Source organism: Nerophis ophidion, linkage group LG08, assembly GCF_033978795.1.
Source record: "Nerophis ophidion isolate RoL-2023_Sa linkage group LG08, RoL_Noph_v1.0, whole genome shotgun sequence".
NCBI lineage: Eukaryota > Metazoa > Chordata > Actinopteri > Syngnathiformes > Syngnathidae > Nerophis > Nerophis ophidion.
Genome location: NC_084618.1, coordinates 65,938,226 through 66,009,773, shown reverse-complemented (window position 1 = coordinate 66,009,773; position 71,548 = coordinate 65,938,226). Strand labels below are relative to the sequence as shown.

Here is a 71,548-nt window from a genome sequence, read left to right as displayed (position 1 = left end):
TATTTCTAATATGCTGTTAACTAATGTATCGACAAGAACAGCATCAACATGTATGTTGGAAAATGGTGATTCTTTTACAGATGCAGAAAGGGGGTTTGTTAAAGTCTAAATTCAATTAGAGCTGGTCTGGTTTCTAACCTCCACGTGATCTGAAAGCGCCTTGTCCACCTTGACGCAGACTGACTGCTTCCTAACGATCGCCTGCTGATTGAGTGGTTGGAGCGGAGTCACTGCACAGGAAAGAGCACACTGGGTTAGACAAGGGTCACATGAATGAATTGGTCAAGCAAAGAACTTATTGGACTGACCCTGCAGGGGTTGCACGACTGCTTGCTTTCTATTGACCTTTGACGTGACGGCTAGTTTTTGCTGCAGAGGAGCCGTGTTGCTGCGGATGCCCGTCTCCTCACTCACTGACTTTTCTTTAGTCAGCCGACTTAACAGCAGGGCCTTCCTCTCAAGCTCCTTCTGCTTCTCTTTCAGCTCCTGGATGAGGAAGTAGAAAGGTTTGATATCAAGTATCGTACCACATTTTATATTTTAATGAGACAGCTTCCCAGTGCCAGCAGCAATCAAGCAGCTTCAGACCACCATGCGTGACTATATGCAATTATCTTGGTACTCACTTGTGTATCGGCTATTGTAACAATCATGGCTGTGTTTGGAGTCCTTTTCAGCAGATCTACGCTGCTATCACGCTTTAGACAGACTACCCTCGTATATTAAAGGGGAACTGAACTTTGTTTTGTAATTTAGCCTATTTTTCACAATCGCTATGTAACACAAGAACACATCTCTTTTCACGCATTCTAAAGTATGAGGTGGCTAACAATGCTGCTAACGGAAGTACTCCCAAAAAAACATGTAAAAACCGCCAAAATTCATTTTACATCTTGTGACCTAATGTTACATATTAGCAATACTTTTATTATAAGCACTAACATTAAGGAACTACTTTAAGTGGTGCTGTGATCGCTGAGCGCTAACTAGCTCATACAGCTATAGTATTGACATACTGAGCTGCTGCTGTATCGCCTCTGAGTTGGTGAAAGTGGATTCTAGATTATAAATCATGCCTGCCACCTGAATAGTGAGTTTGTAGCAATTAACAGAGAAGTTTCTCAACTTTGACATTCAACTTAGATCAGGAGGTGGTGAAAAAGGCACAAAGACACTCGTTTGACGACACTTTTTTCAAACCTGTGCGAGGATTATAATTAATTATTCATTTAAATGGGAATATATGAACATCAGTTAGCATCCCAATGAGAGCAGACGATGTACAGTAAGTGATCATTTTTTTATGTTCATGGTTTGTATTGCTTAATCAGCACTTAGCAATACTGCAGCATAATGCTTAGTTTCACTGCAGCTGTATATGTTTAGCACACAGCTTCTAAAACATGTAGCTCATCATCTGTATATTCAGGCTAAAAAACATAAGTTTCTGCCTCATAATTTTCCCCCGAAGTAGTCTTTGATGGCTCTCATGAAGTCTGCCGTGACTAGTAGCGTTGTTGAAGGGAAAAACGAACGTTGTGATTATTATGGATACACTGCCGCTTGCTTAAAATGACCACAATACGTAAACATTACATGTCATTATGAATGTGTCTGTTTCTACAGTACATACTTAGAGCAAAAGGCTGATGGAGGTGTTTTTAGGTGGATACAGAAAAACTCATTACCTCCATTGTTAGCATTTATTTACATTTTAGAATGCATTTAAAAAAACACGTGTTCTTGTCTCACGCAAGCATGCAGAATGATTGGCAAAATTCCAAAAACATTTCCTCTTTAAAGTTGACTTTTATAGTAGCGTCTTTCAAGATATAAAACAGTTGTAAAAATAGGAGGATTATGTGAGATAGCGTTGCTATCAATTAGTTTAAAATCGAGTAATCTATCAATTTGTCTTATAGGGCAGTGGTCCCCAGCCACTGGTCCGGGGTCCGTGATGCATTTGCTACCAGGCCGCACAGAAACCTTTTAATTAAAATATGAACTACCGCATTTTCTCCAACATAACTTTCGCCTGTCCAACTAAACACCAATAAGCTTGTTAATAGATGTATATTACAACTCCTATGTTATAGTACATTGGACAACGCACGTTTTAATGAACATATGCAATGTTAATATGCCAGATTGTAGCCAAAGGATAATTTTTTTGCTGTTTTTATCTGCCACACTTAGAAAGCCGGTCCATGCAAATTGATTGATCCTTTTTTTATTAGTATTTTGCACAGTTCAGTACATATTCCGTACAATTGACCACTAAATGGTAACACCCAAATAAGTTTTTCAATTTGTTTAAGTCGGGGTCCACGTTAATCAATTCATGGTAAATACTGCATACATTAAAACCGGTCCCTGGTGGAAAAAAGGTTGGGAAACGCTGTTATAGGGGAAATATTTGGGATAAACAAGATTTTTTTGCTTACCATAATCTACATTATTTTCCAAAAAATCGACATTGAAATTGCACCTTTAACTCTAGCACATTAACATTTTAAAAATAAAAATAAGTCTCCGCTGTTTGTTGCCACTCAGATTTTCTGCCACAAAACACCGCTCTCCTGTGCGCTCTATTGCAGAAAAAACATGTCCGTATATCTTAAGTTCTGTGCAATACATTCAGTCTAGAGTTGATCAGCTTTTATTAGTTACACTTGATCAAATAATTAAAGCAAAAGAATATAAATCAAAGCTTGTTTCTTAATGGAATTCATTGATTAATTGTTGCTGCCCAAATAGGACATGCAGTTTATTTACCTGGATCTCCTTGCGAGATTGGGCCACATTTTTGAGCATATTGTCTTTGTCCTGGCAGCTAATCTGTTTCTCCAGAGCAATCAGCCTGTCCATCACCGATGGCTCTGACAGACTGAGGGGAGCACACAGATATAAGAGATCAATAGACTGTTGTGCACACCTGCAGGCAGATGGCATGAAAGCAAGGCGTCATGGGAAATCACATCAGCTACAGATGGCTACTATCTGCAAAGTCTTGGCAGAGCGCGACATTAGGTGTTCATTAGGAGCATGTGCACTCTGCAGTGTTCTACCTGTGAAGATGAGCTGAAGGTGAGGAGGCATCCTGCTCTGTTTTCTTCTCCTCCCTCTGCTTTTTCTTGCGGGCGTGGGCGCCAGCGCTCGCCGTCTCGTGCTCTTCTCGGGCCCGCTTCACTGGAGATGAAGGCACCAAAGGAGGGGAAAATTAAGAGTTGTTTTCCACACACACATAGAATACACAGACATAAAACAAAGCAATTAAAACACTAAATAAAACAAGAAATGAAACGTAATAAAATATATTCATCCAGATGGCTTATTGAAAGGACAAAGTAGAAAAGGTAGGAAAAGCAGCATGACTGTTGTTTTACGTCTTATTGTCGCTTTCAAAAGGACCACATATTTTATCATGCTTAAGGATTATGTAGCCTGTTTTGTTTGGGCAATAAAGACATTTATGATCCTTACACTTTTCGGGTAAACATTAAAACAAGTATTTATCCTGATTAATGTTTGTTGAGACCAGTCAAGACAAGTGCGGCCAATATTGAGCCGTGTATTCTCTGCAGCGTGCATGTGCTCTTACTAGTTCTTGAGCCAGTTTTGTGTTTAAGCACCCAAATTAAGTTAATTAATGGAGCTCATTCGCAACAATGAAAATACCTGTATTAGGGCTGGATATCTCAAAAGAGTATTGTATCCTCATAGAATATTTAATACACCACAAAACTTAATGTCAGAATAATAAAATTAATATTTTGCAACATAATTCAACTACAGCACAAACTGTTCATAAAAATAATTTATAACAGTTTTAAACTAATTCGGGAAACATGACATCTCAAGTCTCTCAAGTAGATTTAATCTAATACACAAATAAGTGTTTGATAAGAAAATCACCATCTCTTTTACTCAGCTCAGGGTGGTGGTGTCACTGGCAGACCTGTGGCTGGTTGTGCCCGTATTTCGAATTTATGTGAGACTAGGGTTGCAAAGTTACAGGAATATTCAAAGTTGGTAACTTTCCATGGGAATTAACAGGAATATATGGGAATACAAAATGCAACATGCTAGGTCTTGCAGCATGATCATTAGCTAAAACAACCTGACTTAATGCAAATTCAGTAGAATTTCAACCCTTCACCGTGGATTCCTCCATCACACGTGCAGTACATTCTTCCATCACATGCACAGATAATTTCCAGCATGCTACACATTACAGCAGGGTTATTGAGACCACACTAGTATTTGAGCCCAAGGACTTCATCTAGTCAGGTAAGTTTTGATGATATTACTGGGGTAAATATATTTGATCTATGGTATTTAAGTTTAATAGGGGTGTAATTGCTGGTTACTGTATGACTGTAGACTACTCCAGCAGACTTCTACTCAAGCTAGCTAGATGTTCCTGTACTTGTTAAATAATTTTGGGGCCAATATCTCTAGCGAGCTACGTTTATGTACCACCACAGTCTCATAATGAACCGAAAATATTTCTTTGTTAGCAGTGATGCTAATTTTCTCTGTTAAATCTCATTCATTTATGCTAACAATGTTGGTCATCCGGATTTAGTTTTTTTGTGATCTGTAAAGTTCCACTAGCCAATACTAAATCAAAACATTTAGTTTCCTTTGCCTTATGTTCTGCTAGCCATTCTGTTGTCATACAAGAATGTAGGTTATAGTTTGATTTAGCATGCTGATTGAGTGTTCATTTATTCATCTAGCCTATTTCTATTCATTTGTCCATCAGTAAAATATTTGTAAAGACTACTCCAATTGTTTGGCTGACTATTTATGTATGTGTGTGGCATTGCATTAGTGTTTAACAAAAATAAATAAATACAAACAGAATAATGCCACATACACCATCTGATGTGTGGAGACATTTCACCCCAACCAATGTAGGTGGAAAGGCTGTGTACTCTTGCAAATAGTGTGCAAAGAGCTACGTCAAAAATGCAGCAGAATATAGACAAGTGCCCAATAATATATAATTATTGTAATTCTCCATTAATTCCCAAATATTCCCATGGACGGTGTCCAACTTTGAATAATCAAAAAATGGTCAATATTTCCAAACTTCCCAACAGTGGTAAATTTCCAGAAATTTACCGGAAACTTTCCACCCCTATGTGAGACACTTGAAAAAAGGGGCAATATTAGGATTTTTTTTCCTACATTTAAAATGCTTCCGTGAGGTCAACATAACATGTATTGGTGGTTCTTTGGTAATCATTTTGCATAATTATGTTTTACGGGCGCTTTCTGTTGCAGCATTTTGTGGGCGGTCCTATTTACGTGCCACCACTTCGACTGTCTTCTACCTGCCCACATTGCTGTAGTTTTTGTCACTTCCATAGTGATTCTGCTGTTCCCAAGTTAGAACTATACACTATTTTGTATTCAAGATGAGGATGTGTGTGCATGTTCGACAGAGTCTGCCACACAAGAGGATAGAGAAAAACAAAGTGCATATTGATTACAGCATGGACTCCAATGGCGGACATGCGCCAGGCACTCTGACGTACATTTATATCATACCGCTGATGGTTTTTCCCAGTTTGTGACATCACCAATTGTGCACATTCCAAACAGTTTGTTAGGCGGAAGTTCAGTAGAAAGGAGGGTAAGATTATTTTATAAATATTTTCACAATGCCTGTTTGGTTTGATTTAAAATTTTCGTGATTATGCATATCCCAAGATACACAATAGCAGGTACCAACAGGTCAGAAACGTTGGTTTTGTATATTATAGCCCTTTTAAAGGCCTACTGAAACCCACTACTACAGACCACGCAGTCTGATAGTTTATATATCAATGATGAAATATTAACATTGCAACACATGCCAATACGGCCGGTTTAGTTTACTATATTAAACTTTTAAATTTCCCGCGGAATTTCTTGTTGAAAACGTTGCGGAATGATGACGCGTGCACGTGACGTCTCGGGTTGGAGGGGACATATTAGCCCAGCACCACAAACGGTTAAAAGTAGTCTCTTTTCATCGCATAATTACACAGTAATTTGGACATCTGTGTTGCTGAATCTTTTGCAATTTGTTCAATTAATAATGGAGACTATAAAGAATAATGCTGTTGGTGGAAAGCGGTGGATTGCAGCGGTCTTTAGCACCGAAACACAGCCTGTGTTTCTTTGTTTGTTGTGAAGCTTTAACACAGAGCGGTCGAGCGAACATGTTTCTCTACCTCAACCAGCTCATTTTTGGATGGGAAAATTGTGATATAAAGTCGGCTTTTACCGGAGACTTCAGTGGATTATGGGACTTCCTCCTGCAGCTCAAAAAGGCAGCTGTGATCTTGGCTCCTCCATTGGCTTCTCTGAGAGACACTGGGGTTCACAGCAGCCATCCGACTTTCAGGTATGGCTTTACAATCTCACTAAAACACTATTAAAAGAATAAGCGGATAAGGGATCTTCCAGAATTATCCTAGTAAATGTGTCTAATTACATCCGACACGGTCCAACTGCCGCCTGGAGCCGTCCCTTTATTTTTGTGTGCTTCACTCTAACTTTCCTCATCCACGAATCTTTCATCCTCGCTCAAATTAAAATGGGGAAATTGTCGCTTTCTTGGTTCGAATAGCTCCTGCTGCTGGAGGCTCACATTATAAACAACGTGAGGATGTGAGGAGCCCTACAACCCGTGACGTCACGCGCACATCGTCTGCTACTTCCGGTAAAGGCAAGGCTTTTTTATTAGCGACCACAAGTTGCGAACTTTATCGTCGATGTTTTCTACTAAATCCTTTCAGCAAAAATATGGCAATATCGCAAAATGATCAAGTATGACACATAGACTGGATCTGCAATCCCTGTTTGAAATAAGAAAATCTCATTTCGGTAGGCCTTTAATGAGTCAAATTATGTTTTTTTCTACATTAAAACACTTACTTGTGGTTTAAATAACATGTAATGGTCGTCTTTCAGACAAAATTTTTGCATAGATAATGTTTTACAGACCGTTTTCCAGCTGCTTTCTGACCGTCTGTTTAGGATGCATTGTTTTTTTCTTAATTGCGTGCCTCCACTTTAACAAAGTCTTCCCCCCGCCATCCATATTGTAGTTTTTAGTGATTAAATAGATTAGATATCCGCTGACATCACCGGTGAGCAAAATGTCACAGTTTGTGAAAACTCTAGGTGACTCATTTGGAGAAAGTATGAAAAGAGGCAAGATTGTTTTGTTTTTTTGAGTATCTCCAACATGTCTCCATGGTTTGATTTAAAATGTTCTGGACTTATGCTGATCCCAAATACTTAAAACAAACAGGTACAAATAGGCAGGTATAGTTGGTTTTGCATAATATGTCCTCTATAACATACTGCAAAGTCCTGATCCAGCTTTGTGTAATCCATTCTATAAAAGCCAAAAAGAGTCCACTCTTCTATTTCAGCGATGCTAGGGCATCGATCAGTTTTAACTCACCGCTTGAGTCAGCCATATTATTAGTGTTTTTTGTGACTTTTCAGCCACTCATGGGAGTAAAGCTCCTTGGATGACATGTAAAGGCTGGAATATACTCTCGCATTGCGTAGCTTGCGTGCCCCCCCTCCCCCAAACTAAACCTGTAAACTAAGGAGCAGTGTCTCCAGAAGGAGCAACTGCAGACTAGATACTGTGTATTTCTTTCCTGTGAAGAGTGACTATATACAGCCACTGAACCACAACCTCGAAAACTTTGTCTACAGCGGAAATAAGGATTCACAATAATCAGGCTACTTTAAATGGATGTTCGGGACATGGTAAAAGACAGATTGTTGTTTGTAAATATATCGTGCCTGAAAGATTGACGTAGAAAAAACAATGTATGTGAGAGAAAAAGACGTGTGTGCACGCATATGTCGAAATTGAACCTGTTCGCACAAGATTCGTGAGAAAAGTTATACTTTTGTACTTTCACTTTATGATTTGTTCTGAACACAACAACATACCGTATCTTTTGGAGTATAAGTCGCTCCGGAGTACAATACGCACCTACCGAAAACGCATAATAACGAAGGAAAAAAACATAAGTCGCATTTTTTGGGGGAATTTGTTTGATAAAACCCAACACCTAGAATAGACATTTGAAAGGCAATTTAAAATAAATAAAGAATAGAGAAAAACAGGCTGAATAAGTGTACGTTTAATGACGCATAAATAACCAACTGAGAAGGTGCCTGGTATGTTAACGTAACATATTATGGTAAGAGTCATTCAAATAACTATAACATATAGAACGTTCTATACGTTTACCAAACAATCAGTCACTCCTAATCGCTAAATCCGATGAAATCTTATACGTCTAGTCTCTTACGTGAATGAGCTAAATAATATTTGATATTTTACGGCAATGTGTTAATAATTTCACACATAAGTTGCCCCTGAGTGAGTATAAGTCGCACCCCCGGCCAAACTATGAAAAAAACTCAACTTATAGTCCGAATAACACGGTAATAAGCTGAAAAACACACATTCAGTAATTATTTTCAAAGCGCACCTAGATATTAAGTATACAATATCAGTTTTCATGCAAATGTTTAATCCCAGTTTTATAATTATACAATAATGTGTATTTCAAGCACAAAATCTGCTCGTCCATGTTTGGGGACCTTCCCAGGCAAAAACTAACCAATCACAGCTCTGCGTTCTGCGTCGCGAATCTAGGATTTTTTTTGGGAGGCTACGCAGAGGGAGGGGAGACGAGATGAAACTACGTGAGCTATGTGAGAGTATACACCAGGCTTAAGACGGTCACTCGAACATAAACGCGTTCATAGCAGCAAAAACAAGAAGCTGCAACTGTATGGTTAAATATAGCGATACACATTCCTATATATGTGATCAATGACTCACCTGGATGCACAGCCACAGTCTCACACGTAAATGGCTTGTTTACAATGAGCTTCGACTTGGCCGCAAAGTTGAGCGCGCTGAAGGTATCAAAGTAGAACTTGTACTCGGGGGCAATGTTGGTGATCATGACTGAGTGTGCTGAGCCCCCAAGAGAGTCCTGAAGCAGGCGCGTCAGTTTACTGTCTCTGTAGGGAACGCGCACGGAGATTCCCGAGTTGAGGGAGTCCACCACTTTACTGAGTGTGAAGAGCGACAGGTTGATGGCCCCGCTTTCTTTCAGACGGATACCCTGGTTGCCGGTGCGACGGTTGTCTTCGGAGCCAGCCAGGTCCACCAGGTAAAGCTTGCCCGTTTGTTGGCGGTGAGGCGGGGCGTGCTGAGTCCGCACCACCTGCATGGACGAAAATGTCATTTGCGTAGGTTGAGAGACTGCATTAAAAAGGAACATGTGACATGTGTTTGTACCTCTACCAGTAAAGTAAAACAGTTGTTAGTGGGAATGTTGCAAGAGAGGATTTATATATAGTACCAGCTACCAAATCCTAGCCTACAGCACAGAGGCCAAGACCCACTAAGTTTCTTTTGTAAACTTTTACCACCACAAGCCACCCAAATTCAAAAGTAGGACTACCCATGAAGGAACACAAAAAAGCTCTGACCAAACCTTTATGAGCAGGATTGCGTGACTTCGGCTGGAGCGCTCGTTCAGTTTGGTCGATGCTGTGGTACGATTGAGACTGGCCTGAACAAATTGGCGGTCAAAATCCCAAAAAGACGTGATTGTTGTGTGAGTGAGGCCAGGTATAAGGATGTTCTTGTCCTTGTCTTCTCTTATCGGCAAATCCTGGGAGCTTGGTGACAATAGATCGAGCACCTGTGTGACAAAAAAACATTACTACCACGTTAAAGGTGTTTAAAAACATTATGAAAAATACAAGATACCTTCTCGTTGTAGATCTCTAAGTAAGACATGCCAATGGAGTAGTCCCACCCCTCGTCATCTCGACCATTGACCAGATTGAGGACTTCTTGAACGGCATGAGGAATCATGCCCGGCTCCTCTGAACTCCCCAACATGGTATGCGTCTTGCCTTAAACCCCCAAAAAATAATCACATTAAATAGCTTCCACGAATCCTGGGCTAATATATTAACAGAGCAATAAATAAAAATTAACCCGATAACGTTACCATCATTGTTAAATTGCATTGTTTTCATCCCTTACTTTCGAACAGGGCACGAGAGGGTTCGCTCTGTGTTTTCCTCTCAAGACCGGAGTTTGTTTATTCAATTGCAGAATTTAATGAACGGGGTGACTTTTCTTGTCAGTCATCCATAATCTTTGTCTCTGTGGGTGGAGGCAGAATCACCAGTTTACACACAAGTAGGATGCCTAATGCAAGGACAAAGAGCCTTGCTAGTCGTGACTCGCTAGTGAGAAGCACTGCAGAGTAACAAAAGCTAGGAGGAAAAAATATGATTGCAAAGTCAAATGTGCCAAACGAGCAAGTATGCCAAATTTGTTGTTCGAACTATAATGACAAACAGAGAAATCAGAGTTTATATTAAGGAATACAGTACTTGCCTTATTATAATTACATATTAGAGCGGCCGTGTCAGCAACTGTAAAGTTCCAGGTTTGATATATACTTCAAAGAATAAGAGAACTAATTCAAGTAAATCGCCTTAGCTTATTGACATAACAGACTGTGATTTCTGTCTCAATATCATGTGTTTAGTCGAGTGCTGCCAAATTTTACTATCTAACGAATGTGATCAAATCACAAAAAAAAAATATTGTATTAACGCAGATAAATCAACAGATTTAATTTGACCCCACATGCTACTTTACCTTAACCACACATGGTTAACTGAAAGGCTGTGTGGGTTATTTGATTGATCAGGTCAATGCATATGCCAGTGCAAAGATGAGTGAAAAGACTCCAACTCTTGTGCTCGGTGGCAAAATGTTGCTTCAAAATACACCCAGATGAGACTCGTTGAGCAAATAAGGTACATTCAAGTAAAAAAATTTGCAAAATGTTTTGTTTAAGATATTCTGACAGTTAAATTAGAGGTGTCAATTTATTTTTTATGCAAGCAAGTAATTCACTGATTAATCACATATAAAAAGCATGATTTATCTGATTAAAAAATATTTGGCAGTATGGTCACATTTACACTTATATGTATTGTCACATTCTAAGTCACAATACAGTAAATGTGACCATACACATTTATAGAGCAGGGGTCTCAAATTCAATTTACCTGGAGGCCACTGAATGCAGAAACTGGGTGAGGCTGGGCCGCGAGAAAACATTTCTTAAACAATCCAACATGCACTTTTTAATGAATTCACCTTCTATGAACCCTCAAGATTTTTCTGGGAGACTCCTGAATTTCAGTGCACCTCAAAAAAATCTACCGATGCAAACATTTTCCCGAATGTGTCCCATTTTCCCCCGACTGACATTATTAAGGGCTGCCGTGACTGCACTGCCTTTAGCGTCCTCTACAATAGTGGTTCTCAACCTTTTTTCAGTGATGTACCCCATGTGAACATTTTTTTTTAATTTAAGTACCCCCTAATCAAAGCAAAGCATTTTTGGTTGAAAAAAAGAGATTAAGTAAAATACAGCACTATGTCATCAGTTTCTGATTTATTAAATTGTATAACAGTGCAAAATATTGCTCATTTGTTGTGGTCTTTCTTGAACTATTTGGAAAAAAAGATAAAAATAACTAAAAAACTTGTTGAAAAATAAACAAGTGATTCAATTATAAATAAAGAGTTCTACGCATAGAAGTAATCATCAACTTAAAATGCCCTCTTTGGGGATTGTGATAGATATCCATTTGGATTCATGAACTTAATTCTAAACATTTCTTCACAAAAAAGAAATCTTTAACATCAATATTTATGGAATATGTCCACAAAAAATCTAGCTGTCAACACTGAATATTGCATTGTTGCATTTATTTTCAGTTTGTGAACTTACATTCATATTTTGTTGAAGTGTTATCCAATAAATATATTTAAGTATTTATGACTCACTGCTATTTTTTTTAAATGTTGATAAATCTCACTTAACCCTTGGCATACCTTTACATAGCATACCATCTATAGGAGAACTAGTGCTCTACAACTCGTCATTGCGCACATAACACAACTAAAGTGACAACTCTAAATAATGTTGTGCGAGACTTGTGCAGAACAACGTTAGTGGCTGCAAGACGTACTTACTCAACAGCCATACGGGTTACACTGAGGGTGGCCGTATAAACGACTTTAATACTGTTACAAATATGCGCCACACCAAACAAGAATGAAAAACACATTTTGGGAGAACATCAGCACCCTAACACAACTTAAACACAAGAGAACAAATACCCAGAACAGCTTGCAGCCCAAACTCTCCCGGGCTACATAATACACAACCTCAACAGAAGCAAGTAGGGCGGGTCGAGTCTATAAAAATGGGACCCCTTACCTCCCTGCTTGGCACTTAGCATTAAGGGTTGGAATTGGGGGTTAAATCACCAAAAATGATACCCGGGCACGGCACCGCTGCTGCCCACTGCTCCCCTCACCTCACAGGGGTTGATCAAGGGTGATGGGTCAAATGCAGAGAATAATTTCGCCACGTCTAGTCTGGTGTGACAATCATTGGTACTTTAACTTTAATTATCAGCCCAATTTGCCTCTTTATGGTAGCTAATTTTTGGGGAGACATTCTCTATTTAATTTTACAAACTCAAAAAAAAATAATCAATAAATAAAAATCACCCATCACTGGAAAGCCCAATATGTCCCCTCTACAGATTTCATTCTTGTAATGTTTTGCATTTGAAATAATAGTCTCTGTCCCTTAAAAATGAGAAACATGTATTGCTGCTATGTCTTGATGCAGGTATCAGCAAAACCAACGTTTTTATTGCATTTTTTAATGCCACCTATAACAAATGTAATGCCAATGTCTTACCGCAGACAGTCATATACAAACGGTAGTCAAATAGTAAATGGATTACAGTAGTATAGTGCTTTTCTACCTTCAAGGTACTCAAAGCACCATTTTCCACATTCACACACAGATGGCTAGTGAAGGCCCTAACCACGACCCATCAGGAACAAGCCTGAAGGCTATGAAACTTTCCACATTCTGAAAGACAGACAATTTACTTTAAAGACAAAAAAAAAATTAATCTATCAATTTACTACTATTTGTCCCTTTCAGAGTCGCCGGAGCCTATCCCAGCTAAATCGGGCAGAAGGCAGCGTAAACACTGGACAAGTCGCTACCTCATTGCAGAGCCAACACAGATAGACAACATTGACACTCACAGACAAGGGCTAATTTAGTGTTGCCAAATAGCCTATCCCTAGGAGCATGTGTTTGGAGGTGATGATGCTTTTATTTTGTGTTGTATTTTCTTTAGTTTTTCCTTACACATGTTTTATGGTGCTATTATTTATTTTTTCCCTATGAGTTTTTCCTTCTTTAACAGTTTAAAAATGTAAATTACTTTTTCTTCAATGTACATATTTGAAAAAAAATAAAAGAGGCATGTTTACTTGTTTGTTTGTTCTGATTGTTGAATTGAAATAGTCTGTTCCAACATAATTTCTAAGGCCCACACAGCCCATCTTTTGTGAACATATTTTCATACGGTTTGAAAGCAATGTGTACTTTAAAAGTGGTGACGGTTGTTTCAAAATGATTAGTTCCAGCTCCAACATTATAGTGAGCGTTGCTACTGCTACTTTACAAAAGAAAAAGCGTGGTGGACGGAGAATTGCAAGTAGGCATCGCCTGCACACACTGAAACAAAGATTGTTGATGACTGACAAACAGGCTCACTCCATGTAATTCCACTGTCAAATAAAATGTGCACAGGTTCTAAGAACGATGCAGAGTGAGACCTCTTGTATCCACTTTGAAAGTCTGAGGCCAAGACCACTTTATTTATATATAAAGTTTTGTATTTCATTATTGTTTCTTTTGTTAATATCAGAGTCCGTTCTGCAAAAGGGTCATCTGTTGAAGCACACAGCTTATGGACAGGGACCCACAGTTAAAATATACATCAACATATAATAAACAAAATACAATACATTTCAAAATCTACCCACCGAATACGCATTTCATTAAGAAATTAAAAAGGAATCTTTAAATCCACCAAACCAGTGTCAATATCCTATTATTCAAATTTGATTAAAAGGTTACATCTTGAAGATCTGCGATTATCTCATCCTAAATACAGAGGTCAAGACCAAAATTATGTGATTGTGAATTCCTCAACCAAAAGGGGTATGCTAAATGTACTATGTACTAATTGTACATCACAATACATTTTGCTAAAAAATCTTTTTAAAAATGTTCAAAGAATGTGATTATTTTATAGAGCTATCACTCTTGCTCCAGATCATCAATCCAATCCACTATTTACATATCACATTTAAACAACAAAATGTTTCCAAAGTGCTGCACAACAATATTAAAAACAACATTCAAATACCATCCTGAGCTCCACCAATGACTGAATAAAAACAAAAAATAGAAATAAATATAGAACCAATATAAAATGAATATTAAAAATTATTTTAAGGGTGAAACCAATTAAAACAGTAAATAGAAATCAAAATTTTGAAACACAGAGGGCAACACAGCTCACGTAGTGTTAAAAGCCAGAGAATAAAAATGGGAAGTGAAGTGAATTATATTTATATAGCGCTTTTCTCAAGTGACTCAAAGCGCTTTTACATAGTGACACCCAATATCTAAGTTACATTTAAACCAGTGTGGGTGGCATTGGGAGAAGTTGGGTAAAGTGTCTTGCCCAAGGACACAACGGCAGTAACTAGGATGGCACAAGCGGGAATCGAACCTGCAACCCTCAAGTTGCTGACACGGCCACTCTACCAATCGAGCTATGGGTCTTAAGATGAGACTTAAAACACTCCACTGTGGGAACAATTCGAATATGGAGGGACAGAGTGTTCCAGAGCTTAGGGCCGACCACAGAGAAGGCCCTGTCTCCCCTAGTTTTAAGTCTGGTCTTGGGCACCAGGAGCTGGAGCTGGCTCTAGGACCTCAAAAAGGTTAAAAGATAAAAACGGTTTTCCCTTTGCTAAAAGACAAAGATGATAAAAACAAGATCTTAAAACGCCATTGACTTGTTTGTCAAGTTTAAAATCATTGTCTACAGTGATGCCAAGGCCTGTAGAGGCCTGATGGCCTCTACAGGCTATAGTAAAGCTTGTACACTTTAGATCAGTGGTCCACAAACACCGGGCCGCAGAAAAAATTTTTTTTCATTTTTATTAAAAAAAATATATATATATATGTATATATATATATATTTTTTTTTTTATTTATTTTTTTTTTTTTTTATGAAATCAACATACAAAACATAATATACACTTAGAATTAGTGCACCAACCACAAAAACATCCCTTTTTCATGACAAAGAAAAAAAAAAAAAGGCATGATGTCTCCAAAGTTCCAAAAAATAGTCGAAAAAACAGAAAATAACAGAGCTGAGACCCAGTGTTTGTAATGTGTTGAAAATGAAAATGACGGCTGTATTACCCTGGAGACGTCACATTCTGACATCATCGCAAAAAGAACGATAAACAGAAAGGCGTTTAACTCGCCAAAATTCACCCACCTAAGAGTTCGGAAATCGGTTAAAAAAAATATATGGTCTTTTTCCTGCACCATCCAGGTATATATTGACGCTTACATAGGTCTGGTGAAAATGTTCCCCTTTAAAATTCCCGGAGGTAAAACTTTACTATGCATCAGATCGGACATGGATCCCAACCGAATGTCAACCAGCAGGTTTCGGCGAGAAAATTGTGGTCAAAAATTCGCTTCTTACCCGGTAAGAAGCTGAGCTTGTGCCTCTCGTACAGCTGCCGTCGACTTCCCCGAGACACTGCGCGTCAACACCCGGCCGTAGACGTAAACTTCCGACTATCAAGTACTGTTAAACTCACTAAAACACTAACAACACAATAGAAAGATAAGGGATTTCCCAGAATTATCCTAGTAAATGTCTCTAAAAACATATGAATCCGTATCGCGTTTTTTTTGTAACTTTTTTTTTTCTAGTCAGTGCTATCAATGTCTTCAAACACAAATCTTTCATTCTCGCTCAAATTAATGGGGAAATTGTCATTTTCTCGGTCCGAATAGCTGTTTTTGTTGGAGGCTCCCATTAAAATCAATGTGAATATATGAGGAGCCATCAACATGTGACGTCATCGTCTGCGACTTCCGGTTGCAAACTCCAGTTGCAAACTTTATCGTGGATGTTCTCTACTAAATCTTTTCAGCAAAAATATGGCAACATCGCAAAATTATCAAGTATAACACATAGAATGGACCTGCTATCCCCGTTTAAATAAGAAAATCTTATTTCAGTAGGCCTTTAAGAGCCAATATGTTAGCAATTTGCATATTGTTAAGCAACTAATTAATGGTGACTATGTTCCCCATACTAAAGTGTTACCATGTTTTTTTTACTGGTGCACAAAATGAACCGTGCATGAACATCACCTTGTTCAAACAACAAAACCCAACAGTGCATAAACTCACAACAAATTGCACACCTGCAAATTAGTCAGCTGTTTCCGCATCTGTAATACGCAGACAGGGAGAGGCGTGCGCAACCCAAGGGTCCCTGGTTCAATCCCCACCTAGTACCAACATTGCCACATCCGTTGTGTCCTTGAGCAAGACACTTCACCCTTACTCCTGATGGGTGCTGGTTAGCGCCTTGCATGGCAGCTCCCTCCATCAGTGTGTGAATGTGTGTGTGAATGGGTGAATGTGGAAGTAGTGTGAAAGCGCTTTGAGGACCTTGAAGGTAGAAAAGCGCTATACAAGTACAACCCATTCATTTGTAGTTACACGATGAGTCGGGTGTGTTTTGACCTCTGCCGAACCCCTGAGGCCGACTCACCGAACCCCTTGGGTTCGATCGAACCCGGTTTAAGAGCCAGAGCCAACGCATAATTGTATTCGATTTTTTAATACTTCTGCACATCAAATTTAGAAGGCCTACTGAAATGAGATTTTCTTATTTAAAACGGGGATAGCAGGTCCATTCTATGTGTCATACTTGATCATTTCGCGATATTGCCATATTTTTGCTGAAAGGATTTAGTAAAAAACATCCATGATAAAGTTCGCAACTTTTGGTTGCTAACAAAAAAGCCCTGCCTCTACCGGAAGTCGCAGACGATGACGTCACATGTTGATGGCTCCCCATATCTTCACATTTTTTTTTTAATGGGAGCCTCCAACAAAAAACTATTCGGACCGAGAAAACAACAATTTCCCCATTAATTTGAGCGAGGATGAATGAGTCGTATTTGAGGATATTGATAGCGACAGACTAGAAAATAAAAAAATAAAAAAACAAGTTGGAAAAAACGCAATTGCATTGGGACGGATTCAGATGTTTTTAGACACATTTACTAGGATAATTCTGGGAAATCCCTTATCTTTCTATTGTGTTGCTAGTGTTTTAGTGAGTTTAACAGTACCTGATAGTCGGAAGTGTGTGTCCACGGGTGTCTTGACGCCAGTGTCTCAGGGAAGTTGACAGCAGCTTTATGGGCGACACAAGCTCAGCTGATCTCCGGTAAGAGGAGACATTTTACCACAATTTTCTCACCGAAACCTGCTGGTTGACATTCGGTAGGGATCCATGTTTGCTGTGATCCATAGTAAAGTTTCACCTCCGTGAATTTTAAACAAGGAATTACCGTGCGTTTGTGTGGTTAAAGGCTTAAGCTTCCCAACTCCATCTTTCTACTTTGACTTCTCCAATATTAATTGAACAAATTGCAAAAGATTCAGCAACACCGATGTCCGAAATACTGTGTAATTATGCCGTTAAAACAGACGACTTTTAGCTGTGTGTGTGCGCAGCGCTCATATTTCCTAACAGCCCGTGACGTCAAGCGTACACGTCATCATTATGCAACGTTCTCAAGAAAAAGCTCCCGGGATATTTAAAATTGTAATTTAGTAAACTAAAAAAGCTGTATTGGCATGTGTTGCAATGTTAATATTTCATCATTGAAATATAAACTATCAGACTGTGTGGTGGGTAGTAGTGGGTTTCAGTAGGCCTTTAATGTTATTGTAGTTTAAAGCCCTGAGTTACGCAACAACCATTCTAATGCAGAATCTCTGCGATATCACGTTATCAAATTTGCAGCCAAACATACCAGCTCCTGTTGGCCCATAGGCAAAGACACTAGCATTCTGCCCCCTCAGGATGTGTGGCAGAATGGGCTTCACTGACGAAAGGAACACCTCTTGCTGTGTCGTTTGCTCACCGTGGAACACGTCAAAGCTTAAAACCACATTAACAGCATTAATACAATACAATTAATGGCAGTGTGAGCATGACTTACCGGTATTTTACGGTTTCAGATGCATTCCTCCAGTTGATAATCTCCAAGTTCTGGGAGTCCAGACCTCTCACACAAGGCCTCTCGCCTCGCTCATCGTGTTGGCCCATAAAGGGACGCAGACGAACAGCAACTCTCACCTGGGAAGCTTTCTTGCTTCCACTCTCTGATGTTAGCACACGCTGAGCCATGGTTTGGCTCTTTAGCAGTCCTGGAAAACATGTTTTATGTGTGTCACCGTTTAAAAAAATAAAAAGCTACATAAAAACAGTAAAACCTCCGAAAGGAAAAGGTGCTCGAGTGACGACGACCCTTAGCTATCGGGTAACAATCAAGCGAAACCCCCCTTAAAGACTCAAATTCCACATATTATGTATATAATTCAATATATATATCACTTACCGCTGTTATTTACTAAATACCAGGAGGAATACCTCTGTCGAAGCTGAAATATAGCCCTCAGCAAACTTGTGTTGTCCGCTCTTTAACAATGGCGAGGCGAACCTCTCAACTGCTAACGGAAACATTTTTAAAATAGGGGCCACAAAACCGGAAATGACAACAGCCAATCAGAGCTCGCCAAAGTCTAATACATGTTTTTATCTTGAAAAATATTCACAGCATGGAATGCAGTAGTAAGTAAGAATATATGTGTATTTTTGTACTAGTTAAAATTAAACACTTTTTTTAGATAACTGAATAAATGTAATTCCCGCCTGATTCTCAGCTCGGCTACACCGGAAATGACGCCTTAACAGGTCTCCGAAACTACCCTTGCGAAGGGCTGCCGCACTTTCGCCACATTCGACATAATCCACATGATGTTTAGTCGCATATCCGTGCAAGCCGTTTATTCGGTCCAAAATGGCGCTATGTTTACGTCCGTGTTTTGTTGTTTAATACTCCTAAGCTAGCCTCATGGAGAGTCCTAGCCATTTAACTCACATGGGGAGATAACTTTACTCAATATTTCACCGACGAGAACGCTGCCTGCAGCCACGACGCCATACATTTGGTAATAATGACATCTTAAGAAGCTCGCGTTGTGTTTAGGACTTTTCATTAATAACACAATGGCTTGATATTAGCTAATGAAATGAAATTGACGAATGTTCGTTTAATGGTGCTGATCTGCTAATGTGCACCACCTGTTAAGTTCTACATGCCTGGCACAGCTATTACTATACCTTAACTTTATTGTCGTCTTGTTCCTCAGACTTTTACGTTGCATTGAAGTATGCAGGCTGAGGCAACAGATTCGTCCCTAAGACAGGGCATTGAGGCTCTGGGTGTAAAGGACGAAGAAAATAAAAATGAAGCCTGCAAAGAGAAAGAAGAAGAAACCGGAGAGAAACATGATGCGGAGATGCCAGCTATTGCAGAGGAAGAGGGGTCAAGTAAGGATGAAAAAGGTAAACATTGATCAAAATAAAGTAAACATATGTTATATTTCAAGTGCATGAGGGAAATTCAACTGCTGGGTGATGATCCATCCATCTTCTTTGTCCTGGGTCTTCCCCAGATGTGCCCTAAATACCTCCCTACGGAGGTGTTCGGGTGGCATCCTAACCAAATGCCCGAGCCACCTCATCTGGCTCCTTTCGATGTGGAGGAGCAGCGGCTTTACGTTGAGCTTCTCACCCTATGTGTAAGAGAGAGCCCCGTCACCTGACGGAGAAAACTGATTTCGGCCGCTTGTACCCGTGAATCTTTTCCTTTAGGTCATAATCCAAAGCTCCGATCGGTAAATTGAGAGCTTTGCCTTCCGGCTCAGCTCCTTCTTCACCACAAAGGATCGATACAGCATCCGCATTGCTGAAAACGCCATCGATCCGCCTGTCGATCTCACGATCCACTCTATCACTCATGAACAAGACTCTGAGGTACTGTACTTGAACTCCACTTGGGGAAAGATTTCCTCCCCAACCCGGAGATGGCACTCCACCCTTTTCCGGGCGAGAACCATGGACTCGGACTTGGAGGTGCTGACACCCATCCCAGTCGTTTCACACTCTGCTGAAAACCGATCCAGTGAGAGCTGACGATCCTGGTCAGATGAAGCCATCATGACCACATCATCTAAAAAAAGCAGAGACCTAATCATGCAGCCACCAAACCGGATGCCTTCAACGCCCTGACGGCGCTGAGAAATTCTGTCCATAAAAGTTATGAACAGAATCGGTGACAGAGGGCATCCAACCGTCTCTGAAAACGGCTCCGACTTACTGCCGGCAAAGCGGACCAAGCTCTGACACTGATCATACAGGGAACAGACCGCCACAATCAGACAGTCCGATACCCCATACTCTCTGAGCACTCCTCACAGGACATCCCTGGGGACACGGTCGAATGCCTTCTCCATGTAGACTGGTTGGGCAAACTCCCATGCACCCTCAAGGACCCTGCCGAGAGTATAGAGCTGGTCCACAGTTCCAAAAACAGGACAAAAACCACACTGTTCCTCCTGAATCCGAGGTTCCACTATCCAGCGTAGCCTCCTCTCCAGTACGCCTGAATAGACCTTGCTGGGAAGGCTGAGGAGTGTGATGATATCAATGCCAAACTATTTATTTTTGTTTGTTTACACAAAATGTCATCTTATTCTCTCATGTCACTTTTTTTCTTTTTATTTCCAGCACAAGAAACAGGGGAGCTTGAGGGTGATGCACAGACAATAGCGCTTCAAACAGACGCATCACTTGTGGAAGAAGGAGGGACGCCCAATGCAGACAAGGACAGCGAATGGGAGCTGGTTTACAGCGACGAGGAAATGGAGGACCCCAAAAACTGGATGCCCGCTCCTGCCGAGATCAAGAGACTCTATGAGCTACTGGATAAAGGCGAGATGCTGGAGCTCAACTTTGTGCCTCTTCCCAGGAGGCCGCCCACGCCCGAAAACACCCTGTCACCTGAGAGGGAGGATGATGACGATGCAGAGGAGGAAAAGGAGAGGGAGCGGAAGTTAGTAAATCATTTTGGCGCCTTTTTTTTTTTTTGCAAGGATTGTGTACTCAAACTGAGTTTTTTTTATCCACAGGCCGCCGACTCCAACAGAGTTTGATTTTAATGAGGAGCAAACGCAAACGACCCCGAAAAATTCCTTCATAAACAGACGCAGAACACCAGGTGTGTATTCCATTCCACTGCACCCCATCAATTTTCAAAGTACTCTGACATAAATTGTTTTTTTCTCTCCTACAAACAGGCTCATCTGCTCGCTCCTCCGTCAAACGAGAGGCGAGGCTGGACAAGGTGCTATCAGACATGAAGCGCCACCGCAAAATCGAGGAGCATATCCGGCGCACGGGGCGGGATCTCTTCAAAAGCGAGAAGAAGCTGGAGGAGGCGCTGTCGCCCAATAGCCAGAAGGAGCGTGACAAGGAGCGGGAGCGAGACAGCAACCCCAACACCATCTTCTCCCCCAGGCAGAGGAGATATTGAACTGTACTGAGAAGGCTCTTTTTCTAGTCTAAACTTGACTTTTTTGTAAATGTTATATTTGTATGTTTTTTATGTCTGTTTTGTATTATAGCAATAAACATGCTAACTTGTTGCAGACAACGTGCATTAAAGTGTCACATTGGTTGTGAAAACTATAACTAGACAAAATGCAATCATTTTATTAATATTTGGGAAAACTGGTAGTTTGACATTGTAGTGCACAAAGACCATACAATAAATTTGTAACCAGCACACACGTTCATCTTAAGTGGAATTAAGTGTTTGAAGCACCGCAGTAAACCACAAAAAGAGTTAAGCAGTAACTCATGCCTTGACAGTATTTGTATATTTTTCATAGTATATTTTCACAAGAAATAACAAGACAAAATATTGTACCAAAAGTTAAATTATTCATGCAGGCCAATCTTAATTAATTGGAATAACATATCAGGAGTTCAATTTGGATTATGAGACCAATTAAATGCTCAGGAAATAATACTTTGGAATGCATGCCAGTAAATATAAAATAAACAAAAAAGTTTGACAAATTTGGGCCTAAGTCCTGGTTTCGATCCTGAGTCTGGGGTCTTTCTGTGTGGAATTGGCACGCTCTCCCGGTGACTGCGTGGGTTCCCTCCAGGTACTCCGGCTTCCTCCCACCTCCAAAGCCATGCACCTGGGGTGGGGTTGATTGGCAACACTATATTGGCCCTAGTGTGTGAATGTTATCTAACTGTGTTGGCCCTGTGATGCGTTGGTGACTTGTCCAGGGTGTACACCGCCTTCCGCACGAATACAGCCATGATAGGCTCAAGCAGCCCCCACAAACCCCAAAGTGGCAAGCGGTAGGAAATGGATGGATGGATTTGATGACACTGAATTGGGTTTTTAGTAGCTGGAAACTAATATCAAAATGAAGAAATACTATTATTCTATCCTGTCAATTCTTGACATATATATTTTTTTGATTGAACTTTATTTACTTTTTCTAAATATTTAAATTCATTGAACTTATTTAAAATTGCTTGTCATAAAATGTGTTAATTTGATCAATGCCCATCCATCCATCCATTTTCTACCGCTTATTCCCTTTCGGGGTCGCGGGGGGCGCTGGCGCCTATCTCAGCTACAATCGGGCGGAAGGCAGGGTATGCATATGTAACTTTAGTTACTATAGAATGTTATACATGCACTGGCTTTTAAAAAAAAAAGCCTAGCTGAACTTTAGTACTGTAGACATTGTATTTACTTTTATTTGCCTTCGTCAGCTATATTTTCGATGTTATTTTTAAAATCAATTTCTTTAATGTTTTTAAAATGACAACTTTGGCACATTTCGAAACGTTTTTAAATGTGCTTTAAATATATTGACAATATACTGGACACTTTCAAGATCAGAGAATAATTTTATGGTAACATTTTTTTTAAAAGAACGTCCAAAATTAATCTTAGTTTTTTCCAGTCAAAATTTTACCTAAAAATTCAACTTTACCGAAAAATTTGCTCGGAAGTAGGAACAATTTTCACAATGTCCTTATTTAATTCCTTCACCTATTATAACTTCTATTACCCTCTTGCGGCCTCCTGTGAAACAATAGCGCGGAAAGATGGCACAGAACAAAAAAACACAAACAATACGACAGAATGAGGACAGAAGTATATTTCAGATAAGTTTGAGTAACATTGCAGCCTTCGCACAAGGCTCAGAAGCATAGAGTATAATATGGATGCATAAATATGCATTCGGAACCACAAACCCAAATAAATAAATAAATAAATACAAATAAATAACAAGCATTTGGTGGAATATACAGTACATTGGTTGAAATGTTCTGGTCGGGAAGCTGTGGACACGGGAGGCTGGGTTGGGGTGTTATGTTACTCTAAGTTCAACATGCCCACAGGTAGTTGTCCAGATGTTTTGGCACACACACTGCTCTGTCTGCTCTGTCTTGATGGTTTCTTATTTTTCCCCCATATTCCTCTGACCTATTTCCAGAGATTACAGCTGCCGGTTTTAAACAAACACAAAGTGACAAATCCAGCTGCTTTGTCCACGACGACGGTTCATAGAACCTGTAGCGCAATCTGCACAATGTGAAAGGTCTTTGAAAAAAACAAAACATGTACATATCGAGAAACAAACCCACAACACTGTTTTCCCTTCAAACATGGCAACATTGCAAGTAATCAATAATGCCCTTTGACAATGCTTTGCAAAGTACCTTCTGCTAAATATGACGACGAATTGAACACAAGTGGAGGACGAGCCAACTAAAACATCCAAGGAAATTCCTTTAAAAATGTGTTGCCACTAAATGGAATGGTGTCATATCTACACGTAGCTGCGTGAGGGTAGATGGTGTAAACTAAATGGAGCGGAAGTGTCATTGATTGGTGGAAAATGAAACACTGTAATAAATAATAATACTGACATGAAAACAAGGACTTTACATAGGCTATGTACACCCGTCACGTTTGTTGCCATCTCCTCTGAGGGTGAAAAAGGTGGGAAAAAGGGGGATAAGGCAGCAGAATACAGTCTTATGAGATGATCTCAGTCTCCAGGTTGCTTACATGTCATGACAGTGACTACATAGATACAGAGAAACACTAACAAGTTGAAATACTGCTAAGCCAGGACACCCCCCCCCTTTTTTTTCCACTTTCTTCTAAACTTGAATTTGGCCTTCAGTCTACAGCAAAAATGTTCTAACATACAATATAATACATTCCTATGGACCCACTCGTCTTGAGAAGTCATGGTTTTGTTCTACAATGAAGGAAATGGTCACTATGCTTGCAAAACATCCAGGCTAGATCCTCCCTTTCCTGTTACAGTGCCTGATGACATCATTGAATGTTTCCTACAAAGCTGGAGTCGTTGAAGGCCAGCAAACCAAAAGGTCATTGGACGCCTGCAAAGACTCTAGCGTTATTTGAGGCCATCGTCTGTAGCTTTTCACCAGAGCCATATCGCTACCTCTCTCCGTGACAGTGGTACATTCTGATCTCCTCCCGCCTCCGCTCGCCACTCTTCTCAGTGAGTGGCCAGCTCGGGTTCTGTGGCGCTTGCGTTGTAGCCGTTGGCCGGCTGAGGACCTGCTGTGCCGCCCTCCGTGGTGGCGGCGCCGGCGCGTGGTCTCCAGGAGCGCGTGGAGCCCGTGAAGAGCCGCAGAGCGCCCCTGCAAATGAGGGAGAACCAATAGAGCTGGGGGGCCATGAGCAGGGAGGCCCCGAGGTTACAGTGCCAGGGCACCGACAGGGGGACCAAGTGGAACGGAATGGACGCGTACCTGCACCCGGCACAAGGGAAGACACAAGGAGTGTGTTGAAGTGAACGCTGCTTCTTGAGTGCAGGTGGGAGTTTTGAAAAGCTTGGTGAGGACATGAGAGAAGAGAGATGGAGAGAAAAGACGTACCTTCCATAGGCGTAGTAGAGGTAAGGGAAGAGGAGGACTCGACAGATGAAAAAAGTGATCAGCATTAGAGCCCCGTTCACTTTGTGCAGGAGAGTGTGTTGCTGTTTGTACTGAGAGCAGGAAACAACACAAAGAGAGAGACAGAGAGAGAGAAAAAAGAGGAGCAAGCAGTACAGTTTGGTTCAAGCGGTAATTATCTTTGAAACAAGTCTTTAAGTCTTACTGTACATTCTGCTGGGATCAAATTTGATCGCAAGAGCATGAATTTGATGACAAAATATTGTTGACAATAAGAAAATGATATGAATGCCTATGCACAATGAAAATTTGGGGATTAGTTTATCTTGAGATAATAGAACCTGTTTATGTCGACTCCCCTCTGACTGGCTTACTGACGTCTACATCCGCGCTCATTACCAAATTGGAAATTAAAACTAGCCTTTGCGTGCAGGTTCATTTGTGACTTGAGACACAAGAACGGCAGTTTCTCAACATCGCATTTTGACTTGATTTTGATTCTTCAGTTTTCATGGTGAGGTAGCAACTTGTCCAGGGTGTACCCCGCCTTCCGCCCGATTGTAGCTGAGATAGGTTCCAGTGCCCCGCCGCGACCCAGAAGGGAATAAGCAGTAGAAAAATGGATGGATGGATGGATGGAAGTTTTCATCAGGTACTTTACGCTGTTATTTACCAACACTAAGGAAATTTCAAGTCCTATAACTGACTACTTACTGCCCCTTATGCCTCCTGCCCATGCTTAAATTTTGAAGTTTATTAAACAGACATACCACAGTTTAGACAAAAGTTAGGTCTTTTTTTTTTTTAGATTTGATTATTTTATTTAAAGGGGTCATATGATGATTTTTTTTATTTGTGGTCTACCTAACATATAACAGTGGTTCATTTAGTCAAAATGTTGTATACATTACATTTTGTAGACCATTTTTCAACCGCTATCTGACCATCTCTTCACGCGTACTTATTTAAGGGCCTCCACTTCGACAGCATCCCATCAGCCATGTTGTAGTTTTTAGCGCTTCTATATGGAGTTTATTTACAGATATAAGTTACAACTAAATGCTACTGCAGTGGTTCTCAAATGGGGGTACACGTACCCCTGGGGGTACTTGAAGGTATGCCAAGGGGTACGTGAGATTTTTAAAAAATATTTTAAAAACAGCAACAATTCAGAAATCTTTTATAAATATATTTATTGAATAATACCTCAACAAAATATGAATGTAAGTTCATAAACCGTGAAAAGAAATGCAACAATGCAATATTCAGTGTTGACGGATAGATTTTTTTGTGCACATGTTCCATAAATATCGATGTTAAAGATTTCTTTTTTTGGGAAGAAATGTTTAGAAGTAAGTTCATGAATCCAGATGGATCTTTATTACAATCCCCAAAGAGGGCACTTTAAGTTAATGATTACTTCTATGTGTAGAAATCTTTATTTATAATTGAATCACTTGTTTATTTTTCAACAAGTTTTTAGTTATTTTTGTATCTTTTTTTCAGAAAAGTTTAATACAGACCCCTACAAATGAGCAATATTTCGCACTGTTATACAATTTAATAAATCAGAGACTGATGACATAGTGTTGTATTTTACTTCTTTATCTTTTTTTTCCAACCAAAAATGATTTGCTCTGATTAGGGGGTACTTGAATTTAAAAAAATGTTCACAGGGGGTACATCACTGAAAAAAAGGTTGAGAACCACTGTGCTACTATTTAATAGAAATGGCAACAGCAAAAGAGGTATGTGCATGTACGAGCCAGTCTGCCCCACAAAAAATGATAGAGAAAAAGAAGGAACTTAGACGACAACGTTAAACTACAAAGGCAGACTCGCGCAAAGCTCTTCGGGTAAAACTTTATCTTATATGGAGATATCCGCTGACCTCACCAATAGGATTCACGGCACTAGTAGGGCAAATTCCAAACAGCTCGTTTATAGAATGTATGAAGGAAGGCAAGATTGTTTTATAAATATCTCCGCCATGGTTCGATGTCACATTTTCGAGATCCATGCAGATCATAAATACACAAAAAAACTGCACTGATAGGTACATAAAGTTGGTTTTGCATACCGGGCAATGTTTAAGCGGCAATACATATCAGTGAACATTTGACATGTAAATATGTGAGATTGTAGCTAATGTTGGTGACATCGTTTCTCACTTCTTAGAGATAAGTTGGCAAACAAATACAATTTTTTCAAAATTACCTCTTTGGTTCTTAGATTTTATGTAGGCACAGGCAGTCGACCAAATATGGCGATGTTGACTTGTGCGGACGCTTTAGAGTAACAGAAAGAACCCAGTGGCATGGAACTTTGATTAGTTGGTTCCACTGTAGTGCGAATTAAAACATGGCGTTTTTGCGTGTATTGTTGGGGAACTTTTATGTGAAGTGATCACAAAATGGCATACAACCAGCAAGGAGCTGTCGATTCAGTCTCATCTAGTTTGGGGTCAAGTGGAAGAACATAGCATTATTTGGCTCAACTCAACACTGGCATGTAAACAGGGGTTCATAATATTCAGAGAGATCTTCTGATCATCCCATTAAATGTTTTTTTTTTGTTAAACTTATTGTTCATTTCTATCTTGTGTAATGGTTAATATGTATTATTATTTATTAATAATACATAATTGTTGTCTAATGTAATAAATATACATTTATATACATATTTTCCTTGGCTGAGAGGTAAAAAAAACTGTTGAAAAATTCACTTAAATATCACGAATTATGTTCTCATTATTTGTTTTGTAAATGTTTTTTAGCGTGAATGAATATTTATTATAGCTAGAAATATATAAATAACTTAAAATAATATTTTTTTAAATAAGGAATGTATTTAGGTAGCACTGTTGTAGGTACTGAATAACTCTAAAAAAAGTTGGTTCTCAGAGATGAATAAGGTATACAAATAAGAGTATAAGACATGTAAGTAAGTAACGATGGCTGGTATGTTTTCATGACTTAGGTGCAATTGTACATCTGTTACAAATCCATGTGTTAAAAAGTAATTAATGTTGTATTTCTGCATTTCATATTTCATACAGGAGCAAGTTTTGACAGGCTCAATACTGCGTTTAGGATTATTGACAGTGTGTAAAGTTTACATACCAGAATTAAACATAAAAATGACATCGTGCCAATTTTAGTTTGTTAACTGAGTGCATGTGAAGTGCCAACGAGAGGAATACACTGCAGGACGAAGGTGATCTGCTTCAGGGAGATAATGCTTAAGAAACACAAGCTTTTATTCCTCCATTCACAGTAAGAAATTGTTGTAATGTCACAGCTTGTAATGCACGGTCGTTTATCAAACAAGCACACAAACGGCCAAACGGGGCGGGTGCTGAGTGATGCCAGACAAGCTGATAGTGTATCTGCTGAACATCGAGCGTGTGTCAACGTGAGATGTTTATTCAAGCAAACTACGTTACTATGTGATGACTGGTGTTTCAGAAAGAGCTGCTGCTCGTGTTGAGAGTCAACGGGAGCCATGTGCAAGTGAAAAACAAGTTGCATGCTAGGAAGGAGCAGAGATGTGTGTCTGTGTGTGTCCCCACCAAGAGCGACAAATGAAAATGAAGAAAGCAAAGGGCGAAAAAGAAGGCACGTTTCCACCAAAAGTTTGGTTGAGCTCTCCATGGTACAGTTCAGAGCGCTGTGGTCAGCAATAAAGATAATTTACCTTTGTCTGCAGTCTGTTATCTAGTGGACTACTTCCGATTTCATTGACGATGACAAATTGTTAGCCATGAAGGGATGGGTTCCTTTTTTTATAATCATCTGCTAAACATTTTGTAGAAAATTGTTTGGTTAACGTTACGCTACAAACCAATATGTCAATCCAAACTGGTTATTCACCTTTGTAAAGGCAGCAAGAAAAGGAGGAAGCACAATGCTGTGTGTGCACGCATAGTGTACTCTCATTATTTACTCAAACTGCAGAGAGGACTACTTGGTCTAATAGAGGTAAGATGTGTTTTAGAGTTATATATGCTAACAATGTATACAATATTCTCAAAATACACAAGAAAATGTTGATAAAATAAAAATGACAATTATGAAAGGAAATGCAGAGCCACGACAAGAACATATGCGGGTTAGACAGAGGCAGTCCGGGTGGAACTAATCTGAAGGCATGTAGATTTCCAAAACTAGTGCAGAGGCAACGGAATAGTTACGTGAGATTATACTTCTACGCGACCCAAATTAATTTGAGAAACTGTTTACTGTTTTACTCAATGGGTGCTGCTACTCTGGTGATCTAAAAAGTTCAAATGGGCTAAACAGTAAAAGTGACAAACACTATATCGTCTATTTTTACAATTTGGAGAAAATATTGTCACGAGCTTTAAATGCGTTTTGATCATGTCACAATTCTGAATGGTGCGTTTATCCTTCCTTTCCCTTTCCTCTTGTGAAGTGACATGTTACCCATCAACAGTGTGTCTTGCTCTACTGTATCACAGCACTCGTTTCACTTTCACTGCTTTTGACAATAAAAAGGGTAATATACGGTCTGTACTTCATGGTGGAAACGTAGCTCTGAAAAAAAAGAAAAAAAAGAAAAAAAGATACGTAGCTCTGAAATGGCACGTGCCTACACAACAATAACACTCTTACTAAAGGCTTACTTGAATGAGTATTTTTCCTAAGCAGACGGACGGAGTGCTGAGCTCGGCCATGAACATTACGCCCTGGAAATAATCACCCTTTCCTTGACGCACAAACTAGAAGAGGGAAAGAAAGAGAGAGAGAGACAGAGGCTAATCACTGGTCCAGAAAACAATTATACTTTCTGCTCTGCTGCAGGCAGGCTGCAGAGAGCAATGGCTATAATTATGCTTGCACTGTAAATACTCTTTCAGCTGCAAGTCAACAAGCAGAAAAATGAGGGATCACATCAGTCTCAAGTAATTTCTCTAAACAGATACAATGACATTACATGCACTACACATTTTTTGAGCGTGTTCCCATATTTACATGAAAAGTACCATTTAGCTCACTCTGCATAGAAAGACACATTTTGCACCTATACAAGCAAAATGCATGTATATAAAAAACATGAATGTTAAAATGAAAAAGATTTACTCTAAATATGCAATTTCCCCCATAAACATGCACCAGCAGTTAGTCTTAAAAGAAGAGGTCAGACAGTTACCACAGAAACAGGAAAGCAGACGGTAACCATAACAACGTGGTGCAGCACCATGAGGAACTCGCGACGCAGGTAGCTGGTGAGAGCCGAGACCATGTGCTGGGGGGCAGGCGAGGCCTCCTCGTGCCCTTTGACCCTCAGCTTGTACCAGTAGCACATAAACATGGCGTAGATGTCGTACACGAAGTAGGGGACGGCGAACATGATGTACGTGCTGGTCAGCCAGTGCCTGGGGAAAGATGGCTAATAAGAAACAGCAAAGACAAATCTCCATGGAATACAGTCTTGAGGCGCTGGAGAGACAAAACTTCAGTGAAACAACTGTCAACACACTTTTTAATGTCACCTTGTGTATGTGTAGACAAACACTATGTGTCAAGGGCCTCACAATCCAGTGTTATATTTTAAATTGTTCTCAATTTTTAAGTAATGTTTGTAAGATAGGGGTGTTTAAACTTTTCCTCCAGACAATTTAATACAGAAAAATCAAAAGAATGTGGGGTCCACTTTGACATTTTTTAAATTTTGTACAACATGCAAAAATAATCCAATAGGTTGAATAAATCACAGTTGCTACAAAACTTTATTTACCTTGTCTGTGGCACTTTTATAGCGATATTGTTGTTTGTTATCCATTACTTGTTGTCGAAGTACTAGCTGCGTTCTCGCTGCGCCTTTTGTTCTTCTCACTTTTTCTGTTTTTAAAAACTTCTTTAAAAATCGTACTATATTTGTAGAATGTGCCGCACACTGGACACACCTGTAGTTGTAGAAATGTGTAAAAATGTATATCTATATAATTTTTTTTTAGCCATTTTGATAGATTGTGTTTTTAAAAAATCAAATTACTATTGATGTTGGATTAATCTGCATTAAAACAATAATTTTGACATCCATACAACATACAATATTTTAGGGGTAAAGTCTCTAAAAAACGGGTCGGCTTATATTCAGGGTTTGCATATTTATACATGCGAACCAACAGGTGGGGCCACACAAAGTTTCAAGTTTTTCTTTCTGTCACTCACAGACATCATTGAGCTGGCAACACAGAGACCCTCTTAAATAGGGAAAAAAAGTGGATGTGAGCAAGTCGGCAAACAAATGAGTTTTATGATGTTAATTTGAATATAGAGTATAGTGAGCTGCTCAGACATATGATTATCTATTGTTTGTCTTAGATTATACAATATTTTTCCAAAAACGTGTCTTGAAAAAGAGGGGTTGTCTTCCATTTGGGGCAAATGCAGTCATTTTGTTGCATGCCCGTCCCTACTTTGGATGCACCCTTCTCTATTAAGATAGAGAAGGGTGATATAACGATATAACAAAAGGCAGTTTGTGCACAGTGCTGACACCTCGAAATCGACTGAGAATGTTGTGATGGACATGGGGTGACTTACTGGTCCTCGATGATGTCATTGCAGGAAGAAGCAATAATGTAGCCAGCTGACGAAGCCATGACCGCCTGAACCGACGACACCAACCTAGAAATCGGACCATTAGCAAGGAAGATGACAATCTTTAGCACTATAAGTGTCTGCATAGAAAGTGACAGGTCCGGAGGGTCCAACCTGGCCGACACGATAACAGCATCGCCTTCGCTCCATCGCAGCGCTGGGATGGACTTGAGGCACTGCTTGGACAGAAGGAAGAGGCCGGGAAAGAACACAGAGCCAGCAGCGAGGAAGGTCAGCATGGTCCCTGGCCGTCCTGTTGGTCTTAAGAGGCAAAAAGTCCAGTGGCTAATCTGGTCCTGGAGACGTGTGACTCTTTGTCCTCCCTGGAAAAAGTGAGAAAAGGTCAAAGGGTAAAACAATCAGCTGGTATTGATCCAACTGTTGTTTGCACTTGAGGGTAAACTATCAAAGTCCAGAAACAAAACTAAATCAAGAGGACATCCGAAAGACAATCTGAATGTGGCAGAACATCTATTGTCAAACTGCAGAGTTCTGGTTAAATATGTGGTTTCTTTTATGACGATATTCTACAACAAGCAATTATTTTACTATTTACTTTTGTAAAATCTGTGATTTATTTAGCTTTGTATGCAAACTCCACACGTTCAAACTGAGATTATAACCAGGAATTCCTCAAGGCAAGGCAGACAGTTGACACATTATTACACCATATTTCCCGTGTTTTGATACAATGTATTCAACATTTACTCATCTAATTTCTTGCAAAAGGTTTTGTTTTCTTTCTAGCGTAGCCCTAATACCCCTACGTTATATATTTTACTGTAACCAGTAAAATAAACAGCCAGTTTTAAACCTCAAACAAGGAAAAACATATATCTGTCTGCAAGGTCTATAGTGATCTTGGTATTGAAGGGACACTTGGTGGTTATCGTACATGTGAAAATTAATCGGCTACTGTTCAGTATCTGACGATTTTCGTGAGAAAATATGTAAGCAACATTGCCGATTACCGCCGATCACCTGTGGCTGACACTATTTATTTTTAGTCATGTGTTTCCAAACACAGAGTGGAGTCGCTTCCCTAAGCTAATAATCACTTTTATTACACAAATTAAACTGCATTTCTTAATATCATAATAAAACATCATTATAACTGAAGGGTAGAGGTCTTTGGGCATCTTACGATACTTACACTTAGACCAGTGGTCGACAACCTTTACAATTTAAAGAGCCATTTTGACCCGTTTCACAAATGAAAGAAAACAATGGGAGCCAAAAAACTCTTTTGAAATTTAAAATGAAATAACACTGTCTAATCCCCCTCTTATCCCCACAATTTCCCCCTCTGTCTTCCTTTTTTTCTCTTTCTAGCAGCCCAGATGCACCTAATGATAGTATGAATAAATTTAATAAAGTCTAATTTAAATAAGGCAACAAGAGAAGTATCCTACACTTCTCTTTTGTAAAGTAAATCTGAACGGCCGATATGGGCATCTACATCAACTATATGATTTGCCTGAGAAGCTGGACAAGACAAAAAATAAATAAATAAATAATATAAAGTAAGATAAAAAAAAAAAAAAAATTGAAAATAAAATGAAATAACACTGCATATAAAGTTTGTTTTTGCTTCGTGCTATGTATAAACAAACTATTATGGGTTACATTTATGAAATCAATGAACAACTGCAGAGAAAACGAAATACAATTTCTGCATGCAACAAAACGTTTTTAACTCCGAAAAAGACGTCGGGTTGAAGGTTAAGTAAAATACTTATTGTTTATTTAAGTCCTCCTTGAAGTAATAAAAAAAACACAACGCCGAACTTGAATTATCCACTGGCAGAGAACCAAAAATGCCGTCCTCTCTCTCTGTGCTGTCATCCTAATGGCATCGCGCAGTCAGCTGCCAACCTGAATAATAAAATGTCTATTTCGCTGAACAATTAAAAAAATGTAAATATATGCAAAATTATAGAAAATTTAAATATTTATCATACTCGGTCAAGATGATTTCTGCTTCTGAACCGCAGAGCACAGCGTCTCCACATTAGGGCTGTATGACATCACCTTTATCTTCACACAGGATTGTAAACTCTCATCTGGGAGGCGTGTGCGATGTTTGTTTTTAATAAAGTTCATGCTGGAGAACGCTTGCTCACATACATATGTGGATCCAAATATCGACAGGACTCCAAGTGCATACTTTTTCATGTTCACATAAAAGTCGGGGATAGCGTACCAAGTTTCGAACACGAGTTTGCCTGGTTTGGGGAGGTTTTCAATATTACACCATTTGTGATTCTGAGCAAGAACGGCCTTCTGGCGTGAAACAGCTTCAAGGTCCGCTGTCAGGCGCTTTAACTTGGAAATCCACATGTGTTTGTCGGCGTCTCCGTCCTGCAGCAGCTACAATGGAGCGGAAGGTAGGGGAACACCCTGGACAAGTCGCCACCTCATCACAGGGCCAACACAGATAGACAGACAACATTCACACTCAGATTCACACACTAGGATCAATTTAGTGTTGCCACTAGGACCACTTTAGTGTTGCCAATCAACCTATCCCCAGGTGCATGTCTTTGGAGGTGGGAGGAAGCCTGAGTACAAGGAGGGAACCCAGGCAGTCACGGTGAAAACAGGCAAACTCCACACAGAAATATCCCGAGCGCAGGATGAAACCCAGGTCCTTTGTATTGTTTATTCAGAAAAATTAAATAACAAATAAAGATAGAATACTATTAACCGCAACATGGAAGTGTAAAAAAAACTCAACATTTCAATTTGTACACTTTCAGAATGTGCTTGTTCTATTTTTGTCTTCATTTTTAAGTTATCGTGTCGTGATTTTACTAGTCCGGCCCACTTGGGAGTATATTTTAAATGAGTTTGACACCCCTGATCGAGAGTTTGTGCGTTGCTTGCTGCACAACAGCCACCTTGGCTTGGTTAACCACAGCTTTTTTTCCCCACTTCAGGGAAGAAGTCACGTGACAGAATAAAAGCAATACGCAGGGACAGGGGTTAGTACACGTGCCTCACAATAGGGAGGTCCTGGGGTCTTTTTTTGTGGAGTTTGCGTGTTCTCCCCGTGACTGCGTGAGGTTCCCTCCGGGTACCAAGGCTTCCTCCCACCTCCAAAAACATGCACCTGGGGATAGGTTGAATGGCAACTCTAAATTTGCCCTACAGTGTGAATGTTGTCTGTTTATCTGTGTTTGCCCTGCAATGAGGTGGTGACTTGTCCAGGGTGTATAATTGCCATCCTTGAGACCTTTGAATTCGTGAGATGATAATAATCCGCTAATGAATGAGTATATCCTTTCGGCCACCGTGTTTAATGGAGAAGTCTGATCTACAAAATTTGCAGGCAGCCTACCACTTTCCCTTCAAACTGTTCTGGATGAATTGTAATTATTTTTTCCAATCATTTTGGAACTTGCAAGCGTACTTCTTCTTCTTACTCGTCATCGCCATGTCTCTTCTTCGTTCTTCTGTTTCGTCTCTTTTACGTTTTTGGACATTACTACTTGCCATAGTTTTGAAGCAATGCATGATGGGAATCCGGATGTTGTGTGTCAGTGTACTAACGTGCTGGCTGGAATAAACACCCGCTGAGAAATAGCTCCGTGCCTGCCTACTTTATGGGTTATAGATAAACCTATGCATAACAGATACATATATAATAGTCTCCTTTTCAGTTGAGAGAGGACGCTGAAGGCAGTGCTTTTAAGGCACACCCCCAATATTGTTGTCCGGGTGGAAATAGGGAGAAATTCGGGAAACTGGTTGCCTCGGGAGATTTTCGGGAGGGGCACTGATATTCGGGAGTCTCCCGGGAAAATCGGAAGGGTTGGCTAGTATGCCAGGATGTAGTAGCCCGTCTTCTGGCCGAATGCAGCTTAGATAGGTTCCAGCACCACCCACGACCTCGTAAGGAAGTGTTTTTCAATCTTTTTTGAGCCAAAGCACATTTTTTGCGTTGAAAAAATCCGTAGGCACACCACCAGCAGAAATCATTAAAAAACGAAACTCAGTTGACGGTAAAAAAGTTGTCGTTGCAATTGTTGGATATGACTTAAAGCAAAACCAAGCATGCATCAATATAGCTATTGTCTCAAAGTAGGTGAACTATCACCACCTGTCACATCACACTCTGACTTACTTTGGGTTTATTGCTGTTTTAGTGTGTGTAGTGTTTTAGTTCTTGTCTTGCGCTCCTATTTTGGTGTCTTTTTCTCTTTTTTTTGGTATTTTCATGTATCAGTTTCATTCTACAATGAGGTGGCGACTTGTCCAGGGTGTACGCCGCCTTCCCCCCGGTTGTAGTTGAGATAGGCACCAGCGCCCCCCGCAACCCCAAAGGGAATAAGCGGTAGAAAATGGATGGATGAATGGACAAGCTTCATGTCTTCATTTGAGCGATGTTTCCCCCAGCTACTTCGTTTTAGCACTCAAGAATATTTCAGTTTGTATTTAACCTTCTATGTGGGGATATTGTTGAATGTCATGTCATGTTCGGATGTACATTGAATTTGCTCCACAGTAAATTTTTGCTGTTGTCCAGCATTCTCTTTTAGTTTACTTTGTAAACCAGTTCAGTTGTAGTTCCGTTCTGCATAGCCTTCCCTAAACTTCAATGCCTTTTCTTAGGGGCACTCACCTTTTGTTTATATTTGGTTTAAAGGCCTACTGAAATTAGATTTTCTTATTTAAACGGGAATGGCAGGTCCATTCTATGTGTCATTCTTGATCATTTTGCGATATTGCCATATTTTCGCTGAAATAATTTAGTAGAAAACATCGACGATAAAGTTTGCAACTTTTGCGTCGCTAATAGAAAAGCCCTGCCTTTACCGGAAGTATGTGTGCGTGACGTCACTGGTTGCAGGACTCCACACATATTCACATTGTTTATAATGGGAGCCACCAGCAATAAGAGCAATTCGGACCGAGAAAGCGACAAATTCCTCATTAATTTGATCGAGGATGAAAGATTCGTGAATTAGGATACTGATAATGAAGGACTAGAAAAAAAATTATTTTTTTTTTTTTTTTTAAAAAGGACATTTCTGGGCGGCGGCAGTGTGAGCGTTTCAGATGTAATTAGACACATTTACTAGGATAATTCTGGAAGATCCCTTATCTGCTTGTTCTTTTAATAGCGTTTTAGTGAGATTCTAAAGACATACCTCGAGGTCGGATGGCTGCGGTGAACACGCAGTGTCTCAGAGAGAAGCCGAAGAGCCAAGCTCATAGCTACCTTTTTTGACAGCTACTGCAGGAGGAAGTCCCATAATCCACTGATTTCTCCGGTAAGACTTAATATCACAATTTTCCCATCCAAAGACATGCTAGTTGACATAGAGAAAACATGTTCGCTTGACCGCTTTGCTTCACAACAAACAAAGAAACACCGGCTGTGTCTCGGTGCTAAAGACAGCTGCAATCCACCGCTTTCCACCAACAGCATTGTTCTTTATAGTCTCCATTATTAAATGGACAAATTGAAAAAGATTCAGCAACACAGATGTCCAAAATACTGTGTAATTACGCCATGAACAGAGACGACTTCTAGCCGTGTTTGGTGCCTCGCTAATATATCCCCTCCAACACGTCTCCCGTCCAAAGGCAAAACCTAGTAATTAACTTCTAGCTGATTTTGAGAAAACAAAGGAAAACCAATCTATCTTGATGCTGTCTTACAAAGATCTACAAAGTCGTTTTTCTTGAGCTTTCATTTTCTTGCCGATCGAACCATGGATTGAATCTGCTCTCATGAACCACACTGTGCCCTTTCTCCAGATATTTTATCACAATCTCGGGTGGGCCCCATTCTGCGTTTGCACATTGGGCAAAAGCTGTGTACAGCGCCCAGTTTTTATTTTGACCTCCACAGTTATCTGCCCAAAAGAGTATGCAAGGGGAAGAATCAAGAACAATACATTTAATGAAGGTACTTGCAACGTCCTGGGCCAATCTTCCAAATATCCCCTCGTGCCATAATATCACATAAGCAGGCTGACCATTGGCCCCCATTCGTGCAAATGTCTCATTAAAGACAATAAGGCGACTGACAAAGAAGCTTCGATTGGTCCCTTGAGATACTAGGTTTTTCTGTTGTATCTACGCGGTTATGTGGTAGTTGCTAGGTCCTGCCATGCGCCTAACAGCTTTCTTACGGAACAAATTACAATATCGCATACACTAATGTAAAGCATAACACCTAGGAACTCCAAAATTATTATCAGCTCAGTTTTGACCAAAATTGAGTTACTGGGTTTTGCCTTTGGACGGGAGACGTGACGTCTTGTGTACGGCGTCATCATTCCGCAATGTTTTCAACAAGAAACTTGCGGGAAATTTAAAATTGCAATTTAGTTAACTAAAAAGGCTGTATTGGCATGTGTTGCAATGTTAATATTTCATCATTGATATATAAACTATCAGACTGCGTGGTCGGTAGTAGTGGGTTTCAGTAGGCCTTTAAGCATCAGACACCTTTTTACCTACATGCTGCCTCCTGCTGTTTCCGACATTTACAAAGCAATTAGCTACCGGCTACCACCTTCTGATATGGAAGAGTATAACGTGATAAATCTGCCAATCTCCGGACAGTACATAAACTCAACAACAACACATCATTTGCAGACTATAATTACTGGTTTGCAAAACATATTTTTAACCCAAATAGGTGAAACTAGATAATCTCCCACGGCACACCAGACTGCATCTCGCGGCACACTAGTGTGCCGTTTGAAAAACACTGTCGTAAGGGACACGCGGTAGGAAATGGACGGAGGCTGCAGGCCATTGAAAAGCAAGTTGTGAGCCACGAATTGACCCGTGACCTGTACTTTGGACACCCATGAAGTCAGATCAGATCAGACCACCATTAACTGTGTATTTACGTGCTATTAGTGATGGGTCCGGCAACACTGATGCATCGGCGCATGCGTCGAGCTCATAGAACAAAACCCTGTGTCGGTGCGTGTACCGCTTATGAAAGTCACGTGACCGATCATGAGTGTTTTGGTCAAGTGACCGATACGCGAATTGCGTCGCACTGGCACCTGCGCGCCAACTTGTTTATAACGAAGTGTATTTTTCAATGAAATGCTGCTGCCAACAGAATCGCCGCACTTCTGTCGTTGTTTAATTGTCATTTATCGTCGTCGGAGATCATGGAGCAGTCTTAGGCAAAAAAAAAGATTTCTGCCATGTGGGAATATTTTGATCTTATATCGGAAAAAAAGTATTTGTGTTAATTTTCTTGTCGTTTCATCCTGTTCTCTCAAAGTTTCTACTCGATCTGCTATTAGGGCTGTAACGGTACGTGTATTTGTATCTGTATTGTCCCACCCACACAACCATCTGGTTATATTAAAAAGCAATAACAGCTAACCCCTTCGATAGCTCAATTGGTAGCGTGGAGGACTGAACTTGCTATTGCTGAGTTCTGTAGGGCACTGGTTCAAATCCAGCTCGATGGATCTCTGTTTACGTTTTTGCCATGAATTGATTAACGTGGACCCCGACCTAAACAAGTTGAAAAACGTATTCGGGTCTTACCATTTAGTGCTCAATTTTACGGAATATGTACCGAACTGTTCAATCAACTAAGTTTAAATCAATCAATCAAAAGTGCGTATTCAGAGCGCATGTATTTAAAAAAAATAAATAAAAAAAATTCCCAGTCCATAAGTATCCTCATTCACAACACGTTCTCTTAGATCTCAATGTTATGATACATGCTCACATTATTAATTGACTGTATCTAAAACAGATATAAAATATTTTTATTTAAATGAAGATATTAAATAATCCTAAATGAAATACAATGACTTGGTTTATATTATTGTATATACTAGGTCAGTGGTTTCAAACTCATTTTAGATGGGGGGCCACATGGAGAAAAATCTACTCCCAAGTGGGCTGGACTGATAAAATCCCTGCACGATAACTTAAAAAGAAAGACACCTTCTGTGTTTAAAAATAGAAGCACATTCTGAAAATGGGTTGTTTTTTATACACTTACATGTTGCGGTTAATAGTATTCTATGTTTATTTGTAGTTATTTATATTTTCTGAATGAATGATTTGATAATGTTCATCAGTGAACTCAATGGTGTTCATTTTCAATTTATCAAGACAAAAAATATCAAAATCAGATTACAGTATGCCATGTACAGTGTGTAGTTTGATCATTTTCCTCGATTGATGTACTAACATCATGTGGTTTATTTTGTACATATGTACCATCATCCAGAGATACAAATAATTGCTATTGCAACATCCAATAGACACATGTAGAAGAGCTGTTTCTTTCATTCAAAAATTTCAGGTTAACTTGTATACTTAGCAAACTCATGCCGCGAGCCGGATAAAACCTGGCTCAGGCCCGCGGGCCGTACGTTTGACACCCTTGTACTAGGTCATAAAATCAATGTCAGTTGAGTCGGCCCATAGGTTGCCTGTAGGGATTTTTAATGTCCAGCAGATGTCAGTACTTAGTGACACAGTATTGACACAGTATCAATACAGTTTTGCAATGTGTCGAAACGATACATGACGCCTCATCAACCCATCACTATGTGCTATTCGTTTTGTTCACAATGGACTTTGTGACTCATTTAAAGGCCTACTGAAACCCACTACTACCCACCACGCAGTCTGATAGTTGATATATCAATGATGAAAGATTAACATTGCAACACATGCCAATATGGCCTTTTTTGTTTACTAAATTGCAATTTTAAATTTCCTGGGAGTTTTTTCTTGAAAACGTCGCGTAATGATGACGTGTACGCTTGACGTCACAGCCTTCTAGGAAATGTGAGCGCTGCGCACACACACAACTAAAAGTCGTCTGCTTTAACCGCATAATTACACAGTATTTTGGAGATCTGTGTTGCTGACCCCTTTGCAATTTGTTCAATTAATATTGAAGAAGTCAAAGTAGAAAGATGGAGTTGGGAAGCTTTAGCCGTTAGCCATACAAACACATGGTGATTTCTTGTTTAAAATTCACGGAGGTGAAACTTTACTATGAATCACAGCGAACATGGATACCAACCGAATGTCAACCAGCAGGTTTCGGTGAGAAAATTGTGGTAAAAAGTCGCTTCTTACCGGAGATCAGCTGAGCTTGTGCCGTCCATAAAGCTGCCGTCGACTTCCCTGAGACACTGCGAATCAACACACCCGTGGACACACACCTCTGACTATCAGGTACTGTTAAACTCAATAAAACGCTAGCAACACAATAGAAAGATAAGGGATTTCCCAGAATGATCCTAATAAATGAGTCTAAAAACATCTGAATCCGTCCCAATGCAATCGCGTTTTTTTTTTTCCTAGTTCATTGCTATCAATATCCTCAAACACGAATCTTTCATCATCGCTCAAATTAATGGTGAAATTGTATTTTTCTCGGTCCGAATAGCTCTTTTTGTTGGAGGCTCCCATTAAAAACATTGTGAAGATGTGAGGAGCCATCAACATGTGACGTCATCGCCTGCGACTTCCGGTAGAGGCAGGGCTTTTCTCCAGTTGGAACTCTATCGTAGATGTTCTCTACTAAATCCTTTCAGCAAAAATATGGCAATATCGCGAAATGATCAAGTATGACACGTAGAATGGACCTGCTATCCCCATTTAAATAAGAAAATCTCATTTCAGTAAGCTTTAAAAAAAAAAAAAGTCCCATTATTGACATTGCGCCATTTTGAACCCCCAAATAACGGATGTGCTGAAAAGTGTTATCTATAATGCAAGTCCAAAAATGTCACAAGAAGCTTGGGCTTAGCGGCAAGGGCGGAATAATATAAGTTTCTTTGAATAGAAACAAAGTGAGAAGAGATGACGTTTAATGTCAGGCGTGGAAGTGCGCATATGTCATGTCTCGACGTGCAAGGCATGACCAAATGTGCGCTAACAATGACGTTAGCTAACGCTAGCTTACACTGTCAGTCCGTCCCCGCCGGCTAAAAAGGCTTCACTTTGTCAGCCTTCTGTTTTTCAAACAAAACAAGACGGCAGCCTCTCACCGCCAGGCGGGGACACCAAGCAAAACTGTTTAAAGCAGCCGCGGCGTTTCGTTACACGGGACGGAGAGTTTTGTTAGCATGTTACTTGTTTGTAGTGGTTAGCATTGGGCTAATGTTACATGTACACACATATCATCCACATTCACAAAGAAAGAAGATTTATATCTACGCAGAGACCGGGGGTGGGGTCCAGTCAGCGTCCGGTTGAAACCCGCGTCCTGTGGAAAGCGTTTAAAGTGGTCCCGGGGGTCTCCTCCACGACGATCCACATGTTTGTGCGGCCACTTCGACGACGCCTGAAGGGTTAGCAGCGGCGCGCTAACGCTAGCTTGCAGCAAGTTAGATCGAAATCAACAGCGACTAGTAGCTTCCTTTTTTTTTGGTTTTAATCGTCTCATAGAAAAACAGCAAACACTTTTTTTTTTTAATTCAAAGCCCCGGGTGTCAGTCCGAAGACGTCGGCTGCTGGTCCGGCGTCTGTGTCATCGCATCTGTCTGAGTGTGATGCCACTGCTGCCTCGCAGATGCGACGTTTGACTCAACACAGCGGACTGCTGCGCCAGCTACTTGCTAGCAGCAGCTTGTGGCGTGACGGCGAGCTTTTGGCAACACTTCCACACCATTCTCTCCACCCGCACTTCATGTGCGCGTTGGACATAAAGAAAGTCCCCACCCCAAACACGTCAAAAGGTGCAACACATCAAGTGTACGCCGGTCAAGGCAGGGCACCGTTTTATGACAGACATATGTCATCTGCACCCCTTTAAAATAGAAGAAAATTATAGGGTGTTTACGATTTAAAAAGGAAAAACATGAAGAATCCGTGTTATTGGACGTTAATTTACAGGAAAAAAACAGATTTTTTTTTTTTGGTGTGCAAAAGCTATAAAAAAAAAGTCCGCAATAAATTAGAATTGCAACAAGTCGACATTCAATCAAACATGATACACCCATCTATTTTGTTGGTTGGGGGGCGCATAATAAATGAAAATAAAATATTTTCTACTAAAGACATGCACCTGGGGATAGGTTGATTGGCAACACTAAATTGGCCCTATAGTGTGTGAATGTTGTCTGTCTATCTGTGTTGGCCCTGCGATGAGGTGGCGACTTGTCCAGAGTGTACGACGCCTTCCACCCGATTGTAGCTGAGATAGGCGCCAGCGCCCCCCGCAACCCCAAAAGGGAATAAGCGGTAGAAAATGGATGGATGGATCGATTATTTAGCATACCACTAGTTCAGGGGGTGGCAGCACAGTGGGACAGGGGTTAGTGCATGTGCCTCACATTACGGAGGTCCTGATAGTACTGGGTTCAATCCCGGGCTCAGGATCTTTCTGTGTGGAGTTTGCATGTCCTCCCCGTGACTGCGTGGGTTCCCTCTGGGTACTCCGGCTTCCTCCCACTTCCAAAGACATGCACCTGGGGATAGGTTGATTGGCAACACTAAATTGGCCCTAGTGTGTGAATGTTCTCTGTCTATCTGTGTTGGCCCTGCGATGAGGGGCCGACTTGTCCAGAGTGTACGACGCCTTCCACCCGATTGTAGCTGAGATAGGCGCCAGCGCCCCCCGCAACCCCAAAAGGGAATAAGCGGTAGAAAATGGATGGATCGATTATTTAGCATACCACTAGATCAGGGGGTGGCAGCACAGTGGTACAGGGGTTAGTGCATGTGCCTCACATTACGGAGGTCCTGATAGTACTGGGTTCAATCCCGGGCTCAGGATCTTTCTGTGTGGAGTTTGCATGTCCTCCCCGTGACTGCGTGGGTTCCCTCTGGGTACTCCGGCTTCCTCCCTCCTCCAAAGACATGCACCTGGGGATAGGTTGATTGGCAACACTAAATTGGCCCTATAGTGTGTGAATGTTCTCCATCTGTGTTGGCCCTGCGATGAGGTGGCGATTTGTCCAGAGTGTATGACGCCTTCCGCCCGATTGTAGCTGAGATAGGCGCCAGCGCCCCCCGTGACCCCAAAAGGGAATAAGTGGTAGAAAATGGATGGATGGATTATTTAGCATACCACTAGATCAGGGGGGTGGCAGCACAGTGGTACAGGGGTTAGTGCATGTGCCTCACATTACGGAGGTCCTGATAGTCCTGGGTTCAATCCCAGGCTCAGGATCTTTCTGTGTGGAGTTTGCATGTCCTCCCCGTATATGCGTGGGTTCCCTCTGGGTACTCCGGCTTCCTCCCACCTCCAAAGACATGCACCTGGGGATAGGTTGATTGGCAACACTAAATTGGCCCTATAGTGTGTGAATGTTGTCTGTCTATCTGTTTTGGCACTGCGATGAGGTGGCGACTTGTCCAGAGTGTACGATGCCTTCCGCCCGATTGTAGCTGAGATAGGCGCCAGCGCCCCCCGCAACCCTTAAAGGGAATAAGCGGTAGGAAATGGATGGATGGATGGATTATTTAGCATACCACTAGATCAGGGGGTGGCAGCACAGTGGAACAGGGGTTAGTGCAAGTGCCTCACATCACGGAGGTCCTGATAATCCTGGGTTCAATCCCGGGCTCAGGATCTTTCTGTGTGGAGTTTGCATGTCCTCCCCGTATATGCGTGGGTTCCCTCTGGGTACTCCGGCTTCCTCCCACCTCCAAAGACATGCACCTGGGGATAGGTTGATTGGCAACACTAAATTGGCCCTAGTGTGTGAATGTTGTCTGTCTATCTGTTTTGGCACTGCGATGAGGTGGCGACTTGTCCAGAGTGTACCCCGCCTTCCGCTCGATTGTAGCTGAGATAGGCTCCAGCGGTAGGAAATGGATGAATTGATTTAACGTTTACCCCGACTTAAACAAGTTGAAAAACGTATTCAGGTGTTACCATTTAGTGGTCAATTGTACGGAATATGTACTGAACTGTGCAATCTACTAATAAAAGTATCAATCAATCAATGTGATAATGTTCGCCAGTCAACTCATTAGTGTTGATTTTCAATCTATCAAGACAGACTGATGCAAAGTGGAAAAGTGTTCGGTGGTGTGACGAGTCCACATTTCAAATATTTGGGGGAAATATTCGACATTGTGTCATCCGGACCAAAGGGGAAGCGAACCATCCAGACTGTTATCGACGCAAAGTTCAAAAGCCAGCATCTGTGATGGTATGGGGGTGCATTAGTGCCCAAGGCATGGGTGAAGGGACCATTATTGCTGAAAGGTACATACAGGTTTTGAAACAACTTATGCTGCCATCCAAGCGCTGTCCTTTTCATGGACGCCCCTGCTTATTTCAGCAAGACAATGCCAAGCCACATTCACTACGTGTTACAACTGCTTGGCTTTGTAAAAAAAAGACTGCGGGTACTTTCCTGGCCCGCCTGCAGTCCAGACCTGTCTCCCATCGAAAAAGTGGCGCATTATGAAGCATAAAATACGATAGTGGAGACCCCGGACTGTTGAACGACTGAAGCTCTACATAAAACAAGAATGGGAAAGAATTCCACTTTCAAAGCTTCAACAATTAGTTTCCTCAGTTCCCAGACGTTTATTGAGTGTTGTTAAAAGAAAAGGTGATGTAACACAGTGGTGAACATGCCCTTTACCAACTACTTGTTGCAGCCATGAAATTCTAAGTTAATTATTATTTGCAAAAAAAAAAATAAAGTTTATGAGTTTGAACATCAAATATCTTGTCTTCAGTTAAATATGGGTTGAAAAGGATTTGGAAATCATTGTATTCCGTTTATATTTACATCTAACACAATTTCCCAACTCATATGGAAACAGGGGTTGTAGAAAAAGTCAATAAATTGAAGTTGCACCAAGTATACATTTAATCAAAAAATGTATATTGTATTTTATTTTTTATTCATTAAAAACACTAAATACAACAATAAAGTTTCAACAAGTCTACAGTGTAATTAATCCATCCATCCATTTTTTTACCGCTTGTCCTTTTTGGGGTCGCGGGCAGGGAAATAAATTATATCTAAAATATAAATTTAATATTGATTAACTGATTGATTGATGGAGATGTTTTTTGACATCGTAAAGAATTGAATCCATGCTTTAAAAAGGCAAATGGATGGCACAAAAAGCCAAAAGGCTTGTTTCAATTGTGGTCCATTAAATATTCATCAAATTTGATACATTCAATAATAAAAGATATATAACCTGTAACATACATATAAAAAATTACGTGAAAAAAATGGACAAATCATGTACATATACACAGTATACATGTCAGGTGATTTGAAAATTAATATATACAAAACATGGGGGGTGGGGGTATATATTCACTATGTACATGAATATATATTAATATAACTAATCCATATTTACTAATTTTGTTATAAAATTGGCCCTAGTGCGTGAATGTTGTCTGTCTAGCTGTGTTGGCCCTGTGATGCGACTTGTCCAGGGTGCAACCCGCCTTCCGCCCAAATGCAGCTGAGATAGGCTCCAGCTATCCCCCGCAACCCCAAAAGGGACAAGCAATAAAAAATGGATGGATGGATGGGTTTTAGGTAAGATCAGGATTGAAGAATGAACAGAGAAAAATAATATGGGAGAATGAAGCAGTGTTAGGAGCGTAAAATTTATAAAAACTTAAATCACGTTTTTTAAATTTCATTATTTAACCAAAAAGTTAATTTCTAAAAACCAAATAATAAACTCAGTCTAATAAATAACACACTGTACAGTGCAATTAATCATTTATTAAAGACAGTTCCCATCCTTTCCTATTGATTTTGAAATCTCGTTTTAGTTTTTTAAATGTCATGTTTTGTGTTTTTATATTTTATTTAAATATAAAGTTTACAGACGCGGTATAAAAATAACGAATAAATCAATGTAATTAAATAAAACATGTAGAGTACAATAACAAAATTAAAAAAAAACATTCACCTTCATTAGTTACAAAATGTGTGTATACCTGACATTTACATTTTTTCATCTTATTTTAGAATTAAAATGGTAAATGGATTTTATTTGCATAGCACTTTTGTACTTTAAAGATACTCAAAGTGTTTTCACACTATTTCCACATTCACCCATTCATGCACACATTCCCACAGTGTTAAAATGTAACTTGTGCTATATGGATTAATGATATATACAAATAGTGGATGAATTTACACTGTTTAAAACAAATCTTACTGATACAACAATGCCAAAATAATGAACATAAATATGAAATTACTAATAACATGCTTTTTTGGAGTATTCTTCCACTCCTCTTAAAGGTACACTACCCCACTACTCAAAGTTAACTGAGCTCAAAAGGTTGCATCTGAGTTTTCAGGATCAACGCTGTATTTTCCCCCTCAATACAAACATTTATTGGTTTTCTAAATATTGGAATCCATCCATAAGAAGATTAAAAACGGGATTAAGGCGAGATTATGGATGGCAAACCAGTGATTCTGGCAGTGCATTTACTAATAAAGAATCTACTCACATTACCCTGACGTCGTTAAATTGCCACTCACAGCCACTAGGGGTCGTGTTTTCACCTCATTACAGCATGTGGTGATACCTGTCTGCTTTTTTTGCACCAAATCCATTTTCGACGTGACAGAAACAAAACACAACATCAATGCATGTTTACCCATTTTACTTAAAATTGTCAAAATTACAAAATAATAACATGATCTCTACCTCCTCTACAAAATGACAGAATACTTATGAATAAGCATAATCAATTATTGTTTTTTTTGTTGTTTTTTTGATCTAACCTTTTTGGACATGCATACTGTTGAGATATAAAAATATAAATATAAATACATCCCATTGATATTCTTGAATGATTCTATGACTAAAATGTGATCATCATCAAAGAATTCAAATGCAGTTGAGTATGATAAGGCATTAAAATGTATATCACAAGAGCCGTACACATTTCTAGAGGTATTCTTTTTCTTTCTTAGTGTAAATGGAAGAAGATCTAAAATGAATGTTTTAGTACATTTTCTTGACAGGAAAGAAGAACATTTTTAAAACTAAAAAGCAAAAAGAGGAAAAAAAATAAACACGCAATACATATCAAGGTATTCACACAAAAGCACTGCGGTACAAAACCAGGAATTGTGTACAGCATCAACTTCCTGTGGTGCTTGACTTAAAAAGCCCTTTCTCAGCAATACTAACACTCTCATGTTAAAATGATGATTGATGTCAAATGATAATATGTTAGGTGCGATACAAACTAAATCTAATGTTTAGGTTTCACTCACTTGGACTTGCAGGTAGAGAAAACAACAAAAAACTATGGCAATGACAGTCACAATCAAACAAATGGCCAACAAAGTTGTTTGGAAAAAAAATAAAAGAAAATTAGCACGTATCATTGTTGTACAGCTAGTGAAACCATTTAAAAGTTCATTTTGATAAGCCTAGCTTTCTTATTTTCATGCAAAATGTTATTTTCCTATTTTTCCTCTTCCTGCTGCAAGTGTCTAAAAAGATATTTTCTTGGCCACACTCGGAGGAAGACTTTGAACCCAACAATGATCACATTATAAGGTGCATGACACTCTGTACCTTTTCTACCAAGAAGTACCACCTACAATACTTTTTTTCCTGAAGATGTCTTAACTAGTTGGGGTGAACAAAACCCAACATAAATTGTGTTTTGACATGCTAAGAGAGAAGCTTGGACTCGCCCACAGTACACACCCAAAAAAACTTCCCTTCTTATTTTTTTGTCATTTGCTTTTTCTTTTTTTTTTTTTATCTCCAAGAGTTTCCTTTCTTTTACCACAAGCACTAAATATTTGTTGTCAGTGAGCTGCAAAAAAGAGGTAAGATCAGCGCTGGTGCGAATGGGTGAGGGCACCGAGAGGGGAGTAAATCGAGTAGATGCCATTAAGACACACGTAAGTACCGTAAATGCTCCAATTATTGTCGCCATTCAATTAACCACAACAGTATAGTCATTAGCTGTGGCTGTGGGCAACCTCCTGTCGTTTATTGCTGCCAAAAGATTACAGTAGCCGCATATAAAGTATCACAAGTAGTCCAGCGGCCTTATAAATCTCTGCATGCATTTTGTTTCAATAGCTGCATTAATGCTGACTGAGCAGTTATGACATTGGTTCTGTTATATATATATTGATGAGTTTGTCCTTTTTGCTAAGTTGGTGAATAAATGCTATAATTAGAGCATTTACGGCAGGGGTGTCCAAACAATTTCTCCACTGTAGGTCGATATATGCTGAACCAGCGATTCTCAAACTGTGGTACAGGCTCCATCTAGTGGTATGCCAAATAATCAAATAAATATTCAAACACAGTGTTACTGTTCAAACTGTGTGTAATGTTACATTGGCCTAAAATATCAAATATACTTGTTAAATAAAACCTCGGGCTTGTTTTTAATGAATACTCAGGCCTACTATGCTATTGTATTTTACTGTTGGTCATTATTGTGGTACTTCAGTGTTTTCTGAGGTTATATCCGTCGGTGATAGAAGTTTTAGAACCACCATACTAAGCTATTATAGTTGAAAACACAAATCATTATTAGTGTTTTATTCAATTAATTTGTTAATGTTTTTAATCATGCCGAAGGCCATCCAACATATTGGGCACTTTGGACACCCCTGATTTGCAGGATTGCTAAAATGACAAATCCATGTTGGTTGTGAGTGTGGATTTTTTTCAGATTTTTCCTATAACGTCAAAAAAAGAAGAGCATCTACGCATCACTTCTCTTACCTTGCCCTCTCTCCTTTAAAGGACTGAGGTTATTGCTCCTGCTGCTGGCTATCGCTAACTCTGCGACTGTGGCGCCGCAATGCTAGAGCAGTCCGTGACCAGCAGGTCTACCACTGTGCCGCCCGTGACGTACACAGTGGGCGCCGCCACCATGTTGAGGGACACAGAGCTGCTGGCGGTGACGTTAGAGGTGGCAGGGCTTTGGGCCTCCTGGCTGGCGTTGTGGGTGCCCATGTGGCCCTGGAGCTGGGTTGGCGTCTTGCAGTGGATGCCGCATAAGTGGCAGACGAGGACGCCGCCAGCGGTCGTGCCGCCAAAACCTCCCGGACTGTCCTTCCACTCCTGGCCGTGGTGCTTCTGGGCGTGAACGCGGAGGTACGTCAGCGTTGTGAAGCCTGGCGGGAGACGGAAGACAGAAAGTGAAAGATTTGAGGCCAGGACAGTATACGGCTGTCTTTTGTCCTGGACTTACTGCGGTTGCACAGGTGGCAGACGTGGTGCTGAGACTGGTTGTGCACCCTCATGTGATCGGTGATGTAAGCGGCCGACAGGAGCTTGCCACAGATGTGACACGGGACCTTCTCCTCATGGCGAATCATATGAGCACGCAAACGATCTTTCGTGGCAAAGCTGGACTCGCATGTCTAGGACACACAACAACAATGCGGGTCTTCTACTTATTGTGCTGCTTAAATGAATACAACTAGAAACTTCAGTGGACCACCACCATGTAGCAGACCATCCAGGAAGACTATTGGCTACTGTATAGCAACTAATGGAGATCCATTTTAAACAAACACCTAAATTAATGGCGACGGTAGCTCCACATCCATTCTAGACAGTTTGAAACAATCCTTGTAAAAAACTCTTTGCACAATTTTTAGAAGATTTACAGTCATCTTATTTGAACTACTGCAACATTTCTGGTCATTAGTGTTAAATACAGGACCTTCACAGACCAGTCACATGTACTAGAACAAGCAGCAACACTGGTAGAAATCCCAGTGTGTAAGCTTCCTCATGAAACATTTGTAAGTAGATATTGTGCATAAAGATATTTAGTTTGCTTTGTATTGAAATTATTTACTTCGTAATGTCTTTAATGTCTTTATATTCGTGGTCGTGTTGTTATTTGTCCGAGAGAAAAGCTGGTTTATTACATGTAGCTCAAAATTTGACCAGTAGAGAGCGACAATGTTACACCTGAGGTTTAATTGCGGTACGTCACATACAATGTGTGCAATGTTTGGTGTGTGAATGTTATGTAATTTCTATACGTGTAAACATTTGTAGTTTACTTTGTAAATATATGAACAATAAATATTCATTTGTATTTATGTAAAATACACAACGGTCATTATTTATGTAAAATACACAAAGGACGTTATACATGTAGGTTTATATTTACAGTCATACAAACCTAACTGAAGGAAGACGTGTAAAGAAATATAACTGAGGAAAGAAAATTAAAAACATCAATCCTCAGCAAAAACTGGAGCTTCTTCTTCGTCATACTGTTAAACTGCATACACTGAAAATGAGTAGAGATAGCAGAATATTGAATTTGTTGACAGTGCAGTGTGAAAGCCAATGTGTGTATTTAGCAATTAAGGAAACGCAGTCTCAGTAATATAACCTGTGGAAGCACTTCCTGACGAAATATCCACATTTCCATGTCTGGCCTTGGAGCCCTAGGGCTCATGAAACTGCGACCCTCTTCATTATACAGTTAAATAGCCCTGGTTTCGACAAAACAATCTTTGTAAAAAAAAAAAAATGTGCACAACTTTTAGGGGGTTTACGCTAGTCTTGTTTGAACCAATGGTCATTACAGGATCTATACGGACTAATCACAAGTATTGTAACTCCCTCCCATGTTACTCAGCCAATCAAATTGCAGTTTCTGGGTGATTAATTGAGTAAAAATCATGTATTTACAGTACTGAACCAGATACAAGATGCCCTGAATGTTACACACACACTTTTTTTTAAAAAGACAAAACATTTTTTTAGGTAACAATTGGTTTACTGCAAATTAAAGACAACCCTGAATAAAAGACAACCTTTCAAACATATATATATATATTTTTTCCATCATGCTTCTAATATATACTTAACTGGTAGATTGCAAAGAAAAAGGATGTCACATTTTCTCGCTTTTCTACTTTTTCGATGACTTAGTTTCATTGATCAGCATTATCTTAATATTAGCATCAGAGATTCTCCTCCTTGCTAACAACCTTTGCGACACATTTTTTCCAAAGGGTGCGCCAGGGTCAAAACTCTCCAGGTCACTTGTGTGTGTGTGTGTGTGTGCATGCGTATGTGCGTGTGTGTGTGTGTGTGTGCGCATGCGTATGTGTGTGTGTGTGCGCATGCGTATGTGCGTGTGTGTCTGTATGCGTATGTGCGTGTGTGTCTGTGTGCATGAGTGACATGAAGAAAAAATCTGACTCCCACATTTGGCCTGTTGGTTTGCTTTATGAATATCTAGACTACAATATAAGATGACTTGTATTTCCTATGTAAAAAACAACAACTTCATAGTGATTCAACTAAGGTGATTGCGCCCACGGAAAGTTTATAATTACCAGGTTGACGTAATTTCCTATAATCCTGTCGTTGAAAAAAAAAAATGTGGATAAATAATGTATTTACAAATATTTATGTTCAGTGTCCATGCAACTCTGATCAGCTTATAAAAAGGGACCCAACCTTAACCATGACCCTTTGTCATCTGCAATCAATATGGTGGTCAACAAATAGAGGCCATGAGAGTGGACGTACATACCGGGCATTTGAAGGGACGCTCCGAAGAGTGCACCTGTCGCACGTGACTGTTGAGATGGTCGGGCCTTGGGAAAGACAGAAGGGTAAACGTGTGAGTAAAGCAAGGACTTCTGTAAATATTTAAAGCGGGGCGTTTCAAAATATGGCAAAATACAGAGATAATATCGAAAACTCCCCAAAAATAGGATTTTCTGGAGTATATTTCGTGAAGTTTTCTGCTTAGTTACTGCAGTAACTAAGAAACTATGCATTCTATTGACAAGGAAGTTCGCTTACCAAATTTCAGGAAGTACTTTTCATTAGAACCCTGATATGAAGCATGTCGTCTTTAAGGGACTGGCGCTCATTTTGTTGTGTAAGATTATACTGGTAAAATACAGTTCAAACACTCTTGGCTACCATGGACTGGCGTCAATATAAGCATTATTAAAATCATCAAAATCAAAACTAAATAATAGATTTTTGGTTAATATCATAATTTTTCCTCCAAAAGAGGTTATGTGCTTGTACGTCTTGACTATGAGGATGATTACGTTTTCAAACGTGTGCAAATCTTTCTTCCGGTGGCTAACAAAAAAAAAATTACAACAGAAAAAAAATAAGTGCATTTTGTGGTAGAATCCGGGTTATTACTACCATGCTTTTATTTTGTAGATTACTTTGAAATAAACAGGAAGTCACATTTTAATGGTATTTGGTTTTGGCACCATTTCCTGCCGCGATTAAAGGCTACATTTCAGAGTGGCCTTTTATTGTGGGCAGCCTAAACTGCACTTGTGCAATAGTCATACTGTTTAATCAGCATCTTGATAGGGATTATTTTGGTAAAGAATAAGTTCTCATTAACAGAGATTTGTGAACAATATTTGAGGGGAATAGGATTTTTGTGTTTTTGGCACCAGCTGCTGTGCTGGTGTGACTTGTTCTGAGTCTGACCATTCTAAGCCTATGAGCCGACGTCGAAGACAAACCGAATCGATTTAATGTCCTGAGATGATAATGACCCGGATGAATGAGAACATTCATAGGCGTCTTTTGTGTGTATAGTAAAAGTTTCAGATCTTTGAGTTCAAATCATGAAAAATGGGAGCAAAAACTAAAGTGTTGCGTTTATATTTTTGTTCAGTGTAATTTAGGACAAAATTATGTTGAACGTGCATTGTTGCCAATAACACAAAGCAAAGATATGGATGTTTTGTTCAGATAGTTTAGCATATATTGATTCATCTATATAGTATTTTGTTTTCAATATATTTAAGGTACAAAATGCATCAAAGTGGCCTCCGCATCTTTCAATTTTTATTTATGCAGTCCTTGCTGGAAATAGTTTGGACACCCCTGATTTAGATCGTTTATAGCAGAGCTATTCAACTAAATTGCTTTGGGGGCCACAAAAATAAGCTAAGGTCTTATTTTGTGTCCTTGTAAAGTCTGGAATACCAGTGTCCTGTACAGTAGACATTTGATTTTGGTCTATTTATCATGTCAGCATTACAGGAGCTTTTAGCTGTTTTTAAGGACCCTCTGCAAAAAAGCTAGTCAAATATAATTTCTGTGACAGCCTTCTATGTTTTTTAGGAAGTTCTTTTAAATTAATTTTCAGCACATGAATAGCACAAATGAGGAAAAGAAGAGAAACTAAAACGGAACCCTGAGGAACACCACTACTATAATTAGATAAGTTGAAGAAATTAAACCTTTTTGCATCTGAAATAAACAAGATACAGTAACACCTCAGTTACATAAATCACATTAAAAAAATGTGTAACTCTCAAAAAGGAGAGGACTTAAAACGGAGCCTTGAGGAACGCCTCAGTTATGTAAATCACAGGTCTTGGACCCCAGTGTTCTGTTTGCTAGCAAGGTTGAAATGTCAACGTATAGAACTGCCAATGTGTTTACAGTGGTCCAAGTTCCTCTATACAACAGGAACTACCTAGTGTTTTTAGGGATTTGCTGCAAAAATATTTGTCTCCCAAGTTTTAAACTGAACTTGGGGGCCTGTGTGGTCTCATTCACAGGCCGGATTTGGCCCCGGGGCCGCCATTTGAATGGACCTGGTTTGTAGTCTATATCGCGAAAGCCTAGTTCATCGTGCTGAGTTGTGTTCGTGTGGACAACCACAACTAGAGAGATAAAGGATCTCCTCACCTTGAAAACGCCTTGCTGCAGTGGGGGCAGATGTAGGGCTTCTCCACGCCGCCCTGATGTGAGCGCACATGGTGACTCATGCGGTCCTTCCTCTTGAAGCGCTGCTGGCAGATGGGACACGAGAAGGGCTTTTCGTCCGAGTGGGACAGGCGGTGGCGGTTGAGGTGGTAAACGTCTCGGAAGGCTTTTCCGCACGTCTCACAAGCGTGGTTCTTCCTCACCGGGGTGGGGTTCTGGTTGGCGGGCCGCTAAAGGAGGAAAGTAAGGACACATTTGAAGAAATTAAGTTATTACTTATCATCTTTTGTGGAAATCATGCAAAAATGTGTGTAATCATATTAGCGGACGGTCCCTTCTTACTTAGTATTGAATGTTAGATGATTTTTTTTGTTTGTTTGCAGAGAACATGCAGGGGAGCGAGGTTGGGGCTTCTAGCACGTTTTGTAAACTTTAACTCAGGGGATGGATTCGGAATGTTCCCTCATTCCGGGTCTTTTAGTAAAAAGTAAAACACGGGAGGTTTTTAGGCAACACACAAGACCCAAAGTCAACCATCCCTCTATGAAACAACATGCTTGAAGGTTTGGGGTTGACAACAGCCATCCGCACAAGGCCCTAACCCACCTGTACTGTCGCCCCTGTGGCCATGACGACAGCAGCAGGAGGCGGAGCATGGAGGTTTACACTAGCCATTACGTTCGGCATGGCCACCCCTTCACCATCCTGACTACCCAGATGTTGCTGCTGCTGGGCCCCCGCCAGCATGACTTGATGGGCGAGAGGAGGAGGAGTGGAGAGGTGCAGCAGGGTGAGGGGCACAGCGGTCCTCTCCGCCCTCCCTCCGACACCCACCGCCATCACCGACGGGACCACCGCAAGCATCTGGCCAGCGACGCCCTCCTTCGCCCCCTCCGCCTGCTCTCTGGCCCTGTCCTTCATGCGTACCCCTGTGTGGACCGACTGGTGCCGCCGCAGGTTGTAGTTGTTCTTGAACTGCTTGTTGCAAATGGGACAGACGTGTGGCACGCGGCCCGGCCGGGACACAGGCTTCACTGGAACAAAGAAAAACAAAAAAATGACAGCATGAAAAACTCCTCACATTAATGTATAAATGATACCTCAAACAACGACACCAATTATCTTAGTGTACAAAGTTGAATATACTTTACAGTAGTTCATGGACAGCTTGTATAGCTTTACCATCCACTTAAAATGAGTCAACACCAGTGTTGCCAAGTCCTCAGCAAGGAAAAAAGCTGTTGGCTGTCCTAAAAGTCTCTAAATGACATCATAGCCTCATTTGCATAATAAATTAAAATAGACGCTGTAGGAAAGAAGATTAACACCGGGTTAATTATGATTACAACTGCAAATTAACTTCCTTCTGTTGATCCTTAATTAGTTTTCTTTCAATTTAAAAACATTTTGTTTGCCATTGTTAAAAATATCAAATTTAGTCAAAGGACTGGAGTGTTGTGACTTTTACAAAAAAACAAATCTATTGACTGGCTCATTAACAGAGGTGGGGGAATTAATCGATTTTTAGATACATTGCAATTCGGACATGCATGGTTATAAAATCAGTGAGTAAACATCAATAATGGATAATTAATTAATATTAACATTTATTTATTCTTATATTACATATTTTTGCTGTATTTTTCAATTGTTGCTGCACTTTGTTGAGAAGTTTTCAAGCTTTTAGAGACTTCTCCAATCCTTTAGTGACTTTTTCAAAATCTAGCATCTTTCTTCCGGTGTTATTGGAGATTGTGCTCGTCTTTGGAGAATCTGTACATCTGCCTGAGCTCTACAGTCCTAAAACATTCACTGACGTCACACTTGCTTCGCGCTGCTGCTCCACCTGCACTTCCTCTCCTGGAATCAGCGCCACTCTTAATATTTGTACATTGCCCATTTTGTAGATTGCTGTCCGTTGGTACAGTATATCGCGGATAAATTAAAATATGTCCACGTTGCAGACATGCTGTCTCAGCTCCAGACAATCGCGTGTGTCATGCTTACATCATCACAACATCCTCTTTCCGTGATCAGTCTGTGGGCACATAGCCGAAAGGGCTATTTTGAGTCTATATCAGCCAAATTTTCGGTGCATAATCAAAAGTGCGTAAATAGTAGGCTATATACTGTATATGAATCCAATATATGAGTTGTATTAGTTTGTCAAGTAAAAAAACACAATTTTTTAAAGGTGTAGCAGCTTTTCATTTTAGGAGAAACCCGCAATACTAAAATTACAACAGGCAAATAGTGTGGATTATGAAGACGTGGCAATTCAGGAAAGCCTGTGTAATGTCAGACTACTGACTCAGATGAATTTTAGAGTGTTGAGAGCAGGGGTGCCCATTAAGTCGACCGCAAGCTACCGGTCAATCGTGGAGGGTGTGTCAGTCAATCGCCAGCCAGGCATAAAAAAAAAAATAGACCTAAAAATTTGCAATCTTCACTAAGACATCACTTTCGTCACTTGATTGACATTCACGGCACTGGAGGGTCTTGTGAGATGACGCTGGCTGCTGCGAGATCATTATTAAGAAAAAATGACCGGGAGGAAGCCGAGAAACACTTTTTATTTCAACAGACTCTCGTGCCGTACCTGCTCTCAAAACTCTATAAACCGACTGCAGAGTTCCTGTCTTCACAATAAAAGCCCTGCTTCCTCCTGCCTGCGATAACAAAATAAGAGTCTCAGAAAGCAAGCGTGCATAAGATAGCAATCTACAGAGTTTGCCACAGATGTATTTCTTATAAAGTGTATAAAAACGAGTATGGAAGCTGAACAAATAGGATGCCTAAAACCAACCACTTACATGTGGTATTGGACAGAAAGGAGGACTTTTTTTCTCCTCCATTCAAAAATGTGGACGTTAGCAGCCCTACTGTGAATCCTGTCGGATTCTAATCAATGCAAGTCATCAGAATCTGGTAATACACCAACTTATATTCTTGTCTTCATGAAAAAAAGGAATCTATGTGTTAAACATGCTTGTATTATCATTAAACATGTTTAACAAAAACTTATATTTCATAAATAAATAAATATAAATTATAGTCGAGGTTTCTGTGGTTTATCTGTTTTACAGTGCTCAATACCAGGGTAGAGCGGAGTATACGTTAGGTCAGGAAAAAACACAGAGGCTTTATCATCCCTACAAGCGTGTTTCGCAGGTTTCCCTGCTCGTCAGGGGATTTGTATAATAATACAATCAACGAGCAGGGAAACCTGCGAAACAGGCTCGTAGGGATGATATAGCCTCTGTGTTTTTTCCTGACCTAACGTAAATATAAATCATATATATGAATGAGGTAGAGATTTCTTCGACTTGGTCAATTGAAAAGTAGCTCGCCTGCAGAAAAAGCGTGGGCACCCCTGGTTTAGAGTTTCATGATGTTTGGCTTTTTGTGAGGATCTACAACTTTTTCGCAAAAGGCGAATCACATCAGTCCATCCAACCAGAGGTATTTAACATTTTCTAATGCCAACATGCATTTAGGACATGTATAATATTTATATGTATAATAATATGTATAATATTTGATAAAAAATAACAACGTTTTCCAGTTCGAACATTAAGTATCTTGTATTTGCAGTCTATTCAATAGAATATAGGTTGAAAACGATTTGGAAATCATTGTATTCTGTTTTCATTTTACGATTTACACATCGTGCCGACTTCACTGGTCTTCGGTTTTGAATAAGCCATTGTTTACTAAGTAAGTACATTTTATTGACAAAGCTCTTTTCACAGATAAAATCACAAAGCCCTGTACAAAACATCAATCCATTTTCTACTGCTTGTCCCTTTCATAGGTGAAGTAAAACAACAATTCAATTAAAAAAACAGGGGCAACATCATAAAAAGGATACAAAGCGGATTAAAATTGATAGTTAAAATGTACATTAACTAAAAGCTTTACTAAAAAGAGAAGTTTTTAATTTTTTCTTAAAAGTTTCAACACAGTCAAGATCACAGAGGGACTGGTGCAAATTGTTCCAGTCTGGGAGCTATAGCCTGGAATGCCAGGTCTGAACGGGTTTTAAAACAAGTTTTTGGGATCTTTAGAAGACCCTGGCCTGAAGACCGGACGCTGCGCCCTGAGTAGCAGGCGCATTGCAAATCTGTGATGTACTGAGAGGCCCCACCATTCAACGCACGGAACGTCAGGACTAAAATCTTAAACTCAATGCGGAATTTAACTGGAAGCCATTGAAGACTGGATAGAACGCGGGTGATATGGGCTTTTCTGGGTGCAAAAGTCTGGCAGCCACATTTTGTACCTTCTGAAGTCCCTTTAGCGTTGACTTGTTGAAAAGAGTAAAAACAGAATCGCAATTATCAATGTGAGACGAAATGAACACGTGAATGATCATTTCGAGATCCAATTTTGACAACACATTTCTGCATTCATTATCCAATCAAATCAAATCAAATCAACTTTGTTTATAAAGCACATTTAAAATTTACCACTGGGGTAGCCAAAGTGCTGCACAATGGGCAGGTTAAAAGATAATACGAGAACCGAACAAACAACACAACACAAACAGAACATGATAAAAAATAAATCAAACATAAAAACAGGTTCACAGCAGGTGTATAATGGGGCGCCATTGCAGGATGGATATCACTTAGTGTTAAAAGCCAAGGAATAAAAGTATGTTTTTAAGAGAGATTTAAAAACAGGAAAAGAGGAAGCCTGTCTAACACTCAGAGGTAGGTCGCTCCAGAGCTTGGGAGCAGCAGCAGCGAAAGCTCTGTCACCTCTAAGCTTCAGCCTTTTGTCAGGGACCATCAGTAGCAGCTGATCGGCTGATCTTAGGGATCGAGTGGGGCAGTAAGGCTGAAGGAGGTCGGAGAGATATGTTGGCACGAGGTTGTTAAGACATTTAAAAACAATTAGGAGTTTAAAATTGATTCGATAACGCACAGGGAGCCAGTGAAGGGACGCTAATATAGGGGTGATGTGCTCACGTCTGCGGGTCTGTGTTAGCAGACGAGCAGCAGAGTTCTGCACGAGCTGCAGGCGGGCGTGGGAGGCCTGGCTAATGCCTACATACAGGGCATTGCAGTAGTCTAAACCAGTGGTTTCTCAACCTTTTTTACAGTGATGTACACCCTGTGAACATTCTTTTAATTTGAGTACCCCCTAATCAGAGCAGAGCATTTTTGGTTGACAAAAATAGATAAAGAAGTAAAATACAGCACTATATCATCAGTTTCTGATTTATTGAATTGTATCACAGTGCAAAATATTGCTCATTTTTAGTGGTCTTTCTTGAACTATTTGGAAAAAAAGTTAAAACAATAACTAAAAATATGTTGAAAAATAAACAAGTGATTCGATTATAAATAAAGATTTCTACACATAGAAGTAATCATCAACTTAAAGTGCCCTCTTTGGGGATTGTAATAGAGATCCATCTGGATTCATTAACTAAATTTTAAACATTTCTTCAGAAAAAAATAAATCTTTAACACCAATATTTATGGAACATGTCCACAAAAAATCTAGGTGTCAACACTGAATATTGCATTGTTGCATTTCTTTTCACAGTTTATGAACTTACTTTCATATTTTGTTGAAGTATTATTCAATAAATATATTTATAAAGGATATTTGAAATGTTGCTATTTTTAGAATATTTTTTTAAAAATCTCACGTACCCCTTGGCATACCTTCAAGTACCCCCAGGGGCACGTGTACCCCCATTTGAGAACCACTGGTCTAAACGATTCGAGATAAAGGCGTGAATTAATTTCTCGAGATCGTGTCCTGACAGAAGCGGTTTCACTTTGGCTATTTGGCGTAATTGATAAAAACTTTTTTGAACGACGCTGCTGATTTGTTTTTCGAATTTAAAATCTGAGTCGAACTTTACCCCCAGGTTTGTGACACAGTCGCTGAGATACAATGTGGGATTTGGTCCTACTATATTTACTGCTAATATCTTGCCAAGAAACAAGTCTGCTGTAGTGCAATGTATTGTGTCAGTGAAGGTGTACCTAATGACGTGGCCGCTGGGTGTGCGTCAGATCCACGGGCCTCACTGGGAAGGGGTTCCTCGCTGAGGGCGGTGGTGTCCACGGTGGAGGGAGGCTGATCTATGTGCTCAGTGGGTGGGGTTTGGGGAGAGCTTGTGTGCACTGACATCAGCTCGGATTGGAGGCTCCCCTCCGCCTGGTTTTGGGTGGGAGTATTCTGCAGAGACAAGCAGACAGAGACAGGCCATCATCAACCCAGCCAGTCACATATCAGCGTTGCTTTTAAGGAGATGTCAGGATGTGGAATTTGGGGAAGGGTGAAAAAAAGAAATTGTGTCTCACCAAGCCTACCTGGAAAAGGAAATTGCTCCAAGCAGCATCCATTTTGCAGAAGTGAGATGAAGGCTATAGTCAGCTATTTTCTGGTTGAGATCGAGGACAGTCTTTGCATGGCTTGGATGTGCGCCTCAAAAAAAAAAAAAAAAGCCTGAGTCGCCACACCCGATGTTAAAAAAAACAAAACAAAAATGGCGGGGATTGTTGTTTATTAAGAAATGTGGCGCGCCAAGCTGCTGATGTCACGGAGGCGGCATGATGATGTAAGTAAGCCAAATGGGCGCAGCAGTGAACGAAAGTCGGCCGCACAAACCCCACACAGGCCGGCCCCTTCAATGGCTCTGCTTCAACTTCGAGCTTGGATTAATGCAACAATAACCTGCTTCAGTCTCGAATTAAACGCTGAAAAAAATACATCACTACACAAGTGAAGTAAAAGTCATTTCCCCCCACGGGAGAGTAAATATGGGTTATAAAACACGTCATGCTTTGTTTTTTAATGAGTCAAATCTATGTTTCCGAGTTCCTCCGATTAGGCCACTCGGTTGTTTGTCGAAGCCTCGTTGTCGGAGTCAAGCCCCGAGCCGAGCGAGCGGCGCTCTCGCCGGGCCGCGGCCCGTCGCTCCACCTCGGCCGCTCAGCTGCGAGGATGTCATCTTTCTTTTTTTATCGCCCGCTACTCCCTCCGCCCTCCCTGTCTCTTTCTTCCTTTTCTTTTTTAATTCCTCGTTCTTCTCCCCCTCCTCTCCTTTTTTCTCGCACCGCTATGTCCCACTTTGCTTTTAAAGGGATAGGGCTTCCTCTTCGGCGCAACCCCCTCTCGCTTCCGTCTCCTGCGGCCCGAGTCCTGGCCTCCTCCTCCCCCTCCGTCCTTCCTTCCTTCCTGCCCGTGCGTGTCGGCCGACGCAAAATACACTCACGGTTTGTTTTTCTCCTCCATGCCAGCTGGATCGGTTCGTGGTTCAGCTCTCCCCCCTGCGTCGCGGAACCTGCACCGGATCCAGCACCGAGACTTTTCATCAACGACCTAGCCGAGGACGACGAGCCTTAAAGGGCGGTGCAAGTCGAGCCTCCCCGTCGGCCTGCAATAATGATGTCAGAGTCGGATATAGCACACTCTGCACGCACAATGCGCTTATTTGCATAACATTTCGATGATCTATAACCATGCCAATAGCATTTTATATAAATCTCCCGTACACTACTGCTCCAATAAAGGTTATGCACACTCATGAATTTGTTTGTGTGCTGCACACAAAAGGGGGGAAATGTGTCCACAACACCTGTGCGGTTGGTACACCACGCGGTGGCGCTATTATTAAACCTCATAAAGCGGGTTGACTTGAAATTTCTCACACAGCTCACTGGGCGCAAAACAGGGTGTGGAGTTTGCATGTTCTCCCCGTGAATGCGTGGGTTCCCTCCGGGTACTCCGGCTTCCTCCCACTTCCAAAGACATGCATCTGGGGATAGGTTGATTGGCAACACTAAATTGGCCCTAGTGTGTGAATGTGAGCGTGAATGTTGTCTGTCTATCTGTGTTGGCCCTGCGATGAGGTGGCGACTTGTCCAGGGTGTACCCCGCCTTCCGCCCGATTGTAGCTGAGATAGGCGCCAGGGCCCCCCGCGACCCCGGAAGGGAATAAGCGGTAGAAAATGGATGGATGGATGGATGTTTAGAACAGAGGTCGGCAACCTTTTTGGCTGAGAGAGCCAAGAAGCCATATAATATTTTTTTTAACACTGAACACAACTAAACACATGCATTTTTAAGTGAGACCAACATTTCTAGAGTATAATATGTCTCTTATTATTTGTATTAACATTGTTATTATGAAACTAACTGTGGAGGGGTCGTGGCCTGCGGGCCTGCAGCAAAGCGGGGTGTTGCCAGGACTGGCCTCGAAATCAGCCACAGGTGTGTAGAAGGCCCACCTGGGCCTTGTTATCTAATCACATGTCGCTCTGTTATACTGTAAGCATCAGCCAGGAGGAGAGACAGGGTTGGAGATGGAGCCAGAGCACGAGCGAGACCAAAAGAGAAAAATACAATTGCTTGAAAGCAACTGAGAGACTTATTGAAAAATAAAACAATATTTTAACCCTGAAACAGGCTCTCATGTCAGTGCTTGGTGGTCTGAAGAACCCCCAGGAGGTCAAGCCCAACACTAACCAATAATAAATAAATAACTTCTTACCATTAACTCAACTTCTTAAACATAAAAAAGCATGAGAATGTTTTATATAATGAACTTTATTTTTAACACTGTGATTACAAGTGGAATTATTCATTACTTATCGTGTTAAGCAATTTCAGCTCAGATGTATCTGAGAGCCAGATGCAGTCATCAAAAGAGCCACATCTGGCTCGCGAGCCATAGGTTCCCTACCCCTGGTTTAGAAGTTGCATGCTTTCGCTTATTAAACTAACCGACCCCTTATTTGAAAAGAAAGAAAACAGTGGTTCTTAATCTTTCTCCAAGTACCACCATAATGACCAACTTTAACATAGTAGGCCTAAGTATTCATTAACAACGAGTCAGAGTTTGTTTGTTTTTTAGCATGTACCGTTTTTCTTTGAATTGCCGCAGGGCATATAGTATGCGCCTGCCTTGAATTACTGCCGGGTCAAACCCGCTTCCCAAAATAACTAGCGCATGCTTAGTATTACCGCCTGGTCAAACTCGTGACATCACGAGTGACACTTCCCCTGTCATTGATTGATTGATTGATTGATACTTTTAGTAGTAGATTGCACAGTACAGTACATATTCCGTACAATTGACCACTAAATGGTAACACCCAAATAAGTTTTTCAACTTGTTTAAGTCGGGTTCCACGTTAATCAATTAATGGTAATAATTTTCAAAATCGAGGAGACTGATTTCAATACCGTTAATTTGCATAAAGGGAAGAAGATTAAGAGCTATTCACTAGGATTTAAGGTCCACGCTTATATCACACTCAAATTTTTACTGCATACCTTTGGTAAGTGCCGGCGTGAGAAGAGGTTTTAAAATAATTAGCGCATGCTTACATTTACCGCATGCCTTTGGTAAGCGCAGGAGTGAGAAGAGGTTTTAAAATTATTTGCGCCCCGGCGGCAATTCAAGGAAATACGGTATATTTAATATTTTTGGCCACTGTAACATTACGCACGGTTTTAATATTAACATTGTGTTTGAATATTTCATTAGGTGATTATTTAGCATACCACTAGATCAGGGGGTGGCAGCACAGTGGTACAAGGGTTAGTGCATGTGCCTCACAATACGGAGGTCCTGAGGAGTTGTGAGGCTCAGGATCTTTCTGTGGGGAGTTTGCATGTTCTCCCCGTGACTGCGTGGGTTCCTTCCCGGTACTCCGGCTTCCTCCCCCCGCCGAAAGCATTCACCTGGGGATAGGTTGATTGGCAACACTAAATTGGCCTTAGTGTGTGAATGTGAGTTTGAATGTTGTCTGGCTATCTGTGATGAGGTGGCGACTTGGCCAGGGCTTTACGGGGCCTTCCGCCCAAATGCAGCTGACATTAAGAAAGCCTTGAAAGGTGAAATAATAGAAAATGATCAAATATAGTAACAATTAATTTCATCCCATACATTTTTAGAACGTTGATGTTTCAGGCTATCTAATTTTCTGTGAATATATAGGATAGGCAAATATAAGCCCTGGCTTCAGCCTATTCCTTTTTGGGTCATTTTTTTGTTTTTGTTTTATGTGTAAAGGTGTATGATTGTTAATATGTGTAATCTGTACTGTTAAACTGATCACACAAATTGGTTGATTATACGACCGAAATAAACTCATTTCATTCATTCATTCAAAAACATTACTTGGGAAAGTAGACAGGATTCAGTTACTGGCTTTAAGATTATGTTGTGGAGCTACTAAATCTACTCCAGTGGCAGCATTACAAGTAGAAATTAATGAAAAACCTTTAGACATGAGGAGAGAGCAACTGTTAGCAGTTTATTGGGCAAACTTAAAAGTTTCCAAGCAAGGACATCCAACTCACCAAGTGCTACTATACTGCCAAGAAAAAGAAAAGAAAAAGATGAACAGTGTCAGGTGGATAATAGGAGACATATGTGGAAAAAGTTAAATTTGACAATATTAAAGTACCAATCCTAGCAATACCACCGTGGAAGTACCATAACCCAAATGTAAATATTCAATAAGAAATGTATAAAAGTTTCAATAATTACCAGGTAGAGCAATGAATTGAGGAAACATTTTAGACAATTTCATGGTATATACAGATGCATCAAAAACTATGGACAATAAAGTAGGAGCTGGAGCAGTTATCCCACAAGAAGACATAGTATCGTAATTTATCGGGTTTTTTTACGGGGAATTGCATAGAGGAAAATAACGCAAGAAAAGCAGTCGGGTGCCCAGACTCCAGCATTGTATTGATTAGCATTAAAAAAACACAGCATCAGAAACAAGACACAATTTAGTTTTTGAAATAGTTCAGGTAATCTGCAGAATAAATAAAGCGGGAAGATTGGAAACATTTCTCTGCTTATGCAAGAGTTGTGGGGAATTAATTATCAGATACGTACGCAAAACAAGCAACCACTAAAACAAAAGTAAACATGGAGATTAACCACAGTAAAGAAGAAGTGAAGAATATACTTAAGATAGAACACAATAAAACAATAAGGAAACAAAAGGTAGGGAGTATTACAAAGTCCAAAGGGGAGGAGGTGTAATGAGAGAAGGCAATAGAAATAGGAAGGAAGAAGACATTATTACTATAATGAGATGAGGACATACATATCTAAATAGTTCTTTGAAATTGATAGGGAATAATAATAATACAGGACTGTGTGACTGTTCCCATCAGATAATGATAATAATAATAATAATAAAAATAATAATAATAATAATAAAAATAATAATAATACATTTTATTTATAAGGCGCCTTTCTGGGCACTCAAGGACACCGTACAAAATCCAAACAATAAAATCAAATTGGATAATAACAACAAAGATAGATAAGATAGGATGATTACAAAGAATAAGCAGTCCGAAATAGGTGTGTTTTGAGTCTTGACATGAAGAAGGATAATGAGTCCAAGTTGCGAAGGTCTGGTGGTAATGAGTTCCAAAGATGTGGGGAAGAGCAACTGAAAGCTTGGGCAACCATGGTGGACAGTTTAAATATGGGGACAGTGAGATGGATGGATGAAGAGGATCTTAGGGAACGTAAGGGCGTGGCGACATGGATCAGGTCAGAGAGATATGATGGAGAGAGGTTATATATGGCTTTGAAAGTGAGGAGAATTATTTTAAAGTGAATACGATGTGTGATGGGTAGTCAGTGGAGTTGCTGCAAAACAGGGGTGATGTGCTGGATTGAAGGGGTTCTGGTGATTATCCGGGCTGCGGAGTTCTGGAGAAGCTGAAGTTTGTGAAGTGACTTGTGAGGGAGACCAAACAGGAGAGAGTTGCAATAGTCCAGGCGAGAGGTGACCAGGCCATGGACTAATATGGCAGCAGTATGTGGGGTAAGGGATGGGCGAAGACGATTAATGTTCCGTAAATGAAAGTAAGCAGACCGGGTAATGCTGTTAATGTGAGCTTGAAAGGAAAGTGTGCTGTCGAGGATGACACCCAGACTCTTGACTTGGGAGGAGGGGGAGACAGAGGAATTGCCGAGAGTAACGGACGAGCTGTTGGTTTTGGCGAGTATGGTTTTTGTACTTACAAGTGGGATTTCAGTTTTATTATTATTAAGTTGCAGGAAATTGTAGGACATGTTTAAATACATTACAGGAAATACAATAGAGAAAGGGAAATACTGGAAAGTAAGTTAGCAAAAGAGAAGGTTAGGTTAGTAGTGGAAGATATTTTAGGATTGAACTCAGAACATGTAGTAGCACTATATAATTTTTTTTAAAAGACCGGGTTGAATAAAAAAATATAGAGTAGGGTTCCATCTCGGTCCACACTCCATATTAGAAGGTAGCGGTAATGCACACCAGAAAGTTGCCCGCCAACCGCCATTAAACCAGCCACAGTGTGAGAATCACTGATCTAGACACAGTAATCCCTTGTTCATCACAGTTGACTGGGTCCGTGATGAATTAATTTCCGCAAAGTAGGACTCACTAATTATAAATCAAATATTTTCATTGCTAGAACATAAACTTTTCTCAATTAAACGTACAACATTTTGTGAGCCTTAGCTCTAGACATGAAATAACACCCTTTAGTCACCTTTTTATAAGAGCGACAATTTAAAATGAGTGTAGATCACAGAAAGTGATTCACTGTAATAAAAGGAAATAGAACAACCCCAACTCCGACCAAATCCCAAACCCCATACTTAAATAGGAATTTACTAAGCAATTGAGAAGACAAACAAACACAATACTTATTGAATATTGTTTTAATAACTGTCAAGATTGCTGAATAGCAGCTTTTACGGCGTGATCCCAAGATGCAGCAGACGGGAGACAGGAAGTGAGTATTAATGGACAAAAGAAACACGCCCACATGTCAGTGGAAAAACAGAGCGAAGAAGGCGAGTGCTAATAGAAATGCACAAGACACAATATTTCTTTGATCACACGAAGGCGTAGCAACAAAAGAAAAATTGTTGCATCAGACATATGATACGACAAGAATACGAAAAGAAAACAAACCGACGTTGTCAGAGAGACACCGCCGGACTTAAATAGGAGGCTGATTGGCAACCAGTTGCAGGTGTGCCCCGGTTGCCAATCAGGCCGGAGGATATACCAAAATAAGAGCACCGGACAGGAACAATCATTGTATTCCGTTTATATTTACATCTAACACAATTTCCCAACTCAAATGGAAACGGGGTTTGTAGTATACGTATTGAAGCGTTATTGTGCACGAATTGAAACACAGCCAACCAGCGAAACTCTTGGCTGCTTAACGAATCATGATTCAAGGTCAGACTAATAAGTAAATGTCTGTCAAATTTTAGCAAGGTTTGTTGCAAAACATTGCTGCCGTCTGCCCTTAGCCTACAAAAACAGAGTACAATGTGTAAGTCACACTGGTTAATGATTGAAATCTGGGGACTGACTCAGGAATAATGATCCTCCATTAACCCAGAAACTATAAATCCTCTGGCTGGCTATTGCTATTTTTCAAATAATTGAATGTTGTTGAGAGAACAAAAGAAAACATGTATTATATTGTTGATATTGTTACAGTTTTTAAGTATTGTTGAATTAATAGTTATTATCAATTGAAAAACAATTGGTTAGTTTTTGTTTACACCTATGATTCAAGATTTAAAAAAATGATCAATACGTCAGCCAAGTTGAAGACATTGTTTGGTGAGAGTTTGGTTTGGTCATCACACACATTTTAGGTCGCATATCTGAAATGGTTTTGAGAAGAAGTACACTCAGTTACATTTAAAGTGATGTGACTATGTATATGGGACACCTACTGTAGTTGTACGGACAGAGGAGCTTTATTTGGTTATGGTGCTTTATACAGGAGGAAAGCCATCACAAGACACTGGTATGAATCTAGGGCTGAACATTATAAAGGAAATATAGACAATAGAGAAAATTATTCAATTTACGTGAGAGCTTTTTAAGAAAAGATGGTTGAAGTGAATATACACATATTTTTTTCAACATTTGTTTATTGTTTTTTAGACATATAAAGTTGACGGGGATAGCCAAAAATGCGTCAAATGCTGCCCCCAAACAAGTAGAAAATTTAAAAAAATAATAATGAAAACAATTATTACATAAATGAAAGTAAAAACTAAAGACAAACATCAACATAAAACCACAGACATTTGCACTCTTGAATAGCCCTAAAGAGATACAATGATCAACAAGCACAGAAATGGCTCATCAACCACCCACATTTAAATTGTGTTTCAATCGGGGTTAATTTGGAGATCAGTCTCTCTTACACATCTCAGACAGGCACACCACAGTTTTTGAACATTTGCGGCTCACCCATTCAATGTCAGCCTAATCTTTTCCAGTTGGAGAAAATAAAGATGTGTGGGTGTGGCAAGAAGACGCTGTTGCCTTCCAATTTAACACAATTTAAGTAAAAAAGTAGTGAATTATACAAGATTCTTTTTGGATCCGTTGAGGGTAAATGACTGAGATGCAACCCCAATTAGTACGTGGATAATTTATTTTGAAAATAAAACGTTTTGATCGATATAGAAGCACTTTTTGACGGTCAGTACAACCCCTGGCAAACATATATGGAATCACCAGGATGGGATGAGGATATTCTTACAGTTGTTTAATTTTGTAAAAAAAAAAGCAGATAACAGACATAAAACAAAACTATACATATTTATAATGGCAACTTCCTGCCTTTAAGAAACACTAACATCAAGAAAATACATTTTGGCAGTCAGTAACCGTTTCTTTTTTAGATCAAGCAGAAGGAAAGAAACGAGTTTGTAAATGTTCATTTCCAAAGCTAAAATCTGCATCAGATTAATGCTGTTTGTTAGTCTGCAGGTAAAGAAGAGAACTGTTGCACAAAGTGGATTTACATGAATCATGGGTGCAACACGAGAGGTGTCAATTAAAACAAGGGAGAGGATTATCAAAATAATTCAAGAAGGTAAATCATGTTGCAAAAGATGTTGAATGTTTAAAATCTGGACCAAGTTCAAACAACATGGCAAGGTTGTAAACGACAAAGCATACTGGTAGAAACATCAACGTGTCAGGACAGAAAACTTCAAGAAATTTGTCCTGAAAACAGAAAATGCACAATAAAACAAATGAAGAGGAAAAATGTCTGTGACCAAACTCTAAGAAAGTGCCTTAGCTTTGGGCAAGGTCATGATGCCGGAACTTTTAAGCGGTGCTGTCCCAATGAGATTTATGATTTATGATGAGTTTTATTTATAGCCTACTGCAATAGTGACAAAATATGTATGATCTCATTAGGACAGAGGTGTCAAAGTCGTTTTCACTGAGGGCCACATCCCAGTTATGTTTGACCCCAGAGGGCCGCTTCTATTATTACACAATGTTTTTATGCATTTTATTAGTAGATATTTTAAAAACTAAAATGTAAAAGAAAAATATGGTAAGTTGCAATATGTTTACCTCAAAATGTAGTGTATAATACCGTAAATGGAAAAACAGTACTGCTGTTTTTATGGTAAAAAGGCAGCTCAGTTGCCAGGATTTTACTGTAAAATTTACATTTGTTTTCTTACAGGAAATAAAAACAAATGCTATTTTACAGTAATATTTTGGCACCTGAGCTGCCAGTTATTTTTGTTTGTTTTTTTTACTGCAAATCAACAACTGAAGATGAAAAAAGTACTGTTTTTGTCCATTTAGAGAAAAATGCTGTAAAAACTACAGTAAGCTTCACAATTTTACCATGCAATCAATTGCTATTTTTCCATTTCACAATTTGATGGATAACTTGTTTTGAAATCATTATTGTTAGTATTTATTTCTATTTAAAAATGGTTTGAATGGTTGATAATACATTTTTGCAAAATTTGAGTTAACATAATTTGCGATCACATGGTGTACATATACAAACCCCGTTTCCATATGAGTTGGGAAATTGTGTTAGATGTAAATATTAACGGAATACATTGTTTTGCAAATAATTTTCAACCCATATTTAGTTGAATGCACTACAAAGACAACATATTTGATGTTCAAACTGATAAATATTTTCTTGTTGTTGCAAATAATATTTAACTTTAGAATTTGATGCCAGCAACATGTGACAAAAAAGTTGGGAAAGGTGTAAATAAATACTGATTAAGTTGAGGAATGCTCATCAAACACTTATTTAGACCATCCCACAGGTGTGCAGGCTAATTGGGAACAGGTGGGTGCCATGATTGGGTATAAAAGCAGCTTCCATGAAATGCTAAATAATTCACAAACAAGGATGGGGCGAGGCTGACCAATTTGTAAGCAAATTGTCCAACAGTTTTAGAACAACATTTCTCAACGAGCTATTGCAAGGAATTTAGGCATTTTACCATTTACGGTCCGTAAAATCATCAAAAGGTTCAGAGAATCTGGAGAAATCATTGCACGTAGGCGATGATATTACGAACCTTTGATCCCTCAGGCGGTACTGCATCAAAAACCCACATCAGTGTGTAAAGGATATTCCCACATGGGCTCAGGAACTCTTCATAAAACCACTGTCAGTTACTACAGTTGGTCGCTATATCTGTAAGTGCAAGTTAAAACTCTACTATGCAAAGCGAAAGCCATTTATCAACAACACCCAAGAACGCCACCGGCTTGGCTGGGCTCGAGCTCAGTTAAGATGGAATGATGCAAAGTGGAAAAGTGTTCTGTGGTCTGACGAGTCCACATTTCAAATTATATTATCAAATTATAAATCATATATACACATTTTTTTTCCCAAGATGGCGCCGCAGTAGTGGCTGCTGTTGGTAGGAGCTCTGTGCGCTTGTTTCATCCTTTTGTGTTTCCCTCTTGTTTACATGTGTTATTATATATATATATATATATATATATATATATATATATATATATATATATATATATATATATATATACATATACATATACATATATATATATATATATATATATATATATATATATATATATATATATATATATATATATATATATATATATATATATAATATTTTTTTGTTTTGTTTTGTTTTTTGCCTTTTGGTCCGGGACCCTTTGGGACTGTGTGACTAGGGGTGGCACTTTCGTGACCTCTGCGGTGCTTTTTTGTAGACTTCTGGATCTGCCTCCCTGGAGCCT

The 71,548-nt window shown here is 39.9% G+C and overlaps 4 protein-coding genes across 7 annotated transcripts in view; 1 reads left to right on the top strand and 3 right to left on the bottom strand.

Moving 5' to 3' along the window:
* LOC133558227 (kinesin-like protein KIF22) overlaps nt 1-18,836 on the bottom strand; it is a 19,632-nt gene extending 796 nt beyond the window's left edge. Inside the window, exons 1-10 of the mRNA XM_061909449.1 lie at nt 18,710-18,836; nt 18,311-18,518; nt 18,122-18,249; nt 9,821-9,969; nt 9,543-9,752; nt 8,879-9,269; nt 3,069-3,189; nt 2,776-2,887; nt 309-486; nt 139-230 (exon numbers count right to left, since the gene is read on the bottom strand). Coding sequence (XP_061765433.1) covers nt 139-230; nt 309-486; nt 2,776-2,887; nt 3,069-3,189; nt 8,879-9,269; nt 9,543-9,752; nt 9,821-9,969; nt 18,122-18,249; nt 18,311-18,498 — 1,569 coding nt within the window. The 5' untranslated portion in view covers nt 18,499-18,518; nt 18,710-18,836. The remainder of the gene's footprint in view (nt 1-138; nt 231-308; nt 487-2,775; nt 2,888-3,068; nt 3,190-8,878; nt 9,270-9,542; nt 9,753-9,820; nt 9,970-18,121; nt 18,250-18,310; nt 18,519-18,709) is intronic.
* Nucleotides 18,837-19,057: 221 nt separating this feature from the next.
* pagr1 (PAXIP1 associated glutamate-rich protein 1) lies at nt 19,058-22,008 on the top strand. Its single transcript, XM_061909448.1, has 5 exons — nt 19,058-19,322; nt 19,524-19,719; nt 20,944-21,268; nt 21,345-21,433; nt 21,513-22,008. Exons 2-5 carry the CDS (start codon nt 19,545-19,547, stop codon nt 21,746-21,748), a joined length of 825 nt encoding a protein of 274 aa, XP_061765432.1. The 5' UTR covers nt 19,058-19,322; nt 19,524-19,544; the 3' UTR covers nt 21,749-22,008.
* Nucleotides 22,009-23,393: 1,385 nt separating this feature from the next.
* tlcd3bb (TLC domain containing 3Bb) lies at nt 23,394-42,539 on the bottom strand. Of its 2 annotated transcripts, none has more exons than XM_061909447.1 (7): nt 41,997-42,539; nt 31,932-32,140; nt 31,761-31,844; nt 30,361-30,586; nt 29,834-29,929; nt 25,171-25,280; nt 23,394-25,044 (listed from the first exon to the last, which is right to left on the bottom strand). In XM_061909447.1, the coding sequence occupies exons 2-7, from the start codon at nt 32,054-32,056 to the stop codon at nt 24,789-24,791; spliced, it is 897 nt and encodes a 298-aa protein (XP_061765431.1). In that variant the 5' UTR covers nt 32,057-32,140; nt 41,997-42,539; the 3' UTR covers nt 23,394-24,788. The 2 variants fall into 2 exon arrangements, with proteins under 2 accessions (XP_061765431.1, XP_061765429.1); XM_061909445.1 differs by having other exon boundaries at nt 42,005-42,539.
* A 4,843-nt stretch (nt 42,540-47,382) lies between these two features.
* Nucleotides 47,383-61,946, bottom strand: mazb (MYC-associated zinc finger protein b (purine-binding transcription factor)). 3 transcript variants are annotated; one of them, XM_061909442.1, is made up of 8 exons: nt 61,699-61,946; nt 60,785-60,908; nt 60,464-60,659; nt 55,386-55,492; nt 54,441-54,688; nt 52,291-52,354; nt 49,972-50,143; nt 47,383-49,894 (listed from the first exon to the last, which is right to left on the bottom strand). In XM_061909442.1, the coding sequence occupies exons 2-8, from the start codon at nt 60,824-60,826 to the stop codon at nt 49,554-49,556; spliced, it is 1,170 nt and encodes a 389-aa protein (XP_061765426.1). In that variant the 5' UTR covers nt 60,827-60,908; nt 61,699-61,946; the 3' UTR covers nt 47,383-49,553. The 3 variants fall into 3 exon arrangements, with proteins under 3 accessions (XP_061765426.1, XP_061765428.1, XP_061765427.1); XM_061909444.1 differs by having other exon boundaries at nt 60,794-60,908; nt 61,699-61,942; XM_061909443.1 differs by having other exon boundaries at nt 60,794-61,942.
* Nucleotides 61,947-71,548: the final 9,602 nt, after the last annotated feature.

Excerpts from the sequence above, each read along its gene's own strand:
- pagr1 (XM_061909448.1), top strand. The coding sequence starts at position 19,545 with ATGCAGGCTGAGGCAACAGATTCGTCCCTAAGACAGGGCATTGAGGCT. Across the intron at positions 21,269-21,344 it reads GAAAAGGAGAGGGAGCGGAA|GCCGCCGACTCCAACAGAGT; the intron begins GTTAGTAAATCA and ends TTTTATCCACAG. Across the intron at positions 21,434-21,512 it reads AAACAGACGCAGAACACCAG|GCTCATCTGCTCGCTCCTCC; the intron begins GTGTGTATTCCA and ends TCCTACAAACAG.
- tlcd3bb (XM_061909447.1), bottom strand. The coding sequence starts at position 32,056 with ATGCTGACCTTCCTCGCTGCTGGCTCTGTGTTCTTTCCCGGCCTCTTC. Across the intron at positions 31,845-31,931 it reads GCTGTTATCGTGTCGGCCAG|GTTGGTGTCGTCGGTTCAGG; the intron begins GTTGGACCCTCC and ends TCCGATTTCTAG. Across the intron at positions 29,930-30,360 it reads TCTGCTTTCCTGTTTCTGTG|TTTGTGCGTCAAGGAAAGGG; the intron begins GTAACTGTCTGA and ends TCCCTCTTCTAG.
- mazb (XM_061909442.1), bottom strand. The coding sequence starts at position 60,826 with ATGGATGCTGCTTGGAGCAATTTCCTTTTCCAGGTAGGCTTG. Across the intron at positions 60,660-60,784 it reads TCCTTTTCCAGGTAGGCTTG|AATACTCCCACCCAAAACCA; the intron begins GTGAGACACAAT and ends TTGTCTCTGCAG. Across the intron at positions 49,895-49,971 it reads CTGCCACCTGTGCAACCGCA|GCTTCACAACGCTGACGTAC; the intron begins GTAAGTCCAGGA and ends GTCTCCCGCCAG.